Below are 56471 nucleotides of genomic sequence, written 5' to 3' on the forward strand. Positions count from 1 at the left end.
TATTAGCTAAGGTCTGTTACATTTACTTGATATTCAAGTGACTAAATGGCAGCCCAAGATGTCTGCGCAGAGTGTACCACTACAGGCATGGTAAGAGCCCTCACAGGACGAACAAGAGACAGCATGGCTTACTCAGTGTCATTGCATGCATGCTCAGCGTCAATGTCAAAATGTCATGGCAACAGTAGCCCTCTCACGTAGCCTTAGTGTGACAGCCCTATAGCCAGAGCATGCCCAGTGAAAATGTACGTTACTATGTAAGGGGACAAAAGGGCTGACAGCATATATAAGGTGAAGCACCATCGGGCTCAGGGGTCAGCCTTTGGATGTGAGTTGGTCGAATCAGTGACAGTGTGAATAAATCTGCCTCTTGGCAGAAAAACCTCAACATCCTATGTCTCTGAGAGAGCTAGTCATGAACAAGAGCAGGTAAAGATGTGTCCAAACCCTGGAAATCTCATCCTGAGATTGGCAGGAGTAGAACTGCTTCCTCCCTGCCCCCAGCCTGCATGCCCCAGAGTATGTAACCGTATGCTCCAACCCTATCCCTCCAAGGGAGGTTGTGTAGCCTGGCAGATAGGTTAAACTTCCATTCCCCTTTTCAGGTGATGTCTAGGAACACCTGGAATTCCTCTTCATGCAAATAGGGCATTCCCTGGCCCCAGCCAGTGATGTATACTCACCCCAAAAGCCTCAAAGGTTTAAATAGTCTTTGAGTTCCCCCAATTAAACGAGCTGTCTCAGAGCTCCACAAGGAGAGCAACAGAACCAAAAAATCTGGGCCCTTGGGGCTTTTCTGAGACTGATACTCCAACCAAGAACCATGAATGGAGATGACCTAGAACCCCTGAACAGATGTAGCCCATGGCAGCTCAGCATCCAAGTGGGTTTCCTAGTAAGGGGAACAAGGGCTGTCTCAGACCTGAATTCAGTGGCAGGCTCTTTGATCACCTCCCCCTGAGAGGGAGGAGCAGCTTTACCAGGCCACAGAGGAGGACAATGCAGCCAGTCCTGATGAGACCTAATAGGCTAGGGTCAGATGGAAGGGGAGGAGTACCTCCCCTATCAGTGGACTGGGGAGGGTCCTAGGGGGAGAAGAGGGAGAGAGGGTGGAAATGGGAGGAGATAAGGGAGGAGGCTACAGCTGGGATACAAAGTAAATAAACTGAAATAAATTAAAAAATTAAAAAAAGCTGTCCCACTGAAGTTGTCTTCCAAGAAGTTTGTTTCTTGAGAACTCCAGGGAACTGAGATCCTGTACAGCATTCAATCGTTAAGCTTCATTCTCCCCAGTGCAGCTCCATGGGCAAGAAGCCTGATACCCCGAGGGGTAAGAAGACACGGGGCGGCGGTGTCCTGTTTCTCTATTCAAGAATTCCATTTCTCTAAGTCTCGAATTCTGGAAGTAACATCAACATTTGTGGCTGACCACTTCTGGTTCTGCATTTCTCCGGAGGCCCAGAGACCACTGGGTTGGAAGTGTGCACTTCTCCATTGGAGGGAAGGCCCAAGCACTGAGGGTTCCTAAGTGAACACGGAATGAGGTCCATGCCACAAGATCTTTGGTGCAGCCAGGGTGTTCGGGACAAGATTTTCTCAGCAGTAAGTGTTATCGCTTGTTTAGCTGGCAGTCCTTACTGCCAGCACCAGGCTAGGTGGTAGTGAGGAGCTCAGAGCTCTGAAACCAAGCTAGGTGGTAATGGGGGCCCGGCCTGATTCATGTGGCTGCTTCAGAAACAGCTGGCAGCAGGAGCTCGGGGCTGGGAAACTGAGTCAGGTGGCAACAGAGGCCTGACTTGACTCAGGCAAATGGAGTGGCTGTCAGCTTACTCCTGCAGGTGGGCACTGTGGTGGGCAGAGTGGCACAAAAGACGGCGGCAGCAGTGATCCTCATCAACTCACCGACAGACAGCAGAAGCTCAAGGTGGTGGGGCGAGCGCCACCAATGACCACAGTGGTTCTGTGGTGACTGCCTGGCTGTCAGTTAAGTCCAGCCATGAATTCTGGTGCTACAGCTCAGCATAAACAGCCAATCTCAGACATCCTTCGGTGAAGTAGATGGTGCTTGCCGCTTTATTTCATGTAAACCAGGGATGTATAAGCCTTGGGCAGTGGGGAGGGGCTTTAGGATGAATGTGCCTCACTGCCCGGGACTAGGGTACTGGCAATGCTCTATTACATGTGGAAAGATAACAGGTGACTAGCTCATGTGACTGAGCACCTGTGGCCACCTGGGGCTTGTGTCACGTGCTCCTGAGGCAGGCACAGAAATAGGAGAGAACTTTGTCTCACACGTTCCATTCTCCAGGATGAGATTTTCAATCTCACGTCTGAGATTTGAATATGCTCTGCCTCGGCAGTTCTGTGCCGGTTCCTCTGGAGGCACGGTCCACAAACCCCACAACCTGTTTCCGTCCGCCTCGTAGCAGAGGCCTGAATTAATTTTGGAGCCCAAGGTGCCTTACAGATGTGTAAGGCACTCTGAAATCTACACACTGGTTTCCCTAGTGCCTAAGAAGATGCCAGGTCTGCTTCCTAGGGTAGACCCTTCAGTCAGAGCAGCACAGGTGACACATCGGTGCATAAAGAAACTTCCAGTGGATTGACCCTCACAGAGGCTCCTCGCAAAGCTGCAAGCATCAAGCGAGAAAAAGGGAAATACCCATTTCAATCAGTGATTTCTGGAAAGCATGATGCATTTGCCCACCCCTTTACAGAGCCTCCTGCTCTTTGTGCACCCTGGAAAGCCAGCCTGTGGGTTCCAGGTCAAATCCCTGATCCCAGCCAAAGTCTTCTTTAGTCTCCTAAACTGTAGCAATCCCTTAGGTTTCACTGACTTGCTCTTTTTGCAAGAACAGATCAAACCCTTCAAAACACTTTCTTCAGTTTGGGCTTGTCTGAGGTTCCCTGAGCAGATTCAGATGCAGTATTTGTTTCTCTTCTGGCTAGATTCAACCCAGGGTCTCCCCCTAAGTGCTCTACTGAGCCACCCCACCTGTATCAGGTATGGTTTTAGATTTTCGATTTATTGCTTTTGAGACATTCTCAGCATATAGCTGAGGCCAGCCCTGAGCTCACGCTGTATCCTATTTGGGCCTGAAGCACAGCCTCCCTGCTGGATTACAGGCAGGTGCCACCAGGCCTGCTCCAGGTCAGCTCTCCCGACACTTGAAACCGGTGCTGCAGCTCAACCATGTCTGTTGTCCCGTTACTAAGGGCATTCACTCTCATCTTTGGGCCAGGGGGTAACCCCAACATTCTTGCCTCTAAGGGTACTGATCCCATTTTTTAGTGTTGTTTTGGTTTTTCAAAACAGTTTCTCTGTGTAGCCCTAGTTGTCCTGGAACTTGCTCTGAAGACCAGGCTGGCCTCAGACTCAGAGATTCTGCCTGTCTCTCCAGGGTGCTGGGATTAAAGACATGTGCCACCCAGCTGTGATCCCCATTTTTAGTGATCAAGTGATCAGGGAAAGGTATACTGTCAGCCTGTTCTCCATTGTCTTTTCATTCTCTAGTTTTACATCTCCGGATTGTTTGGAAGTCTTTGCTCAGACTGTTTATTTCTAACTATGCCTGACCTTGAGGGCTTTATGTTTTGATCTTTAACATGGTTGAGGATATTTCTTTTATTTATATATACCAACTTACTATTTGTGGACCTAGGGAACTGCTGGTCTGTGCTTACTGTTGGCCTCTTCTTGGGCCTATCTAAGGCTGAAGTTTGCTCTGCCTGCCTGCACTTTCCCAGGACCACAAGAAATGGAGGACTGCCAAAGGACTGCCAAAGGCTTAGAATACCATTTTGAGTCCACTAAGCACTGATTCCCACTGCCAGATGCTGCCTCTCTCCAACTTCAGGCAAAATCGTTGCTGCTCTAAACACTCATGGCCCTTTAAGCTGAAAAGGCCAGGCTGAAACTGCTCTGACCTTGCCACTATAAATCAGGTGACTGCTCTTGAGAGGGAGGAGTTCTGGCCACTTTTTCACCTGCCTTCCCTCAGGACAGAAATCAGGAGTGTTAGTAATGTCCAGTTATAGCTCTAGCCTCATCTAGAGCAATCAGTGGAAGAAAGAACTCTATCTCCAAGGAACACTACCCTTGAGCATGTGGTTTCTGAATCCCAGGAGAGAGGCAAATCCCTGCATGGGCCTCGGAGTACAGCACAGTTGGAGAACACCTGCCAAGCATAAACAAGGCCTGCGTTCTGTTTCCAGTACTGAAGGGGAAAGGGTTGGCACATGGCAAGATTTCAGAGTTCTGAGCCCCAAGAATTTCCTAGAAACCACTTGCCACAAAGCATAGAATTTCTGTCTCCAATGATAACCTTCTGGAAATAGAAACTGTTACCAGGTTCTCACTCTGCTATCTCTTCTGCTGCTTACATTCAGCATAAATTAATTTGAAAGAGACAGGCAGTACATAGCATAGATGGTCAGACTGTGATAAAGAAAAGAGAACTTGATAAAGATAAACACACTCAAGGGAGAAAGTGGGCAATGCTTGGACTGACATTGCAAGAGGCTTTACACTGGTTGTTAAAGTGTGTGGGGCATAGGAGAGGTCCACCACCCGATATCCATCCTGTGGGTGGATATGGATCTAGCTACATAAACAAAACACAACAAAAAGCCAACCAAACAAAAAAACCACTGTGCATGTACATAATTGTTCTTTATCATTCTGAGACCAGGGTCTTGCTATGTTAGCCAGGCTACTTAGCAACGCACCCCAACACCCAAGTTTTCTGATTGATTTCACCTCCTGACCTTCTACCCTGGCCCTTAAAAAACAAACAAACAAAAAATTAATTAAGAAATTATACAGTGCCACAAAACACTGTAAAGGTCAGAGGACAGTCTGGGTGTCCATCTCTGCCTTCTGCCTTGTGTCTCTTCTACACCGTTTGCCACCACGTACATCAGGGGAGCTGGCCCACAGTATCATCCTGTCCCCGCCCCCTTCTAACCACAGAAGCCCTGGAATTACAGATGCAGGCACTGAGCCAGGCTTGAGCAGTTGTGCAAATTCGAACTCATGCTTGTACTTTAAGTGTGTTTTGACCCACTGATCCTTCTCCCCAACCCTGAAAAAAAAAAAAAAAAGTGACAACCTGAGAATTGCTGGGAGGTAGAGGTCCCATGTAGATTCCAGGCAGGAATGATGAACATCCTCTGGGAAGAATGTTTGGGAACTTTGGGGAATCAAGGTGCTTGGTCCAGAGTGCGACCCTGGGAGATGGCAGACCTTTCAGAGGTGGTTACGCCAATCCATACACCTGAATTCAGAGCTCCTTGCTGCTGGACACTTACAGGTGCCAAGGAACAGACAAGTGAATCTTGGGGCTGGAGAGGTGGCTCAGTGGTAAACAGCACATTCTGTTCTTGCAGAGGACCCGGTTCAATTCCCAGCACCCACATGGTAGCTCACAACCATCTGTAACTCCAGTTCCAGGGGTTCAGACACCCTCTTCTGACCTCTGGGGACACTGCACATGCATACACACACAGGAAATACTCAGACACATAAAATAAAGTATAAAGAGAAAAGGAGGGAGTCCTTACGCTACACTCCATTCAAAGAGGCTCAGTCTGAAAAGGCAGGGAATTATCATTCTCCAAGTCTGTCTTCCCCGCATCTTTAGCAGGTTGATTACACGGGAAGGGGAAACAAGGGCAATCAATCGTTCCCAAGTGCAGTCTATTCTCACTCAAGTGGCTGGCCTTCAGTCTGAGAATCTACTCTTCCCTCACTCTGTGTGTGGGATACAGGGCGTTTTCACCTACACAAAGGCCATAATGTCTTGCATTCATCCTGAGACATCAGGATTGACGGTTAAGGGGCTGGAGAAATGGCTCAGTGGTAAAGAGCACTGACTGCTCTTCCAGTGGACCTAGGTTCAATTCCCAGCACCTACATGGCAGCTCACAACTGTCTGTAACTCCAAGATCTGACATCCTCACACAGACATACATACATGCAGGCAAAAACAAATGTACATAAAATAAATAATTTAAAAAACATTGAGGGTTAACTCAGAAAAAAACAGTAGCTGGGTATATGTGCATTTTCCTTCCAAAGATGTAGAAATATGCTCTTACCACATAAAATATGGATATAAAGAACCCATAGCTGTCATCTATTTCCTATGAAGTCATGACTGGTTCCTATCTATTCCTCAGCTTCCCATGTGGCCAGCTTTTCTTCTCTCTTTTCCTCTCCCCAATCTCTTCATGCCCATGCTCCTATCACTGAATTCCTACTCGCCATGAAGGTATCACCAAAGCCAAGCTGATGCCAGCACCATACTTGAACCTCAAAACTGGGAATTAAATAAACCTTTTAATTTCATTATAATCTCATGTATCATGTATTTCACAATAGTGTCTGATAACTGACAAATAGAAGGATTCTATAATAATCAATTATGAGGGTTTTTCCTCGATTGATCTGTAGGACTGTCCACTTAAATGTTAGCTGGCTGTAACCAAATGCTTGTTCCTTTGTGAACAAGCTTCGATGGAAACAGCGTGTTACATGCTTAGAGGGTAAAGCAAAAGGAAGAGAAACATGTTCTCAAACCCGAATGAGACTGACAATGCCATAGAAGCAGAAACGTAGAAATGTCTTGGAGACACACTGCTATGTGAGCTCCCGAGATGCTGAGGTGGCAGAGGGCAGCCTACCGAAGAGGATGGGGCAGCAGAAAGGGTTGTGAGATCCAACCCCATAGGGTGGATAATTTGGAACAACCCAAATGGCAAAGATGTGGAGCTCCATCGAGCCTCATTTTGCAGTCTGCAGGTCCTTTCCTTGGTTAAGCTAAACTGTATTTTCCTAGCAGAACTGCTCTGTGGGTCCTTACTCATTGTAAACAAGAGATCCATCTTCCAGAAGTAACTGCTCTTTTCTGAGCTTTCTAGCATCTGCCACATTTATGGGAGAGATTAGCAACAGGTGGCAGGCTAGGAGAGCCACCTACAGCACAACTCGATTGTCCCAGTGGAACAGTGAGACACAAGAGCTACTCAATGATCTAAGTTGGGAAAATATTTCTGAAATTAAAAAAGGGCTTTACTTTACTTTGGAAAAAAATACATCATGTACTGGTGAGACAGCTCAGCTCATAAAAGTGCCTGCCAGGAAAGCTTGCTGGCCTGAGCTTCGTCCTCAGGCCCCACAGTGGAAGGAGAGACCTGCCTCTGAAAGTCGCCCTCCAGACTGCTGGGCCTGTCTCTGTCTCAGGTAGTATCCGCAGTGGCCTACCACTTGTGACACATACCACAGCAAAAAGCAAGGACCACCATCCAAAGGAAGCAGAAAGAAATGAAACTGAGGAGAATTGGAGGCCTCAAAAGGAAGCCTTTTGGGAGAGGACTTGAGCAAGTAGCAGGGACAAGGAGACCACAGGTCACCCCGCCAGATGCTCACTCACAAGAGGGCGCACAGAAAGAGAGGACAAAATCAGACAGCCACTGTTTTTACTTCAAAATAAGGCATCACCGGGGCCAGATACCTGACATCTGCCAGCCAGCAGACAAGAAAATCTGTTGTGCTCTCAGCTTGCCTGGCAGATACAGGCTTCAGCATATAAGGGGCTGCAGAATCCCCGTGTTCTGAGCTGTGGTGGAGCTGGGTGCAAAACAGTCCTTGCTGACAAAATCCTTGATGATTTGCAAAGGCAGGGGCTAGGGCTTGCTAGCACACTGGCCCAGCTCCCCAGCCTTGAAGGGAGTCTCAGGGACTCCTTTTGTGCTGGGGTTATAGACAGAGAACATCTTGGCAGCCAGTACATGGCTCCAGTACAGGCAGCTGGTAGGGCTGAAAGGAAGGGAGTCAAGGACTAGCATGGTGGTCACGGCAGAGTCTAAGAGGTCACACTGTTCAGGTTCAGGATGTTCTGCAAGTCCAGTGTCCTGAGAACAGGCATAGACAGCCTTCCTCTGCTTTCTACTCAGGACTTTCCTGCCGGCTTGGCCAATCCATTTGTCCTGACTGTGGCCACACAGAGTGGGGAGCAGGCTAGGCAGGAGGCAGGTGCCAAACTTCCCCTTGCAGTATGCAATCTTTAGCTTCCCTCTTTGTCCTTTCAAGAAGCCTCATTCTGCTGAGGGGGTCAGCGGGGCCAAGCAGCACTGAATTCCTTCTCCAGATCCTGGACAAACTGATCATTGAGGAAAAGCAGCTGCCCGTGTGGCAGGAAGCGAGTAAGGATTCCCTCAATGCGGTCAGCCCGCAACAAGAAGTTGGTACCTGGTGTCAGCAGCCGGAGATGGTCAAGAAGGAGGCGGGCCAAGAGCCGGAGTGTGCTCTCAGCCAGCAGCAGGTTCTCATGGGTATCCAGCACCAGGGCAAAGCCCAAGGAGAGCACCCCCAACCATACTACTGTCTGTGGTTCGTGGAAAGGGTCCCCAGCGACCAGGTGGAAGGCTCCACGAGGGGCCTCATGCAGGGACACGGGCTCGTCCGAGAGCTGAGGCTGCAGGCCTGCGGAGGGACAGCCGGACGCTTGCTGCTGCAGCCTGCACAGCGACTCCACCTGTCTAGAGAGAAGTCAGGTCAGTGTGACAGCTGAGAGGCCCGGTAGGACCACCCAGGCACCACACACACACACACACACACACACACACACACAGGCACTTCTGTCAACGTCACAACTTCCAGTATGGCTGGGAGCTGCTAATATCTCATATCTTGGGTAATGAACTTAGGCTTAGAAAGCTTAAGTGATCTGCCCAGGGACATGGAGCCAGGAAAATATGATTTGACATGGAAATCCAGGCTCCAGCCTGCATTATCTGAACTACTTTATTCTAAATGGTCAAGAGAAGAGGGAGTATGAACACAGCACCCCTGGCTGGGAAAAGGACTAGGGGTTAAGGTCTTGCCCCACAGAACCCTCCTCAAAAGGCAAATAAGCAATGAGAAAAGCAAGGTCGCCCAACAGGGCCCATCTGACCTCTCAACCTCTCATCCTTCTCCAAGCCACAGTGCCTGCCGTGCGACTGTTAAGGCTGCCTCTGTTGCTTCCTGAATAACCTTCTAGACTGGGCCAGTCGCAGACTGGCTTTAAAGCCACATGTTTAGCCAGGTATCATGATGAATGTCTATAATCCTAGTATTGGGAGGCTAAAGCAGGGGGATCAGGTTATGGCCAGCCTGAAACACACAGAGAGGTGGAGGCCAGCCTGAGCTAGATAAGTAGATAAGTAGGCTGTCTCAAAATAAAATAAAAGAAGCAATTAACTCTAAAAGGCCGTTGTTTGGTTTTCTGTGTTGCAAGAGGGGAACAAAGTTGAGAATAAGGTGATGGCCGGAGCTGGCAGAGAGCTGCACACTTCATGTGGGTCTGAGATGGGAAGGTCCGGATCCAGCTACCTGTCTTTTTTTAATAATTTATTTTATCTTATGTGCATCAGTGTAAAGGTGTCAGATGCCTTGGAACTAGAGTTACAGACAGTTGTGAGCTGTCGTGTGGGTGCTATGTGGGTGCCCGGGTCCTTTGGAGGAGCAGGTAGGGCTCTTAACCACTAAGCCATCTCTCCAGCGCCCTAGCCAGCTGTCTTATATAGTGTTTTCCAATGCTGCTCTGCATCTCCGGCATTTTCCCTCTTAGGAAGATCTCCTGCCTGCCTATACTCTCAATTATGCCACTTTTTAGTCACATAACATTAGGCAGGCTAAGTTCCTTAAACACTCCGTATTTTAGTTTTTTCTTCTGTAAAGTGAAGATGATAACCATGGTCACCTCGGAAGACTGTGAAGATTAAATAATATACATAAAACTCCCAGAACATATGTGCAGTGCAGTCATTACTAACCACCACGAAAACATCATTCTTTCTTTAACTCTTTCTCATAGTGATTCTTATAAACAATGGTGGGAGGCTGATTTTTTAGTCTTCCTGCTTCACTGTCCTACTCCAGTGTCCCTCGTTGTCAGCTCTGTGTTTGATGAAGCTTGGGGCTGGGCTGTGTGATTACCTGGCCACAGCCAAAATCTGCTCCTTGCGGAAGAGCCTGTCCCTTGCTGCACCATGAGGCCGTGGATCCTGGGGTGACTTCTCAGCACCAAAGACACAGGAGTAAAGCACTCGGCAAAGGCCCGCATCATCCTCTGAATTCGGGGCCCTCAAGGTGTGGATGAGGAAGGCGTGGACCATGGCTCCAGGGTGGGGGCTCAAGAGAAGCCAGAAACCTACAAGGTGAAAGTGAAAGCCCTACTAAGGCACCCTCAAGGTGTGGCCAGGGAGTGTGACCGGAGATCGTTGTGATCACACTGATCACTGTCTAGATCCGCCTAGCCTCTGGATAAAGTACTGTCTGCATCACAGAACAAGGCCCTTGGCTGGAGATATCTCACACATCGCCAAACCTACTTCTTCAAAACTGTTGGGGAATCTCCAAAAGCATCAAGGTCATGAGAGTGCAGGAAAAACTGAGAACTGAAGGAGATCAGAGGCCACAGCTGAATGCAACGCCTGCTCCTGAAACAAAAATAACCCAGTCTCCATACTGTGCACCATTAAGACAACTTGAAGTATGGGGTGGGAGATGGGAAACTTGATCAGTGCCACTTGGTTTTGAATGCACGAAGGTGCCTTTGTTTAAAACACACACACAAGAAAATAGCTCTAAATGTATCTGCAACTGACTATGACCAGTTGGGAGAGAAGGTACCGAGGGGGTGGGCCAAACCTTATTCAAAGGGATCGATCCAGTTAACTGAAATTATTTCAAAAATAAAGACATGGGCGCACGTACCTGAAATCCTAGCCCTGGGGAGGTAGAGGCCAAGAGGATCAGGAATTCAAGTCAGCCAGAGATACCTGGGGAGTGCCTGGCCGCTCTGGGAAACGTGAAACAGTGGCGGCTCCGGGGTCGCAAGGCTGAGGGGATACAGTGGTTAGGCACGGTTCAGGCTAAACATACCAAGAATTCAAAGTTACCCAACAGGAAAGTTTGCAAACCCGCTTCAGGAAAGGAACCCAGATTTGCAGGCCTTGACCTCTGGTCACCCTTCCGCCAACAGCCGAGTGCGTCATCACCCATGGCCACCATATCCCCCTCCCCTGTCGGCCCCACTTCCGTCACTGACTCGCGCGTGCAGCGCGGCGCACTGGACTCTGGGGGTTGTAGTGCGGGCGCAGCCCTGGGCCTGTGGTCCAAGCGTGGCGCTTCACTTCCCGAGGATGCACAGGCTTCTGACCAGCGGTCCCCTGGGCTTCAGGAGCGAACTGGGAGGTTCGGGGTTCCCGCGAGCGTCTTTGGAGGTGGTGGAGAGTCCTTTACTAGCGGCGGCCCGGCCATTGCAACGGCGGCCGCCAGAGGGCGCTGAGGCCGCCGGCGACCTTCACGGAACTTTCCACGGAGGCCTCCGCCCCCGCTAACCCCCAAGCTATGCTGTGCGCAGTACTAAGGACGAATTACAGGAACAGAGGCCTGACTGTTGAAACGATCATTCATGACTTTACCCCTGGATGTGATAACTTTGGAAGGAGATACCAATGTGTAGGCAGTTGTGAAGATTCTGAATTGTCGGTTCCTTCAGTGCGTTAAGGCTGGTCCTGGATTTGACATAGAGTCCCTTCTTTGTGGTACTGTGTATCCCTGGCATGTCCATCAGCTTTGTTGGGCCCTAGTGAAACCCTGGAGTGACAGCTGGAGCAAATGTTTAAGGCTATTTTCCCCCCTTTTGTAGCCGCTGCTTGACTCCTTGCAGGGAGGCTACCAAAAGTACTTAGAACTGAAGAGACCTGAAACTAAAGTTTGAACCAGGTGGTGCCAGGCATCAGCAATGGGGTGAAGATCCAGTCTGGAAACATGGCCCAAGAGGTGTTTGGGGCAAGGATGCACACACATTTCTCTACCTCCTGCGAGGCTTCCTTAAGTATGCCCCAGTGTTCTGTGCTTCAAAACCTGCACCATGGCAGTTACTTGAATACTGTCTGATGACAAAAAAAAAAAAAAAAAAAAGGAAAGGAAAAGAAAAGAAAAGCAAAAAGAAAGAGCAGAGTGGTCCAGGCAGGGGTTCTGAAGAAAGGCGCTTATGAGAGGTTGCATCCTGTAGCCTTTAGGCCCTAAGAAGTGGAGCAGTTTGCAGGAGGAGAGGGTGGTGCACATGCTGTGCCTGTTTTGATCTCAGGTGCAACATAAAGATGCTGACAAAAGGATCGATCCAGAGGATTTGTGGGGTGCCAATCAGAGAGCCAGGGAATGATGTTGGCTTCATTCCTAGCAATAGTTCCTGGTCCACAGGCCCTATCTCTCTGGGCCAGGCCTTATGTCTGCCAGCAGATTGTAGCAAAGAATTGGCAGAGAGGTCTGTGGCTTCTGGGGGCCGCTTGGCATTGGGAACGTGATATCCGGGCCTCTGTTCACTACTCAGGCAATCCAATCAAGTCCAAAACCACTGGACACTGACCTTGTGTGAGGAGGAATGCTCTGAGCCTTGCCCTGAGAGCGGAGGACCCACACAGAAGGCTGGTGAGTGCCGGGGCAGGCGGCGCTGGAGGTCTCACCCAGTGGTTTTGCTTACTATGGTGGGTATGCTGTGGACCGTCCTTTCCTTGTGGTCCCTGGCCTCTTCTAGCCTATGCTTCAGAGAGTAGGCCGGGCCCCCCGGAAACATTCACGCATGCTGACTCAGACCTGGTCAAAAGCAGCCATTCCCAACGGTGTCTACTTCGTGTTTAGCCACACGCTTTGCCATCTAGCACGCCCACTAAAATATTCTTTTTATTTATTTTTATTTTTATTTTTTGAGATCTGATTGCCAGTGCCTTGAATTCTGGTATTAAAACAAACTAAGAAACAGGTAGTGCATATTTTCAATCCCATCACTGGGGAGGCAGAGGCAGGTAGATCTTTGTGAGTTTGAGGCCTGTTAAAGATACATAGTGAGATCTTTCTCAAAAAAAAAAAAAAAAAAAAAAAAAAGCTGGGCCTTGGTGGTGCACACCTTACCTTTAATTCCAGCGTTTAGGAGGCAGAGGCAGGCTGATCTCTATCAGTTCAAGGCCAGCCTTATCTACAGAGAGAGTTCCAGGATGGCCAAGGCTACACAGAGAAACCCTGCCTAAAAAAAAAAAAAACAAAAACAAATAAATGTAATAATAATAAATAATTAGCTAAGAATGTAATAGAATCCTTTCCCTGCATTAGAAAATCCTTTCCCACATAGAAAAGGCTTGAGTTAAGATTTATAATATGAAAAAAAAACCTGGGCATAGTCTCCCCTTTGGCAGATGACTAAGTCACACATCACAGTGCTGAATGGAAAATATTTGAATCGTGATCTCTGCTTTCCCTGGCAGCCAGCCTGGAGGGAACAAGATGGTGAAGGAAGAACATGATCTGAAAGAGAAGACACAGCCTGATACGGTGCTGTCACAAGAATGCTTTCCCTGGGAGACACAGATAAACTACTGCTTCTGTGTAGAGCAGGATGACAAAACAGAGTAAGATTCCACCAGAGCCCGACTAGGGGGAAGGAGGCTGTCTGCCAGCCTGTGCAGTAGGTGAGCATAGGAGGAGGGGCTGGCTAGTCTCCTGGGCCAGGCGGTCTCTGCAAGTGAGCAGGCTCACGGTGTACACACAGAGTTGCTAGTCTTTGTACACACTCATCAACCGTTCATAAACATTGACTCCTCAGGGAATATTTGCCATCCTTCTTGTAGCTGGCCCACGTGGGCAACGGCTTTGCCAATTTCCCATGAGTCAGTTGGCCTTGAGGTCCTTGACAGGCCAGGCCCTTGTCAAAATCCACATTCACTGAGAGTTTCACCCGCTCAGGGCTCCCTCCACTCCCCACGGGAGTGCCAACAGTCAACAAGCCTGGTCTTGTGAGTCTCTTGCAGAGTCCTAGCTGTTCTTTAGAAAATGATGGCTCTTATACTTGGAGGAGAACATTCTACAAGTGTGAATGCTTGTAACTGCAGCGCTTGGGAGGTGAAGGCAAGAAGATCATGAGTTCAAGGCCAGCCTTGGCCACGTAATGAATTTGAGGTCAGCCTGAGCTACACAAGACAGTCTAAAAATGGGAGTCAGGATCAAGAGGAAAGCACACTATCCATTCTTAAGCTGAGCACAGACCTCTCAGCCCTTCTAGCCGGTTCTGTGTAGACAAGTGCAGTAGCCACAGCAGGTGGGAGTTAAGAAAGGGGAGCCACAGATTCACAAATTCGTAGAATCCAAGCATTGACCCTGCAGGATCAGTCTGTGTAGGCTTCACGGAGGAGGTAATATCTTCAGACTAAGTTGTAGCAAATGCAAATTGTGGGGAGAAGCGAGTCTTGAATTCAGACTATACTAACTTTCTTGTCTGGTGTCAAGGTCCAGAGTCCCATGAAAAATTCCTCCCTGGCACCGGGGCACTGAAGGCACCACCCAAGCTAGGGTTCAAAACAGCTGTAATTTCACACCAATGTGGTGCACAGACACTCATGAAGGAGAAACACTCATAGGAATAAAAACGTTTTTAAGCTGCAATTTTGTTCAGGTGGTGCAACCTAGGGTGTCCTTCTCTGACATTTTGCAGCCCTCAGCCATCTGAGTCCCCTGAGGCACAAAGACCTATCTGCAGAGAGTGATGGAAAGCATTGTGGGGCCTGGAAGCGCCGCGATCACGTGATAATCACAAATGCATGTGTGATAAAAAGCTACCTCATGGGTTCCCGCTCAGGGATCCCAAAGTGCTCCTAGCTGATGCAGCCTAGGAAGTGGGCGGAGGGGAGCCTAGCACCTGGGAGGGACTCAGTGGTCCAAAGGCCGATTTATCAACTCTGGAAGCCCAGAGACTAGGGGTGGTATGGGATGGGACAGGCCAGCCACGCTGGCTTAGAGGGCCTTCCCTGAGGATGGAGCAGGAACATCTGAGGGTGCTGGTCAATCACTGTGTTGACTATTGGTTGTGTGAGGCTTTATATTAGCCCAGCACTTGAGGCAGAGCCGGGTACACAATAAGCTACGGTGTGGAGTTCCATGTGTGTGTAACAGGCAGAGGAGGTGAGAAGGAGCAGAATGTAATAAGTTACTATCACAAAACCAGAGGAGTTTGAAAGGGACGGATGGCTGGATCCATGACCCAGCTTATTAGCCTAGATGGGGCTGAGAGCCACACCCCAGGCTTTTTCTTCCTTCTTGGATTGTAGAGGATTCCATCACCCCACCCCAGCCTTGCTCTCCTCAGTGGTCCTTAGGGCTGATGTAGTCCTGTGAGTCCCCCACACTGACTCCTTTTTCCCATTGCCACCTCTGGCCTCACTCTCTAATAGTGGGCAGCTTGGGCTTCCTGTCTGCACTCTCTTGGAGCCTGCTGCTGAGATGTCCTTGAAGCAGCTACTGCTGACTTGGATGGGGAAGTGGAGCCCCTTCTTCAGCTGCTCCGGCTGCATGTAGACTCGCTAGTGGGCAGCCAGGCTTGCTAAGCCGTGCTGCTTCGCCCAGACCTCTACACCAATCTCCAGGTTCAGCCTACACACCCGCAGTGGGCGCTCCCTTCCTGAGATGGCCCAGTTTGTTTCTGACAGCTGGACACTCTCACTGATGGTCTTTAAAGAAGCTTTGGAGAGACCTCAGGCTATCGATGCTGGCATCTGGATGTAGGGAGGGCTATTCAGTCAAATCTGCCAGCCTCAGGCAGGGGATTTTTCTTTACTGGCTTCCTGATAAGGGCTCACAGACACTAAGAGATGGATAGGTGGATTTTTTTTTTTTTTTTTTTTTGTGGGCTGAATTTGGGCTGATTATAGTTGCCCTAAGAAATGGAGGTATCCTCAGGCACTGTTTGTGCATTCCTGGGCTCCATCACCCTGTGCCACCTGCTAGTGCGTGTCCTCGTGCTGGAAGCCTCCCCTGGGCCACAGAGGCTGCTTTTTTCCATACTCTTTCTCCCCCAAACCCTGCTTCTGTGTGCTGCCCAGACTGGAGTGGAATAGCCATCACTTGCATCCATATGTGGATGCAAGCTAGACTTTTCCCTGATACCATCAACCAGGAGCTTGTCCAGGTGAACAAAGGAGAGGAAACCCTTAGGTTGGCCCCTTTGGTTAAATGTCTTTAGTGAGCTTTCTCTCCATCCTCAAGGACTTTCTTAACCCCATTTTATACATGAGGAAATAGAGATGAATTAATTATCCTGGTGTTGTATGTGTCACTGGATGTACATGCCAGGAGACTGCAGCTTGTCTCTTTACCTCCTTGGGCTTCTCTTCCCCCATCCCCCATGAGCTGGCATAGACCCCCTCTCCTTAGATTCCACCACTGCCCACCCAGCCAACCATGGGAACTACCTTCCCCCCAACTCCCACCACCCCCAGAATTGGGTGTTTTTCTTCCCCAGCACTCCCAATCCTACTTCAGGAGCCTCCCCCAAGCCTTCCCTTCAGGGAAGTGGTCATGGCACAGGCCCATGATGTGTGTGATTTGTCCTTTCAAACAGCCTTGCTTCCTATAGGGCTGCAAGCCAGGAGGCTCCACGAGGCCAGCTAAGCTCGGCCACGTGAGCTCCCTTCCCCGCTCGGTGCCCCAGACCTGCTGCCTCTAAGCTTGGCAGCTGGAGCCACCCCCACACCCCACCCCTGGGTGTGCTCGTTGGTGTGGGCTCAGGGCGGAGCTCCCTGGCATTCACACAAACTCCTGTGTGGAGAAGGGAGGCTTCTTATTCCGTGCAGGTAGCGAAGAATCTCACACCATATCAGGTTCCCTCACCCCCACAGCAGCCCCTTCTCCGTCATTACTCAGCTGCCTTCTGATTGTTTCCAGATTTCATGTGCCTGTGGGCTTCCCTATCCAAACCTCTTTCAGGACTAACAGGTTTTAATTTTTGGTTGGTTGATTTTGGGGGAAGGGATTGGATTCGCTCTCTTTCCCCTTCCCCACCCCCCTTTTTGAGACATGGTCTGTCTTGCTATGTAGCTATGGACTGCTTGAAACTCACTTTTGTAGAACAGAGTCCCTTCAACTTGCAGCTACCCTCCTGCCTCTGGCTGCCAAGGACTGGGATTCTAGGTTTGCCGGCAGTTTACCAACAGCTTCATTGCCTGTAAAAAAGTGGGTTGCCCATGTATTGAATCCCAGGGATGAAGCACTCTAAGAAATGCTTTCCAGATACAGGTGAGCTGTTGTCAGCAGAAGAGGTCAACCTAGAGTTAAGAAACTGATCCAAGGAGTCTCAGGTGCCACAAGAACAACTTGTGGCATGTGGGGACAAGAACAACTTCAGTTACCATGACCTCACCTCGCAGCATGGAAAAGTCAGAAACCCGGCTGGGTCTGTATTGCTTGAACAGCTATCTCCACCACCATGTAGTCTGTGGCTCAGCTCTGACAGCTACCTGCCCTCTTTGCTGTACAGGAATACCATTCCAGTTCAGGCAACAATTATAATTTGTCCAAACCTTTCTGTTGTTTTCTGTTTTGTTTTCTGGGGTGTGTGTGTATGCATAGTCCCATGCACTATTCAGGGGCGCACATATGGATGCAGGGGTGCAGACCAGAGGGATGTCCAATGCTCTATTGCATTTCACCTTACTTTCTGAAGAGGGTCACTCACTGGACCAGGAGTAGATTCTTGGGCCTGGGAACATGAACTTAGTTTGATCCTGCCAGCAAATGGAGAAGTTGTCATTGAGATGGAGTCTGGATTCAGACAATTGTTTCCATAGAAGTTGTTCCTAAAAATGTCTGGAATCAGACAACTGTTTCCTTACAACAGAAGCTGTTCAGCTACTGGAAAGTCCCCAGCTCCCCTAGTGTCTGTGACCTTGACCTTAGTTTCTCCCTATGATTAAATGAAGTCTGAAAATGAAATGGTAGTACTTATATAATTTTTTTTTCCAAGACAGAGTTTGTCTGTGTAGCCTTGGCTGTCCTGGATCCACTTTTGTAGACCAGGGTGGCCTCAAATTCACAGAGATCTGCCTGCCTCTGTCTCCAAGTGCTGGGATTACAGCCACCACACCTGGCTCATACTTAGAATTTTTGCTTGTTCCCAACACTGTCTTTAAAAAAAGTTATTGGCTGGGCACAATGACCCGTATCTGTAATCCCAGCACTCTGGGAGGCAGAGGCAGGTAGATCTCTGTGAGTTCAAGGCCAGCCTGGTCCACAAAAGTGAATCTAGGACAGCCAAGGCTACACACACACACACACACACACACACATACACACAAACCCATCTTGAACTGCTCCCCCCCAAAAAAAGTTACTGAGAGAGTCATAGAGTATTGAGTTTATGAAGTCCATGAAGCAGATAAAGGTGCTCCCTGTTGCCTGCCACTAGACAGTACTTGTGCTTCCGCCCTACTCTGAAGTGTTGGCGGCACAGGGATAGCTGCTCTCAGGCTCCCCACAAGCTGGAATTCCAGACTGCCCTCATCCAAGACCCCCGGGACTGGCCGAACCTAGGAGTTTAAACGCCTTTGCTTCCTGCTCCATGTTTTCACTTTAGGAGGAACACAGCAGCTTCCCTGGAGAGGGAAAGGCAAGCGCCTCTGCCCCCTTCTCAGCGTGTATCCTGGGGCACAGCTTCCCCAGGCAGGTTTAAATAACCCTTCACCTATATTCCCATAAGCAACCCCAATAAAATTCATTGGTTCACCAAGTTGGACTTTGGTTTTGTCTGTCATGGGCTTGCTGTCTGGGGTGAGCAGACCAGGTGTGCTGGCTAATTTTATGTCAACTTGAAACAAGCTAGAGTCATCTGAAAGGATGGAACCACAATTGAGAAAATGTCTAAGATCCAGCTGTAGGGCATTTTCTTAATTAGTGACTGATGGCGAAGGCCCAGCCCACAGTGTGTGGTGGCACTCCTGAGCAAGCCAGGAGGAATAAGCCAGTTGCAGCACCCATCCCTGGCCTCTACACTAGCTCCTGCCTCCAGGTTCCTGTCCCGGCTCCCTTTGATGAACAGCCCTGTGGAAAGTGTTTGCCAGATAAACCCTATGCTCTTCAAGTTTCTTTGGTCATGGTGTTTCATTGCAGTAAGAGACAGGACAAGTGTGTTTTATCTCCCCAGGAAAAGTTTTGTCACACAACACAGGGACATCACCAGGTTGCATTGTAAGTGCCCTCCTGTCCAGGGACAGTGTGGACAGATGGTAGCAGAAGCAAGGCAGCCTGCCCCAGATGCCACCCTGTCTGTTCTTGGTTCAAGGTGAAGTGTGAATGTGTCCTGGGTAGGGAGGTCTCTGCTGTGTCCCCAGGGCAAGGGAATGCTATCTCTGAGCATCCAGTTGCTCCCCTGTGACTCCAGACCACCTGGGCTGAGTGGCATAGTGCTTCTTGTAGGAATGCAGTCGTGTGCCTTCTGAGGTGTGTTCCTTACCCAGATAGATGCTCTTTAGTGGGGAATCTCTCATGACACTCCCTCCACCCAGAAGACCCAGCGCCTAGACTGTCAAAGCCACATCCCATCATAGCCTACTTCCGGTACCCTGCAGGGCACCCTGGACCAAGGGTAACTACAAAATGGGGCAGATAACCATTGCTCTACCCACTTCAGAACAAACCTCATAGAAAATGAGACTCATACCTGATGTGTGTGCATTGTGGATTACTCCTTCCCCACCCTCCTCCAGACCACTGGGAACCAACCCCAAGGCCTCAGGCATGCCAAGTAATGCTCTACCACTGAGCTATACCCTAGCCTGTATGCACTCTCAATCAAAAGAGCCTAGGAAAACATAGCTCATTTTGAAGGGTCAATTGCATTGTTATTCAGTAAAGGATTTCTAGCTCAGGGCATGCTGGCACACACCTTTAATTCCAGCTCTCAGGAGGCAGAGTTATGCTTTTGAGGCCAGCCCGGTCTAAGTAAGTTCTGGGCTAGTAAGACATAATAAGACCCAGTCTTGTAAGTCTTGTAATTTTTCTTTTCTTTCTTTCTTTCTTTTTTTTTTTTTTTCTTGGGAGGCTCGGCTGTTTTCTACTCCTCTGAGGGGAAGAAGCTGAGGCAGTCCTAAATCCTATGGACTATGGCAGGAATCCTTGAAATTTAGGCTGGGGATAGTATGAACTGCTGTCAATTCCTTGAGGTGTGATGGGGTCAGTCTTGCCACTTAGAGCAGGCTTGAAGAGGGGTAAGCCTCAGGAGAGCTTGGATAGGAGAGAGGAGAGAGAGAGAGAGGAAGCCAAAGCCCTCACAGGAGTGTCATGCATGAGAAGCACTGGCTAGGAGTGGTGGTGCATACTTACAAGGAGGTCGACACAGGGCAGCCACAAGTTTGATGCCTGTCTGAGCTACATAGTGAGAGGACCCCTCTCCTCTACTTCACAAAACCAGACAGCGTGAGAGAAACTCCAGAAGAGAACATGAGGTACAAGGTCCCTTCTCCAGAAAGCCTTCCCTCCTTTGCTGCTCTGTCCTTTCCCCCATTTTACCACCGGGTCTGCTTTGGTCTCCGCATAATAAACAGATTATTCATCTTGCTCAGTGCTTTATTAAACCAAGGCCTTGCCAGAGGACTCACTGGAGCCTTCCAGCATGACCTTCTCCTATGTAGATTCTGAAGCCAGAGGTTGCTTGGTTTTGTTGTTTATATTTAGCTGCTTCCATGATGTTTCTTGAATATTTCCAAATTCTAAGTGTAAAGGCTTTTTTCACACACACACACTCCTGCCATAGGCCATCATGCTCACCGAAATACTACCAGTCAGTTAGTGTGCATCCGTGTATGCAAGGCACTGTGCACCCACATCCATCCAGCCTCCTGTCCATCTGTAACAGGCCAAGATACAGCCACACAGCAAAAACCACACATACTCAAGAGGCTGTCTGGACCAGACATGGAAAAAAGGAAAGGGAGGACAGAGGTGGAGAAGAGAAGGATCAAGAAATGAAACTCAGTGACTGGTCCATTGCCCAGAAGCAGCTTCTGACCAGTGAGGCTCTGGGGTTCACAGCAGTGGGACTGGGGCTCCTGGAAGCTCCAGAATCAGGCCTTTGCTCTTGCCCTGGGGGCCTTAGAGGAGAAGAAAAAGACAGGCCTAACAAGGACGTGATATTTGAATCTCTAACCCCCAGCTGTACAAGGGAGCCTACTCAGCTGTCAGTGTGTCCTGAAATACACTAAGTCAGACAAACAGAAGTAAAAGCTGCAGGTAAGACTACAGCAGGAAAAAGTAAGTGCTTATGTTTTCAATGGAGGTGTCTGTACAAAGGCCGGCAGAGGAAAGCCGACAGGTCCAGGCTACCCGAATTGCTACTATGCTCATCCTAAAGGTTCTCCCCATAAAGGGGGCCTACTGAACACAGGAAGACAAAGAGTTAACACAAATACGGGAAAAAAGACTGTAAAAGAGTTCCCATGGAACATGAAGTACTTTCAGTACCCACCCATCAGGCTGGGCTCTTCAAGAAGGGACTGGAGTGAGACGGGAATTGAGGACAGGGACAGACAGACGTGACACCACACCTTTCTCCTAACTCCCAATAGCACCTGAGGCCTCTAGCAGAGAGGTGGCCTCTTAGGCCCACGGGACCCACTGGCTCCCAAGCCCCACGAGGTAAGGACGGCAGCAGGACTGAGGCTGGCTCATCACTGGTCTTGCAGCCTGCTGCAGAGTTCCCTCCGGCTCCGCTCCCCAGCCCAGCTGCGTGTCTTGAGGCGGAAGGTCCTCAGCTCATCCCTGAAAGCCTCATGGTTCATGGGCCGGTAGTCCTGGGGCTCACAAAAGTTCTAAAGGAGGATGAGAAGTTGCAAAGAGTCCATCAGTGTGGGGGAAAGAGTAAGTTGTGTGGGGCGGGACTGAGGGGCTAGGGGGGTGGGTCTGTTACAGCCTGGTTGGGCCCTGTCTATGGTCCGAGTCAGGAGAGCTGTGACCACCCCACACACGGTACCGGATGCTGTGGGAAGAACTCCTTGTAGCCGCCTTTGAGGATATACATCTCGGGGTAGTAGAGGTTGGGGTAGTCGTTAGCAGCACGGTCCCGTTCCCTGATGAATCGGCACCTGGAGCAGCGTGGGAGGGAGGGGCTCAGGCCAGACCACTGGTAGGAAAGAGTCCCATGTCCTGTACACACTGCTTTGAGGGCCTCTGAAAGCACAGGCTTCGGGGCACAGGAAAAACGGGCTACCAGGCAGAAGGCACTGGAGTGAAGACAGAGGGAAATCAGGAGTGGCCACTGTTTCTGGAAGGCTGTTGCATAACCTAGGGCGCTCTACGACATGGACCAAAAAAGAGGAAGCAAGAAAAGTGACAAGCGGACACAATCAAGGGTGACTCAGAACGTGGCCCGATGGCACAAGCCTGAAATCCTAGCGACATAGGATTCTGAAGCAGAGGGGTTCAAGACCTGTCTGTGCTACAAAAAGAGCCAAAGGCCAGTCTGGACTCCAGTAAGACCTGTCTCAAAATAAAAGGTAGGGCTAGGAGGTGGCTCAGTGGGTAAGAACACCCATTGAATAAACATGAGGACATGAGTTCAAATCCATAACACAACAGAGCCTGTAACCCAATCAATGGGGGTGTGGGTGTGGGGTAAAAACAGGAGGACTGATTGGAAGCCCAATTCAGTGAGAAACTTATCTCGAGAATAAGGTGGAAGTATTCCATAGGACATATAACATCCCGCTCTGGCCTCTCTGCATACATGTACTTATATGCACACATGTATGTACCACATGCATGTATACCACACACAAAGGCACTTGTACACACATACAAATATATATACACATATACAAAAATGTGTGTATGTGTATACACATATTATGCACTGTTTTAAAGAAGGGCCACAGGCTAAAGAGAAGGCTTAGTGGCTGAGAACACTGTTGCTCTTGCAAAGAATATAGGTTCAGTTTCCAGCACCCACACAGTAGCTCACAACCATTTATAACTCCAGTCCCAGGGGATCAAGACCCTCTTCTGATGTCTGCAGGCACCAAGCATGCATCTGTAGACACACACTTGCAGGCAAAATACTTTCACATAAAGTTAAGTGTCTAAATCTGATTACAAATTAAGAAAAGAAAAACAAACTTAAAAAAAAAAGTTTTCCAAGACAGGGTCTCTCTCTCTCTCTCTCTCCCTCTCTCTCTGTGTACCCTGGCTGTTCTGGAACTCCCTCTTGTACACCGGGCTGGCTTTGAACACAGAGATCTACCTGCCTCTGGCTCCCAAGTCCTGGGATTAAAGGCATGCACCACCTCTGCCTGGGTAAAAATAAGCTTCTTTAAAGGGGAGTCAGGGCAGTGAGAGGGTTCAGTGGGTAAAGGCAACCCCTGGTAACCTGGACTCAATTCCTGACACTCATGTAAACGTGGTAGAAGAGAACTGATTTCATAAAGTCACCCTCTGGCCTCCACCTGTACGCCGTGCACATGTGCCTCATACATCACATACACACACAATAGTTAAAAAAATAAATAAGCTGGGGGGAGGGGTGGCACACACCTTTCCTCCCAGCACCCGGGGAGGCGGAGGCAGGTCAATCAGTGAGTTTGAGGCCAGCCTGGTCTACAAAGCGAGTCTGGATAACCAAGGCTACACACAGAAACCCTGACTCAAAAAATCAAAAAACAAAAACAAAAACAAAAGCAAAGCAATAAATAAATAAATAAGAGAAGACCGCGGATAGCCCACACTGGTAGAGTGCTTACCTAATGCATGTGATGGCCTGGATCAGTCCCTACTACAGCGACATAGAAAAACCACATATAAAAAGGAAGGATCAAAAAGTGAAGCTCCATGACTGCTCCACTGCCCAGCAGGGAAAGGGGAGGGCGGCAGGGGAGGGGCCCCTGTACAGGGAACGGGAAAGGCAGATTCCAGACCTCTGAGAAGCTAACAGCTGCCAGATGGAACTGATGGTCACCCTGGACCGGGAGGCAGAGGAATAACCAGAAACGCTCATGAGTGGAGGGACAGAGAGGCTGGTGAGGGAAGGCTAAGGACCCAGTGGCAGTCAGCATGAGAACAGGATGCTTAAGTGTCGCTGAGAATGTGGCTTGGAACAGGGTCCTCAGATTTTAAGGACACTGTAGAACTTGGCACCAAGTGGGAGGTGCAGCAATGGATGAAAGATGGTCTGATGAAGCGGATGAGAAAAAGGCAATGGGAAGGCATGCTGGAGTAAGATTGGCTTTAAACTATCAGGTGTAGCAAGAGACTCTAGCACCCAGCAATAGGCAAAGGCAGCCGAGGGCGGGCACTAGCTGACCAGTAGGACAGAGCTAGGACTCACATGCGTGGGCCACGCTCAGACGAGAATTCACAGTGGAAAATGAGGATGATTCTCTTGTCCAGGCTACAAGGCATGATGGGACGCTGCAGCAGGAAGGTCTCTGCGTCCCGTTCCAGGGGCAAGTTCACAGCATTCTGTCAGAGGATCTGGGGTTCAAGCTGCAGCCTGTACCTCATCCCTTCTCTTCCATTTCCCAGGCAGGCAACCCCACATCTTGCTAGGCGGAACCCTCCCCAAGAGAAATACACCATAGAAGGTGTATTTCCTCCTGGCAAGGAATCCGAATGGAGGGTCTGGCCTTACCAGCACCCGCCTCACCTTGATATGGCCGCCTTCATACTCATAGGGGTATCGGCAGTCCACAATTACAAATTTCTCCACGATGCTGCTGAACTTGCCTGTCAACAGGGCCACCATCTGCAGGAGGCCACCAGAGTTGGTGCCAGTAGGCTGGTAGCCAAGGTTTTCCCTCACTCTGCTGATGCTCCCATCATGCAGCCCAACCCAGGGGGGAGGGGTCCCCAGTGCTCCTGGAGAGTGAGTGGCTCAAGCCCGCTTACAGTTTCTGGTGAGATGTACTTGAGGTCCTGGTGTTTGCCATCCACAGTCTGCAGGAGGAAAGCCTGAGGGAAAGGAAGAGACAGAGGCAGAGAAAGGGAAGGAAGTGAGACAAGAAGGCTGGAAAGGACAGTGGCAACACTTGCTTTGACCTTCAGATTCAGTTCTGAATGGGACCTGGGGTGGGGCCACACCCAGGAAGCAGCCTTCTGAGGGTGAAAACAGAAAGAAGCAGCCGTGGACCTTCTCGCTTCCTGCTCTTGGGTTTGAAAGCAGAGGGGTGAGGCTGGAGACTGCATACCAGAGATTCATTTGGAAATGTTTTCAAAGTTGAGATATGGCAGATGCCTGGACAGATTGGGGGTGGCATCAGGGAGAAGGGGAGCCAGAGGGAAGAGTTTGGATGAGAACAAGAATAAAAAGATACAAGAGAGAAAAGGGGGGTTCTGGAGACAGAGAGCTCCTGTACTATGGGTTCCAGCAGATAACAGAAGCCTCCTGAGGTCCCAGGATGCTACCTTAGAGTAATCTCCAATCAATCCACGGTGGTCACTGTCCAGGATGCTCTCAATCTCATGACACAGGGACTTTGAGCGGAAGACACGGGCCTTCTGGGAGGCAAGGCAGATGGAGACCAGGGTCAGGGCTGAGACCGCCTCTCCATACCATTTGGTTGAGACCCTCTTTCCCTGCCACACAAACAACTACCTGTACAGTAGCCCCTGCTACACACTTGGCCAAGAGAGTACACCCCAAACCATCTTCAACCCAAGCACATCCCCAGATAAGCCATGACAGCCCAGGCCCAGGAGGGAGGAACTAACAGGTTCTTCAGGCTGCTGCTGTTCTTCCAGGGGTGTCATGCTCTTTCTGCGCTTGCTCTGGACAGGCGCATCCCTGTCCTGGGGACGCTCTATCCTCTTGAGGATGGGCCGGATCACACTGCACGGCATAGATGGAGAGCGGAAGAGCCGCTGGCACTTGCTGAACATGATGAGATCCTAGCGAGGGAAACATGGCAGGAGTCCGTGTGCCTAGTCCCTCAACCCTACGCCCCCTAAGCTCCAAGGGGGCACTTCTGGGGTTTACCTGTTCCTCTTCCTTATCCAGCTTTTTGACCAGTGGGGCACTAATGAGGTTCTCCATGCCTGGGGGGACCACATCATCTTCCTGAGGTCAAATCAGCAAGGATACCATCACAAAAAAAAAAAAAAAAAAAAAGCATGGAATAAACCTCATAGAGTCTCCCCTTGCCTGCTCTCCCAGAAATTCTGGGCTGTACCCAGTCCTGCTGACTCTTCCATCTATGGCAACTCCCTCCCCCAAAACCTAAAGAGCAGCAGGGACCCACCTGCTCCTGGCTTGCCCTCAGCCGGAAGTACCTTCATCACGCCCAGCCTCCATTCCTCTGTAGCACCAGCCCACCTGGTCTTCTCTGATTGGCCAATATCAGGCTGATACTCAGTTCCCTCAAGTTCTTCTGACACTGGGGTGGGTTGTAGTCTTGCTGGAGTCAGAGCTCTCCTTTTCTGGACTATCCAAGTGGGGTGCATGGAGGGGCCTTGCAGACCAAGGCTACTTACCTTTAAATCACTCTCCAGGATGTCCACAAACCCGTCATCTTCTTCAGAAGCCCTTTCGACAGGAGTCAAGGAAGAGGAAGACTCCTCTACTTCCATCTTCCTTTCAGGGGTAAGATACTGTCCAAATGACAACAAGCACAGAACACTCAGGCGGGAACCTGCCACTCCTTCTGAGGATAAGTCTACAGTACTGGGTGGCTGGTGGGGGAGGGGTCTAGGCCACCATTTCTTCTCCTATTTTCTTTTTTTAATTTTTTTTTAGCTTTTATTCCTTTTTAATTTTTTAACCATTATTTTACAGTATTTTGCCTGCACAGATGTCTGCATACCGTGTGCAAACAGCGCCCACTGAGGCCAAGGGAGGCATCGGGTCCTCTGGGGCTGAAATTACAGAGGGTTGTGGGCTGCAGTTTGGGGCTGGGAGTCGGACTGGGTCCTCTGGAAGAATAACCAGTGCTTTTAATCACTGAGCCCTCTCTCCAGCCACCACCTCTCTCCAGAGCTGTCTCAGAGGGCCCTGGAAGAGTCGGGTCTTCTCATGTACCATCAGGTCAGGGGCTGAGCTTGGCCTCTGGGTAAAGGCCTCTCTGCGGCTGGCCCACTGTGCCAGAGCTTTCGTAGGGCTGAGGTGAGTAGGCTTCCATGGTGCCCTGAAGAGATATCTATCCTGTGGGCAAAGTTGGAGAGGAAACATCAGGATAAACCCAGTGTACCATTCTCTCCCTGGAGCTCTTCCACACTGGTCTCCGGAAACGCACATTCTCCTTGTCCTCCCCAGGGCTGTTGGCAGCTCTGTAGCCAGCTTCATTTTCCTTCCGGCTGTCCAGCGCTTGGGAGTTGCTAATGTTCTGTAGCACAGGGCTGTGTTCCAGCAGCCTCACCTAGGGAACCAGACAGGGCAGTAACTACCGAAGGCTGCATTCCTGTTACCACCCAGGTCCTACCTTCTGCTACCCCGCTCCAAACTCCTCAGGCCACTCAGCCAACAGATAAAACCCCATCTCCCCCAGCCAGTCCAGGAATGCCTGGCTACTTCAAGTATCATCTCTGGAAGGTGTCCCTAGGATTTCCATGCCAGCCAGCATGCTTAAGCTCCCTGCCAGGCCTCAGAGGACACTCACTGGCAAGGATCGGAAGCGCTTTATGGTAAACTGCTCACTGCAAAAGAAAGGAGGACAGTTCAGAGCTGGGAAGGCGGAGGTCAGTGATCCACAGGGGGCAGGGTTTCCTTGCCCCCTAGTCATCTAGATTGCATGAGCTAGCAGGAGGTAAGTAGGGAAGCGTGGAAAGCACTTACTTTTGAATGACCCGACTGGCTGCCTGAATGGCCTGCTCGAACCTGGGAGGGAGAAGTGACCCATTTTTCCTGTAGCCCAACACCTACCTTCAGCCCCAGGCCCCAGCCAGGCCCATCCCCAAAGGACCAGCAATAAGGCCAAGGACAAGGGTCTGTGGTTAGATGAGGGGAAGGGGAGAATAAAGAAAAAGCCCACTATTGGTGGGACTGGGTACCAGGGACGAAGGATTTGAGGCAGCTGGGATTTTTAAAGGCTGCCTTGAATGGCAGCGGTGGAGACAGCTGGGGAAGGTCACAGGGTCATTAAGACATCACCAAGGCAACAGTCTTGCCAGCCTGCACCAGGCTAGCACAGGCCTTCCACCTGTATGCAAATTACATTAGTGGAGACATATGGCCACCGTGAAAGGCACTGATCCACCCCGTGACAACAGGCTGAAGGCACCCTGTAATGAGGGTGACTCTGGGGTGGATGCCTGAAAGGCTGAGTTTCCCTTTCTGCTAAGAGAAACTGGCCTGGCTGTCTCCAGGAGAGGGGCCTGCTTCAGTGTTTTTTCTGGATCAGCCCAGCAGGACCCCCTATCAACAAGCAGAGCTGCTTCCAGCCTCTCCTCCCTCCTACGGAATTTTCTGAGACCCAGTCTCTTGTTCCAGCCCCTCCTTCTGTCTTAGAAGAAGCCAGCCGGCAAGGAATTCCAACAGATGTTCCATTTGAGGCTGAAGCATCGGCTTCTGCTTACAAGCCTTGCCTTCCACCTTTGTGGCTGGAGCACCTGTCATGTGGAGCTTAAACACACACACACACACACACACACACCAGCTTCTTTCTGAGAAACTGTAAATAGTCAAAAGGAGTGCACAGTAGAGGGAAGTGCAACTTGCAATTAGTACCCAAGTGGCCCTCAGAGAGACCTGTGTGCAATCAACCTGGTATCGTTCGTAGCTGCGCCTCAGCGGGGAGGGATCTGTGTTGTCACTAAAAAACAACCTACACTCTTCCCATCCCCACCCAATTCTCGGTTTCCTGTTTGTGAATAAACCCCTGGCTCAGCACAGTCTGATCAAAGGCATCAGGAGGAAACAGTAACGGCCACCCTATTCAGCAATGCTCAGTTGTCCCTCCTAATGACTGACAGCTACTGCAGCAGCTGGATGGAAGCAGGTGTCCTCTGGAAGGCACAGTCTGTGCCCACAGCCAAGGGAGAGGTGTCTGCTCAGAGCAGAGACCAGCTTTCTCTCTCCACTCTCTATTGGAAAGGGTCTGGTCAATGGTGTAAAGCCAGGGGCCAATGGTGAGACAAGCCAGTCAAGCCAGTCTGTAGACACCATTTTTGTTCGGCCTAGGTTCTGAGATAAGGTCTTATCGCACAGCCCAAGTTAGCCTTGAACTCCCTATCTTCCCATTTTAGCTTCCAGAGTGTTGGGATTACAGATATGGGCCACCACACCCAGCAGGACCATAGTTATAAGTTGGAAAAACATTTCACATGTACAGAAATGTGTACAGGCAAAAAAAGGAAAATGGGAACATCAGGGACATTGTTTTTCTGAATGCCAACACTAGCTGAAGCCAAGTATTGGAATTCTTTCCCAGAAGCCATTGTCCCGATGTCCTCTGGCCCCAAGCCCACTCTCACCTGGCTTCTCTGACAGCAGGGCCCTTCTCTGAACAGGGAGCCAGTTCTCCAGGCTTGGGAAGGTTACATCAACCCCTCACAATGGAGTTAAGGGAGCTGCCTATTTTTTTGGTTCTCTTTAAGAAAGCAAGATTCTGGGGGCTGGAGCGATGGCTCAGTGACTAAGAATGCGTTACTCTTTCAAGGACCCCAGTTCAGTACCCAGAGCACACATATGGCAACTCGAAACAGCCTAGAGCTCCAGCTCTATGGATTCCAAAGCCCTCACTGGCCTCCACAGGCCTACATGCTCATATGCACATATCCTCACATAGAGAAACACATAACACATATTTAAAAATAAATCTTAAAGACTGATCCCCAAGGGCAGGTGTCAACTCCTCAGTGTGGGAATCCTCCTTCTCGACTCACGCATGCTCTGCTGTCTGTGGGTCCACAGGGCTGGGGGAGTCCATGCAGAGACCTGGTGGGACAGAGCGCTTCGGTTTGCAAGTTGCAGCCTTCCCTGCTTACTTGCCCCCGGAAAAAGAAAACCTCTCTCTATTTGAGATCAAGATATACTTTAGTGAAAACTTCCTTATGGACCCTGAGCATGGGACATTGCCATCCCTCTCCCCGTAAGACACAGGGCTACATTAGCTATTTACTGTGGAAACGTCTCTACACAGTTTTTAAAAAGCAGAACGCTTCTTAAGCATTTTTCTTAAGCTAGTTTAAAGCAGCTTGGGAAAGATAATGGTTTTCTAAGGAGAAAAGCTACAGATTAAGAGAACATTTCACAAGCATGATTTTGGTACTAAATGTCTCCTGGGTGGAGCTGTTTAGTGGCTTTATCACTAGGTTTCGGATAGGTAAGATACCATCTCCTACCAAGAGCCACAGTCCTCAAGCTCCCCTATTTAGGTTGGGTGTGGCAAGACCCACCAGATAGTATGTTTTTTTTTTTCTCATGTTTGAGGGCAAGGTGGGAAGATTCTGGGCCCATTGGGCTATGGAAAGGGTGGTGATCTGACGTGCAGAGAAGTTAGGAGGCCCAGGCAGTCCCCTGCTCTCTTCTGATGGGGTGTGGCAGGGTCCCTGGGTATTACCTGCATCAGAAGAGTCTGAGGACTCAGATGACAGGGAGGATTCAGAGGTGCGCCTGGACAGGGACAAGCCTGCCAGCCTGTTCTGGAATGTCAGGCTTCCTTTTTGAGTCTTTGGGGTCTCACTGGGAAGAGAGAAGAGGCACAGAGGAGGAGGAGAAGAAGAAATGAATGTTGGGTTTAGAAGCTGGTTGGCTCCTGCTTCTTTGTATTCCCTATCTATGAAGGTCCTGCCCATCACTGAGTGGTGGTGCTAGGACTGTATCTCAGGTGATGCTAGGTGATGACCTGGTGATGCTAGGACTGTATCTCAGGTCAAAGTTCTTCATTCTAGGAGGCCCGAGAGGTTATTATCTTTGTTGGTTGGTTCAGGAAGGATCTTCCTAAGGATCCAGAAGAGTTGAGCCAAGGAAAAGGACAAGGAGAGTGGGCAGGAGGCAGCAGGAAGCAGGGAAGGTTTGTAGAACCTTTCCCTGCTCTTCACATCCCCATCTGTGCATGCATTTTCCTGGAGGCAAAGCAAGACCTGCCTCTCCATTGCTGCTGGACCACCCCAGCTGGGACCCCACAGGTACATTTAAGGAGGTCAGCCAGGCTTTAGTCAGTTTAAGCCTTAGGGGAGTTTGGGAGATGCAGGGTGCTTTCAAAGATCAGAAGCACAGCCTTGTAAGACCCACTTTTATGCCAACCTCATGATCCTCTGTCTAAGGCAGAGATTAGGGAGGTAGTGTGCGGGAGGCAAAAAAAAAAAATGAGCAGGGGTAAACGACCATTAGCGGGTCATCGCACAACTTCTGACTCAGCACCCTTGTCCCAGGTCCCTGAAGCAAGGGTAACAGCGTTCATAGGCTCTGGTGCTTAATCTCTCCTAGTAGGAGCCTCCCATTCCCACCACACCCAGCGCCCTTGGGGCATCCTACCTGCCGAGCCCAGCGAGATTGTGCATGGTCTGGGTAAGAGTGGTCACTGGAGAAGAGGAAGCCGCGCGCTCCGGAGACCCCAGGAAGCCATCAGACCCCAGCCCGAAGCCTGGGAAGTGGCGCGGCCGCTGGATGCCACCGAGCACGCGGGCAGGACTGAGAGCCGAGCCTGGCGCAGACTTTTGCGGGGGCACCTCCATCGTGGCGGGGCGGGCAAAGGCTAGCTACAGGGCCACAAGCACGGCGGCCAGCAGACGCTGACCCAGCTGGCTCGGCTCCGAGAGTGAGCCTGGGGTGAGGGGAAGAAGGGAGGGAAAGGAGGGAGGAAGAGCAGTGGGCCTGGGAGTGAGGAGGAGAGGGATGTGGGGAGGAAGGGAGGGGAGGACGCCGAGCTGGGCAGCTGCCACCTCCACCTCCTTATATATTCGAAAAATAACAGCGGCAGCGCCGCCGGACGCCACCAATGGGGGCGCTGGTTCCGGGAGGGCGGGATCGAGGGCGGAGCTCTCGTGGCTGGGGCTGAGGCTGGACCAGCTAGCTCTGCCCGCCGGGCTTCTTAGGGTGACTCAGGGAGTTGGGTTAACCCACACATACCCTCTGCTCCCTCTGACACGAGAATCCTGCTCTCCAGGATTCTGTCTCCTGGGTCAGGGTTTGGAGGCACCCCCCACCCCCGAAGGAGTAGCCACCCTCTAGGATGGCCTCGAAAGGACCTCCGACGTTTACCATCACGCACGGTCACCGGTAAGGGACGGTGCGACGCTCAGCTTGGGCCCTGGGCGTTTGCCAGCTGAGCTGCGAGGTCTGCGTTCCCTGTCCGGTTTACGGGGCCGTCGAGAAGTTCCGTAACTTAAGATCACGGGTCGGGTTGAGTGGCGGGGACAGAGATGCTCCCTCCCGGCCCCTCCAATCCTGCAGCGTCCCTGTCCGCGCCACTGGGCTGCGCAGACAAGCTGCGGTCGCTCGCAGCAGGCGGCGCTTCGCGCGGCAGAGCAGAACTGCGGGTTTCCCGGGCTCCCAGTTTAGACGTGCCCCCACTGGGCCCAATATTCTCCCGTAAACCCTGAGAATTAAACGTTTGGATCTAAGCACGAATTTCTGCAGTAGGCAGTTGGGATAAGTCACCAGAGAACCCAGTTGGGGAGGCACCTCACACCCACATACGGCTTGGCTAATTTGGTGTTAATAGCACCATATTTAGTGTTTCTTTGAAAGTGAAAGAGGCTGAGTTTGCTATTAATTTACAATGAGCTTCTTCTAATGATCTCATCATCTGTTTTCCTGGAATGAGCTGGGAAGGACCTAGTGGGCAGTTGGGAGCTTTTTCAAATTCTTCTTCCCAGTGAAAGCGTGGCTTCAGGGCTGCTGGCGGGGTGCAGCGGAGGATCTAGGAGCTGAGAGCAGCATTGCTTACCTGCCTTTGCTGTTTTAACCGCCACCCTAGGCCCAGCAGGTAAGGATGGGGAGTAAGAGGTTCAGCTGTGTGTGAAGGAGGCCACTCGCTACACCTGAGAGGAGTGACTGGAGGAGGAACCACCGCCTCTCCTTCTTTCAACATTTTGCCCAGCAGCCGTGGTGTGTCCCACGCGGCCTTCCATTCCAAAGACCTGGAATAAAGTCTGAGGATTGTGTTTTCAAAATCAACAGAGCAGGCTTCTTCTCAGCGCCTCCAAGAACACACACAAACACACACACACACACACACACACACACACTCCCTCTCCCTCTCTCTCTCTCTTCAGTGTTAGGAGGGGCTCTGCTGTGTTGATTTGGAAAATCACTTGAATCTCCTGGACCCCCTCAGCTGGAGGTGCTCCTCGCCCCCAGCGAGGGGCCCTCACATACCCACTCACGTCCTTCTGAAGCTCATTTTCACACTTAGGTCATGAAACACGTATTCAACAACAAGGACTAAAAGATCCTTAAAGATCAATGAAAAGATCTTCTCTCTTTTGAGATTAAGGAAGGGAGTGCCTCCTCATGTGGACCTGGCTGACCTGGGGCTTTGGATGTAGAGCAGGCTGGCTTCAAGTTCTTGTGACCAGCCTGCTCTTGCCTCCTGAGTGATGGGATTACAGGCCTGAACCACTACTGCTGTCGGGTTAAAAATCTCGCTCTGCAACCTTCGGAGTAGGACTGTTCCCACATGGTATCACCTTCTAGAGATTTTTTAAAAATAAAAATAATTGATTACTACTTTATTGTTTTATGTGTATGGGTGTTTTTTCTGTTTGTGCACCATTTGCCTGTTTGGTGCCTGTGGAGGACAGAAGAGGGCATCAGATCCCCTGAAAGGGATGGTTGTAAGCTGCCGCATGGGTGCTGGGAATCAAACCCAGCACCTCTGGAAGAACAGCCAGTTCTATTAACCTCTGAGCCATCTCTCCATCCACGCCCCTTTTAGAAACATTCATGTTTCCCCTACTGGTCCCCCCCACACACCTTGTGACATGTTAAATTTATGTGTGACCATAAATTCAGACAAAGGAGAACATTATATAATACAAAGGGCAGCTCCACCCCTAAGTCTTCAGAACAGCATTGGAGAAGTTTCTTGTATTGTCTCCTGAGGGTGATTCATACATAGCCAAGGGAAACACGATGGCAGGCATGGATACCAGCCACAAACAGAACTAAAAATTTCCTAGTTGCCAAGTTAAAAAATCAAAAAGAAAGCTGGCCTTAAATTCAGAGAAGGGGTGAGGAATGAGGATCACTGACAGCTTGAGGCCTTCCTGGGCTGGAGTGATAGCTTATCTCAAAACAACAACAACAAATGAAACTACCAACAAGAAACAATAAAAAAAGATCTTGTGGTGTGTCTTAGCAGTAGGCTATTTGCCCAGCATGTGTGAAGGCCTGGCTTCTGGCATCAGTTCATAATACAGGAAAAATATAAATAAACACAGTAGAGACATGTAATTTTAATTTAGTATTGAATTTAATCTAATATATTAAAAATATTGCGGTGGCTAGTTTTTCATCAGCTTGACGCAAGCTGTAGTCATCTGGGAAGGGGAAACTGAACAAGCAGCCTGCCTCCATCTTAGGCTTAAAAGCCATGATATGGTAAAGACAAATTAGTCTTATTTACGATTAGTCCTATTTATGATTAAATCTGTTTCTCAAGGACTGGGCTGTGCCCTACCTGTAACCTTAGCTACAGATGGTTCTGTAATGCCAGAAATGGCAATCATGTCCTTGTTTCAAAAAGTCATTTATAGCCATCTTGCAATCCTACCTCTGCTTCAAAAGGTTCTATGACCACCTATGACTGTCTTGTTATGCTCACCTTGCAACCATGTCTTTCTCCACTTATTTTGCCCACCAAATCCTTCACTTGGAAACCCCCTCACCCTGAGCTATAAAAGCCTTGTCTTCCTCACAGCCAATGCTGACCTCTTGAATCCTGCCTAAGGCGCAAATCATTTGCTTGCTTTAATTAGTTTGGCTATGAGGATTTGTGTGGTTGGTCTTTCTCCTCCCATCTTTGGGATTAACAGAGTCTCAACCGAGAACATGCCTCCATCAGCTTGGCCTGTAGGCAAGTCTGTGGGGCGTTTTCTTGATTCGGGAGGGCCCAGCCTACTGTGGATGATGTCACACCTGAGCAGGTGGTCCTGGGTTGTATGTAAAGGAGGTGGAGAGACATCTCATTAGCTAAAGAGCACTTGGTGGCTCTTCCAGAAGACCCAGGTTTGATTCCCAACATCCACATGGCAGCTCACAACTGTTTATAACTCCCATTCTATGGGATCCAATGCCCTCTTCTGACCTTTGCAGACAACTAGGCATGGTGCACAGACATATATGTAGTCACATCGTTGGTGTGTGTGTGTGGTTTGAATAAGAACAGCTCCCATAGGCTGATATATCTGAATGCTTAGGAGCAGCACTATTTGTTGGAAAAGGCACTGTTGGAGAAAGTGTCACTGGGGGTGGACTTTGAGGACTCAGGAGCCCAAGCCAGGCCCGATGAGTCCTCTCCTGCTGCTGCCTGGAGAACTCTCAGATACTTCTCCTACACCATGTCTGTCTGAATGGCGCTGAACCTCCGAAACTGCAAGCAAGTTTCAATTAAATGCTTTTCTTTATAAGAATTGCCGTGGTGCTGGAGAGATGGCTCAGTGGTTAAGAGCACTGTCTTAAGGGTGTTCCAAAGGACCCACACCCACATTGCAGCTCACAGCTGTCTATACCATCAATTCCAAGGGATCTGACACCTTCACACTAATGCACATAAAATAAAATAAAATAAAATAAATTTTAAAAAAAAGAACTGTTGTGATCATGCTATCTCTTTGCAGGAAGAGAACACTAAGATAATACACACAAAACAAGTAAATCTAAGCAAGCAAACAAAAACCAATATTTGTCACTAAGACTGGAGAATAATAAGAGTGAGGGTCCCTTAGGCTACATACAGAGTCTCAAACTCAAAAAACAAAAACACAGCCAGGTGTGGTGTCACTATGACTTTAATTCCCCCACTCAGATTTCTGTGAGCTCATGGCCGGCCTGGTCTACACAGAGTTCCAGGACAGCCAAGGCTTCAGACCCTGTCTCAAAAACAAACAAACCACAAAAACAATAACAAACCCCAGACTGTTTTAGAAGAATGCTTTTGTTTGTTTGTGTTTTTCTGAGTCAGGGTTTCTTTGTGTAGCCCTTGCTGTCCTGGAACTCGCTCTGTAGACCAGGCAGGCTTCAGTGATTTGACTGCCTCTGCCTCTTGAGTACTGGATTAAAGGTGTGTGCTACTATACCCAGCTTAGAAGAATAGTTTTTATATCTCTGGTGGGAAAGGCCTCTACAAAGACACAAAACCAGAAGTAATAAAGCAAAAAGTAGCCAGAGCCACTTGGAGATTACAAGTAGTCTCATATCTAAAACATTTTCTAAGCTAAGGGACAAGTGCCAACTGGAGGGAAGCTTTTGCAATACACCTACCAAAGATTTGATATTCAGAGCACATGAAGAGGGTTTTTGTTTGTTTGGTTTGGTTTTTTTGAGACAGGGTTTCTTTGTGTAGCCCTAGCAGTTCTGGAACTCTGTGTAGACCAAGTGCTGGGATCAAAGGTGTGTACCACCACAGCCCAGCTAACATGTGGAATTATTATTATTATTGTTTTTTTTTTTTTTTTTTGAGACAGGGTTTCTCTGTGTAGCTTTATCTGTCTTAGACTTACTTTGTAGGCCAGGATGGCTTCAAACTCACAGAGATCCACCTGCCTGTGCCTCCCAGAGTGTTGGGATCACTGTGCCTGGCTACATGCGGAGTCCTTAAATGTCAGGTTGGGGTGGCGCATGTGCTTGGCATACATGAGGCCCTATGTTTGATCTTTATGGTACTCACAGAGGTAAAAGGTCAGCTTGGGAAAGGTGGACAAAGGCAGAATCTCAGGATCCAATACACACATGGAAAGAGGAATGTGTATCAAAAGAGCAGAGAGTTATACTGTCTTCCCTGGCCGCGCAGAACACCACCACTGTCCTGATTTCCGATTTTGCCTTTAGCAGCCCCTCATGAATGTGTTGTTGGCAACTTCTGGAGCCTATAACCTGAAGCTCCCGGGACACTGTCCTTGGTCCTCTTTGTGTCTTGACCTAAAGCTTTGTCTACCCCAGCTCCTCAGTTTGCCATCCTGTGATGGTACTCATGGCACTCTTCAAGACTTTTAGAAACACGGCAACCTCACTCACTCCTAAATAGGATGTCTGGATGAACACCCTCACCAAAGGGCTCAGGGATCTATGCAGAAGAGGAGATGAAAAGACTTGTCAGAGCCAGAGGTGAGAATGATTCCAGGAAACAGTGTCTTCCAGACTGATGCACATAAGATCTCATAGAGACTTTAACAGTATGCACAAGGCTTCCACAGGTGGCCGGTAGACACAGGGTCCCATCCCAACCAAGAAGCTATCTGCAATTGATACCCACTGGCAAGGAGAAAAATCAGTTTTCTCCCATGGAGTGTCACTGGGTGTATCAGTCACACACAAGGGCAGATCCCATGCCCAGGAGTAGGTGGCCATCACAAAATGAACTCAGTGCTATTTCTGCAGACTTTCTGTCTCATTTTGCTTTGTTTGGGCATTTTCTTTTGTCTTACTGGCCTTTTGTTTGTTTGAGTTTTGTTTTTGTAGGGCTGTGTGTGTGTGTGTGTGTGTGTGTGTGTGTGTGTGTATGTGTGTGTTTCTTGGATTGTCTGGTGTGGTGGTACATGCCTTTAATCCCAGCACTAAGGAGGCAAAGGCAGGTGAATCTTTACGAGTTTGAGGCCAAACTGGTCTGCACAGTGCTCCAGGCCAGCCAAGGCTACATAGTGAGACTCTGCTCAAACAAAAACAAACAACAAACAAAAGACAGGCAAGCAAAACACTACAATGTGCAGTGTCTTAAGAGCTCATCACATTCAGGTGTTTGGTGCTGCGGAAGAAGTTTTAAGATGTAGTTCTACATATATGTATATGTACATATGTATATTTCTCAAGTTGTAGTTATGGCTGTGTGCATTGAAAAAACAGTGATAGTCAGATGTTACTAGTGTTTATGAGTTGTGAATGACTAGATTTTTTGTTTTGATTTTCGAGGCAGGGTTTCTCTTTATAACAGCTCTGGCTGTCCTGGAACTAGGTCTGTAAACCAGGCTGGCCTTGAACTCAGATATCCAGCTGCCTCTGTCTCCAGAGTGCTGTGATATCATTACATTAACACCGTCAAATGGACTTACATGTCATGTTGTCTTTACAATTACCTAAATGTGTAACCATAGATTGGCTTTCTCACATCTGGAACAATGCACACTATTAAAGTGTAGATTAAAGTCTGGAGCGAAGGCACAGCACTTAAGATCATTGGCTGCTCTTGTGGAGAACCAGTTTGGTTTCCAGCATTGCAACTCATAAACTACCTGTAACCTCACTCCGGTCCGACGCCCTCTTCTGGTCTGCTTGGATATCTGCATGCAGGTGCGCGCACACACACACACACACACAGGCAGACGTACACATACGTAAAGAGAATTACTTAAAAAGAAGCGTACTGGCAGTGGCTGGCATCTACACAGTGAAAATCCTAATGGCTTGACTCCAGCCAGTTAAAACGCAGTCTGAGCCGCCTGACGCCAGATGGCTGCCTCTGGAGGAAAGAGCAGAAGCGAGAGCATCAAAACGTCCCTGTGCATCCGTCCAGGTGCCTGGGTGCGTTTTATCTCCGCAGATAACCTATCCCGCGCGTGGGCGCGTCACACCGTCCGGTCCTCAGCGCCCCCGGCGGCGGGTCCGGGCAGCGTCGCGGGGTCGGGGAGGCGGTGCCCGGCGTCCCCGCGCTTCCCGCGAGATCCCGCGCGCGCTCCGCCCCGCGCCGTGCCGCGCTCCCCGCTGGGCACGTCCTGCTGCCCGCGCCGCCCGCGCCGCTCGCCACCGCCGGCCGCCGCCCCGCGAGCCGCTTTGTCTCGGGCGGGGCGCGCGGAGAGGCCGCCAGGTGCCCCCCGCCGCGGGCCCGGGCCCCCCGCCCCGGGGCGGCGACGGCGGTGCCGGGCCCCGGGGCGGAGGGCGCGCCGGGATGGGCCCCAAGCGGCGGCAGCTGACGTTCCGGGAGAAGTCACGGATCATCCAGGAGGTGGAAGAGAACCCGGACCTACGCAAGGGCGAGATCGCGCGGCGCTTCAACATCCCGCCGTCCACGCTGAGCACCATCCTGAAGAACAAGCGCGCCATCCTGGCGTCGGAGCGCAAGTACGGAGTGGCCTCCACCTGCCGTAAGACCAACAAGCTGTCCCCGTACGACAAGCTGGAGGGACTCCTCATCGCTTGGTTCCAGCAGATCCGGGCCGCCGGCCTGCCGGTCAAGGGCATCATCCTGAAAGAGAAGGCGCTACGGATAGCGGAGGAGCTGGGCATGGAGGACTTCACTGCTTCCAACGGCTGGCTGGATCGCTTCCGCAGGCGCCACGGCGTAGTGGCCTGCAGCACCGTGACCCGCCCCCGGGCGCGAAGCTCTGCCCCCCGGGCCCCGGCGGCACCTGCCGGCCCAGCCACGATGCCCTCCGAGGGCAGCGGTGGGAGTACGCCCGGTTGGCTCACGCGGGAGGAGCAGCCGCCGTCGGTGGCCGAGGGCTACGCCTCGCAGGACGTGTTCAGCGCCACCGAGACCAGCCTGTGGTACGACGTTCTGTCCGACCAGGCCTCGGGGCTGTGGGGAGGTGATGGACAGGCACGCCAGGCCACCCAGCGCCTTAGCGTTTTGCTGTGTGCCAACGCTGATGGCAGTGAGAAGCTTCCCCCGTTGGTGGCAGGCAAGTTCGCCAAGCCCCGTGCAGGACAAGGTGTTCTGCCCTGCGACTACACTGCCAACTCCAAGGGTGGAGTCACTACCCAGGCCCTGGCTAAGTACTTGAAAGCGCTGGACACCCGAATGGCTGCAGAATCTCGTCGGGTCCTTCTGCTGGCTGGCCGCCTGGCTGCCCAGTCCTTGGACACCTCGGGCCTGCGGCACGTGCAGCTGGCCTTCTTCCCTCCCGGCACTGTGCATCCGTTGGAGCGAGGAGTGGTCCAACAGGTGAAGGGCCACTACCGCCAGGCTATGTTGCTCAAGGCCATGGCAGCACTTGAGAGCCAGGATCCCTCAGGCTTGCAGCTGGGCCTAGTGGAGGCCCTTCACTTTGTGGCTGCGGCTTGGCAGGCTGTGGAGCCCACCGATATAGCAACTTGCTTTCGCGAGGCCGGTTTTGGAGGTGGCCTTAATGCCACTATCACCACTACCTTCAAGAGTGAGGAAGAGGAGGAGGAAGAAGAGGAGGAGGAGGAAGAGGAGGGTGAAGGGGAAGAGGAGGAGGAAGAAGAGGAAGAAGATGGGGAGGAGGAGGAAGGAGGGGAAGGAGAGGAGGTAGGAGAGGAAGAGGAGGTAGAAGAGGAGGGTGAGGTTGATGACAGTGATGAAGAGGAGGAGGAAGAAAGCTCCTCTGAGGGTTTAGAGGCTGAAGACTGGGCCCAGGGAGTAGTGGAGGCCAGCGGTGGTTTTGGGGGTTACAGTGTCCAGGAAGATGCCCAGTGCCCCACCCTCCATTTCCTGGAAGGCGGGGAGGACTCTGACTCAGACAGTGATGAAGAGGAGGAAGATGATGAGGATGATGATGAAGAAGATGAGGATGATGAGGATGATGATGAGGATGGCGATGAGGTCCCCGTACCCAGCTTTGGGGAGGCCATGGCCTACTTTGCCATGGTCAAGAGGTACCTGACCTCCTTTCCCATTGATGACCGAGTACAGAGTCACATCCTTCATTTGGAACATGATCTGGTCCATGTGACTAGGAAGAACTATGCCAGGCAGGCGGGAGGCCGGGGTCTTGGACATCAAAGCTGAGCTGCTGGACATAGCTGTGCTCCAGCCCACATGGGCAGCACCTGCCCTAGGAAGAGAACTCTGGGCAGCTGCTGGAGATGGCTGGAGGAGCCTCAGGGCCTTCAGTAGTGCTTCACCTGGCTCAGCTCCAAGACAGGCCCAGGGGCTGAGGGGCAGCCTCATTGCTATTGCCTCTTTCTCAGAATCCTCTTTCCTTCCCATGAGTCACTGGGCTCAGGGCACTGGGTGGGTTGGGAGCTGTCCGGTGCTACCACACCATGCCATCCTTGGGCTAGACCACAGCAGCAGCCAGGGATGGGTCCTGGAAGCTCTTGGCCAGAGAGTGCCTCTCTCCCCTGCCACCCAACCAGGTCTTTGGTGGGGGGAATCCCAAAGCCATTCTGGAAAGGGCTCCAGAGGAAGGTCTAGCCTAGGCCCCCGCGAAACTAGCCTCCCCCCCCCCCCGCATCTCTAGGCTGACTAAAGAAGCACAGTGTAATTTAGGGCAGGCTTCTGAGCCTGTCTCTGCCTGCTTTCCACCTCCCCAAATCCCGTTCTCTGGCCCAGGCTTTGGTTTTCTTTCCAGATTGGAGGTCTCCAAGAGGCCCTCCAGGGAGTCACAGCAGGGACCTCCAATCTGGGCAGCCGCAGGCCTCGTGCCTCATCCTCTGCAGGCCCCTATCCTGGGCAGAGGGGCCTGGGGCTGGGCCCAGAGTCTAGCCGTCCAGGTGCTCCTTTCCCAGTTTGAATTCAATAAATCTGTCCACTCCCCTTTTGTGGGAGTGAATGTTTTAACAGCCAAGGATGCATCCTTCATGGTCTGGGCTTGCGTCTATCTTGGGGGACACCTTTCCAGATTCCCCTTGGTTCTTGCTATAGTTCTTTTGGGACATGGAAGCAAGGTTTGAGCAGATGGCATGACTGGGGTGAGAGACAGGCAATGGCACCCACATCCAAATGTTACAGAACTCTGGGGAGGGGAGGGTGTTTAGTGTTTTATCTTTTGATAGATTTGAGGAACCCTAGAGAAGCTTGGGTCATTGGGGAGTGGGGCAGGAGAGAGGAAGCAGGTAGTCTGTTGGGGCAGATCAAGGCAGTGAGCACCTGATGATGGAGCCCACCAAAGCTACTTAAAATCCATGTAGGAGTGGAGCAGGAATGAGAAAAGCTTTAGGATGGCTGTGGGCCAGGTTGGAGATGGACGGCCACACATGGCACCTGTGTTTCGCCTTAAGAGAGAATTCTTAAGGCTTTTGAAGTGATTGACATTTTCAAGCCTGTTGGCCACTTCCTTCAGGACAGTGACTGAAGGAAGGTGAAGTTACTGGGAAACAGTGTAAACCCATGAATTGGTAGCATACTGCAAGGCCACTCCCCTGACTCTAGTCCAAAGGTGAGGACACGCCCCTCTTTCAGTGCCCAGCCCCTCCCCTCATGGCTCTCCCTTACTAAGGCCCTCCGGTTCCAGCCTAAGAAACGCCTGAGCAGGGTAGGTAACTGAGTCCCAAACCGGTTTTCCCACCTTAGGGCTGGCCTAGTAACTTCCCAATACCTGACATAGACCAACCACCAAGTTCTCTTACCCTGGAATGGAAGGGGGTGGGGGATATCCAAGTCATCCTTTGTGCCTTATTTGCCCCAGGTATAGGCTAGGAAGGTGTGGGCCTTTTGGATTTCTGACCCTAGGGGATTACCTCCAAGCCTTGAAAGGCCTTTTGTATTTCTGATACTAGGGGGTTACCTCCAAGCCTTGAAAATCCATTGTTGTTTTTTATGCAAATTTTGTTTCTATTTGTATCCAAGTAGGGATCTACCGAGGGCCTGTAGCAACCTAGGCAAGTGCCTCACCCTCACTGCTGAGCCACCTTTCCCCCTTGGAAGTTTTGAAACAGTCAAGCAGAGTTGTTGGGATTGCATTTGACATCACCCCTTCCTCCAGTTGGAACTGTGGAGGAGAGGACCAGAAAGTCTAGCCTACCCACTGGGCCTGCTCTGGAGTAGGTAGGAGGCAGCAGTGGCATTTTCTCTAGATGTCCCTGAACAATCCAGGTCCTTTATCAAGTACCAAGGCAAATCTCTTTGATCTGTCCACTGCCAACAAGAACCTCTTACTGGTCTATGGTTAACTCAAGCTGATGCTAATAAGGCTCTTTCTCCTTTCTTTCTTTCTTTCTTTCTTTCCCTCTTCCTCTCTTTCTCTTTCCTTTTTTTTCTCTCTCTTTTCTTTCTCTTTCCTTTCTCTCTCTCTCTCTCATTTTTGTGCTAGGTCTCAAACATTCAGATGCCCTTAGGAGGTAACAAAAACCATGATGATCAGGCAGAGAGGTTCAGTAATGTGACCAGTGCCACACCATTAGCCTGTTAGAAGCACACTATCTCCTCAGGCCAGCTCTAGAAGTATCCCTGTAGTACTTTGTATTCCCCCACTTCGGAGGGTCCTGCGTTCCTAACCCTCCTGGCTGCAGAAGTCAATTTCCAGTCCATGATAGAATAGCCTGTCAGAGAGAGGTGAGGGGTGTGATCGTTTCTGTGGTAGCTCCTGCTTTCATGTGTACAGCCAACTTCCAGTCCCCCAAATCAATGAAAATATGGAAGGCTTACACTTTTTTTTTTCCATTTTGTAAATTTCTTGCCAAGTACACCATTGGGACAAGTAGATGAAAACTGTTGCCATTTTACAAAGGATGATATATGGTTAAGGAATTAAATGACTTTGCCCAAGAACTGCTTTCCCTGGGAGTCTGGGTTACCTATCAAATGCCCCAGTAGAACACATTGCTGGGATGAGGAAATAGCAACGAGCCTAGGCCTACAGAGCTTTTGGGAGGAAGCACTATTAACCAGCCTATCAGTGGCAGGAGAGAGGGCTTAGTGGTTAAGATCACTGGCTGTGCTCCCAGAGGAGCCAGGTTTGGTTCCTGGCACCCATATGGTGGCTCACAACTATCCAAAACGACAGTTCCAGGGGATCCCTGTCCTCTGCAGGAACCTGGCACACGTGGTACACAGATAAAACACTCGTACACATACAAAAATAAAATAGTATTTTCAAAATAGACAACTTATCACACAGCCTTGGTAGGTATGGGATTAGCAGAGCGCTGCCTACCCACTACCCCCTTCCCCACACACGACACTGACTTGCCTGGTGATGCCGCTATGCCGCTGCATTTAGAGCTGATGGTTAAGTGGCGCAGGAGGGGAATGAGTTCTGGGGACAGTTTATTTTGGCAAAGTGCAGAATGGGTCAGTGTTTGTTCAGCAAATGGTGTGGGAAGATAGGTAATACCTTCTTGGGGTAAAAGGAAGACAAGTGCAGCTAACTGCCCTTTCAAAGCTGGAGCCCAGGGGACGGTAACATGGAAAAACTACAACTCCCAGAAGTCTCTGTTTCCAGGCAAATAGCGACGGTTGCTATGGTTTCGGAAAACAATATGGCTGCTCCCAGACGGGATTTGAGTCTCTGTGGAGCAGGGACCTAAACCTAGATCTGAAAGTTGTCAGTGGGGAGAGGAGGTACTTAAAGGGTCCTGGGGCTGACAGCGGACTCTGTCGGAAACGGTGAAGCTTTTCCCTGGAACCAATGGCAAGCACCGTGGATGAGGAGGCTCTGCACCAGCTGTACCTGTGGGTGGACAACATACCCCTGTCCCGACCCAAGAGAAACCTCTCCCGGGACTTCAGTGACGGAGGTGTGTGTTGCCGTGTGTTTTGAACCGTTCTCTCTTTGTGTATGTGTAACGGATTTGTGCGAATGCTCTCGTTTTTGTTATGCGTGTATGTAGAGTTGGACAGGGTGGCATCCAGATTTTGGGACTTGGACGGTGGAAGTGTGCGCTTGCATGTTTCTTCTATTCGTGTGTGAACAATGTATGCCCATTCCGTCTTGTGTGCATGGAGTGTGTCTGCGTGTCTCCCTTCCGGAGTTTAAGGACTACGCTGTGTGCCTGGATGTGTATGTGCGAGCCTGTGCTTGCTCACATTGCGGCGTTCTGCAGCCTGTCTTGTAATTTTTGTTGTTTTTGTGTTAGTTGTGAGGTAGAGTCTTGAGCTTTTGACTCTCTCACCTCTACCACATTCCTGTGTTTGCCCCGCATGCTCTGAGGTTATAGGCGTGCAGCACCACATCTGTTGTTTGTAACTGGGTGCTAGGGAGTCAAACCCAGGGCTTTGTGTGTCTTAGGCCAGCACACTGCCAACCGAGCTACATCCCTAGCTTAGTTCTTTTGTATTGACATGTTTTGTCCTGAAAGGACATGTGTTTTGTTGTGATTGTGTGTTTGTTTGCTTTTTTTTTCTTCCAGAAAAGCCTCCTGTATTTAAGAAATGCCTAGTTCTGTAGGCAGAAGGTCTTCATTTCTATGCGTGTAACTGAGGAAGCTGTATATACATGCGATTCCTATGTGTGCCTGGCATTTATTCGTTCTATGTGTCTATACTTTCTGCCCTGTGTACATCTGTAGAGGGACATTTTTGAGACACACAGTTGCTGTGTAGCCTGTGTGATTGGACAGCAGGCATGTGCTGCCTCAGCCTGTTTACAAGGCTCTGGGGACTGAGCACAGGGCCTTGTACATGCCATGCAAGCGTGCTACCAGCTAAGCTATACCTCCAGCCCAGTAGAAGAATCTTGTCTTTCTGCTCGTGTTAATCTGTGATTCTCCTGAGATGTGTGTGTGTGTTCATGTGAATTCCTAGGATAAGGCCTGTAGGGCCCTCTTGGAGACTGTCGGCTTTTCTGTGCTCTGAGTTAATGAGGAAGGTGCTGTTTCTCTGAGAAATGGAGGATCTTGATCTGATCACTGATATGGCTTTCTTTGTCTCCTTCCTATCAACCTACCCCTTCCCCCCTGGCCCATGCTCATGCCTTTCACATCTGTTCCCAACCCTATCCCCCCAGTCCTGGTTGCAGAGCTTATCAAGTTTTACTTCCCCAAGATGGTGGAGATGCACAATTATGTCCCGGCCAACTCTCTCCAGCAGAAGCTCAGCAACTGGGGTCACCTGAACAGGTAGAGGATCCCTGGAGCAGAAGTAAACTCTGCGGCCTTTGCCCGAGTCCCAGGAAGGGCTGCTCTAGACTTCCTAGGACCTTGGCTCTGGGTGTGGGCTTAGTGGTAGCATGCTTGCCTAGCGAGTGTGTGTATGTATGTATGTAAGTGTGTGTGTGTGTGTGTGTGTGTGTGTGCATCCCTGGGTTGGTCCCTAGCAATGCAAAACAAGGCAGAAAATCAACCACCATCAACAACAACCCCCTGTGGTCTTGACAGGCAGGCTGGGATTGCTGAGGGGGCAGGGAGACACTACAGAATCCATTTAAAAACAATCACATCATGGCTTTATCGGGATGGAAAGCTCAAGAGGGATTCAGATGTCTGCCCTTGCAGTCCCCTGGGGCTATGTCCTCTTCTTTCCCATTGCCCTCGACTCATTTCCCCAGGATCCAATCCACCTTTCTCGTATTCACCCTATAGAAAGGTGCTGAACAAGCTGAACTTCTCTGTCCCCGACGACGTGATGCGGAAGATTGCGCAGTGTACTCCGGGGGTCGTGGAGCTGGTGCTCATTCCGCTGAGGCAGCGCCTGGAGGAGAGGCAGAGGCGTCAGAAACTGGGTGCTGGCTCCTTACAGGTGGTGCTGCCTGAGCTTGCTGATTGCAACACAGGAGCGTTCTTGCGTGTGTGTGTGTGTGTGTGTGTGTGTGTGTGTGTGTTGTTCCCCAGACAGTGGAGAGCCCTGCCTTGGCGATGACTAGGAAGACAGAGGTGCCTAGCTGAGAGAACCTGGCATCCAGGAATGTGGAAGGGAAGCAGGGCTTCTCGGAGACAGACGAGCCCAGGCTCACAGGAGACCACATCTGTTCTTTCAGGAGCTGGCTCCTCAGGATAGCAGTGGCTACATGGATATGGGTAAGGTGCCTTCCTCCTTATCTCAGAAGAAGTCTCCCCTATGTCCCTTTATTTAGTTTTAGGGTCACTCCAAGACTCCAGCAAGGTCACTTCTCCACGTGCTTGCTTGGTCTTAGGTCTGTCCCAGAAGGCTCGCGGAGACGGTGCCCCGGCCCTGGGAGGAGAGCAGCTCAGGTAAAGCTGAGAGCTCTGACCTCTCCAGGCTTGGTAACTTCACCGCACAGACTGGAGCGGCAGCGCTTTGTCGGTTGGGAGGTGGGGAGAAGGCGAAGAGGGAGAAGAGGGAAGGCCTGGCCAAGGGAACGGTCGGGTCTGCAGTCCAGGCCCTCTGCTAAGCTGCTACCCACTACAGAGGGGGCCGGCCACCGGTGCCCCGACCCCCTGGGTATAACCAGGCGCTGCAGGGCGATCCGAGCGTCATCCTCCAGATCGCTGAAAAGGAGCAGGAGCTGCTGGCCTCACAAGAGACGGTGCAGGTGAGGAGGGGGACACCGAGGCCTAGGGGGCAGAGCACTGGCAGAGCGGCGGGCCTTGAGGCCTGATGTCTCTGTGCCGCCACTCAGGTCCTGCAGATGAAGGTGAAGCGTCTGGAACACTTGCTCCAGCTCAAGAACGTGCGCATCGATGACCTCTCCCGGCGGCTCCAGCAGGCGGAGCGCAAGCAGCGGTGAGCCGTGCCTGGGCTGCGCGCGCGGGGCTCCCCGGTACTCGCCAGAGCCCAGACGCCGCGACCCACCCACTGACCTGCGGACGCAGGACTGGGAGGGCAGAGCGAGCTGCTCACTAGCGCCTCCTGCAGCTGTGGCTCCAGGCTGCGGAGGGTTCGGGCGAACGTGGGGGTGCTCCCGGCTGAGGCCAGGGACTGATCCTCCTCCTTACACTCCATCTGGGCCAGGAGAAAGGACCACTTCCCACAGCCCAGAAAACCAGTACGAACACGTGGCATAATTTCCCAAACCATGTCCACTTTGACGCTTCCGGCGCTGGGCCTGGAGAAGCCGACCTTGGGTAGGCTCCACACCAGTAGAAGCGGTTCCCTCCTCAGCTTAGAAGATAGCCCCGGCTCCATCCAAGCTAGTTCTCCACGGCCTCGGACACGCGAGAAGCCACCCTCGGAAGCTGAGGAGTTCTCTCGCCCCTCTTGTGGGCCGGCATGGGACCCATCTCGGGGCTGGAGACCACAGAAGCTGGAGAGGAAGGGATAAGCGGAGGAGTAAGGGCGGCATCCAGCTGTGCAATCACCCTCCTCTCTGGGAGCGTTGTAAGGAGGGCCTGGTGAAGACATGGCAGCGTTGTCTCCATTAAAGGTGGTGTTGCACCTTCTCTCCTGTGCCTGCCTCCTCTTTCTGCCCGTATGGACCCCCAAAGGCAGCGAGTTCCTGATTTGTCCTTTATCCCTTTTCACCTAAATGTCCTTTGTTTGTTTGTTTGTTTGTTTGTTTGTTTGTTTTTTTCAAGCTGTCCTGGAGCTCACTCTGTAGACTGGGCTGGCTTCTAACCTAGGGATCAACCTGCTTCTGCCTCCCGAGTGGTGGGATTAAGGGTGGATGGGTCTCCTGTAATGGTTCCTACTGCTTGTTAGACTGATGGTCTGCCAATCGGCAGATTTGTGAAGGGTGACAGCCTGCTTCTAGCACTGGGGGACCTCTGTCCCTTTCAGGTGTCCTCAAGCCCAAGATGCAGATTTTCGCCAATTGGGGCCACTTCCGTTCCCAACCTAGCCACGGACTCTCTTAAATTAGCTTTCTGTATGACTCTCAGCCCTGTCCACATGCTGGTCTCGATTCTATGGACAGTGGCAACATTTACTTGACACCCTGGTCACAGTATGATCTTCACTCTAATGATTTGCTGATTGACAATAATGCTCAACACTGTAAATTCCAAGGTCCGGCAAATTCCATTCATAGGCCTACATTCAGCATTCAGGATCCCCATGGGGGATTCTGGGCCCTGTGTTTTGGGAGACTCACTACAATGATCATACAGAACTGAACCAATGTGCTGGAGGCACGGCTCAGCCATTAAGAACATTTACTCTTCTTACAGGGGGCCAGATTCCATTCCCAGCACCCACAGAGCAGTTCACACCTGTTCACTCCAGGTCCAGGCACGCTAGCACCCTCCTCTGACCTCCACGGACACCAGGCCTACATGTATATATACACATATATGTATTATGTACATATATGTATATATATATATATATATACATACGTACATACATATGTATATATGTGTACATGTGTGGATCTTCAGCTTCCAGGATGCTTACAAGGCTAAGGTCAGCTAGAACTGTGACCTCATCCGCAGGCTTAAGCTCAACTGGGGAAGGAGGCACACTGCTGTTAGCAAGTCGGTCCCTTGTGGGTTGCTGGGCTTCAGGGTTTTGATGATTGCTGGCTTGTGACTGCTCTGATTTTTTTTTTTTTTTTAAGAATAGCTTACTTCAAAAAATTTTCAAATTTGGACTTTAAATTTATGTATGTGTGCATATGTATGCCACCATGAGGAGTGTGTGTTTGTGTGTTTGTCTATGTGTGAGAGAGAAAGAGATAAAAAGAGAGAGGAAGACCCTGATACCACACAGTGGAAGGAGACTTTCACAAGTGTTCTCTGATCTATACACATCACAACTCAAGTTGTGGCAAATGCCTTTTTCCACTGAGCCATCTCACTGGCTCCATAGTATCTTATTTTTACCAAGCTCCTAGTAGCTTACCTTATCAAAGCCAACAAATGAGAAAGAGCAGGCTAGTAAACCAGTTGTGGTACTGCAAGACTTTAATCCCAGCCCTTGGGAGGCAGAGGCAATCCAGTCTCTGAGAGGTCAAGGCCAACCTGGTCTGCACGGCAAATTCCAGGCTATCCAGGGCTAACCAGGGCTATCCAGGCTAAAACCCTGTCTTCATTAATTAATTAAAAAATTAAAGGGGCTGGAGATAAGCTCAAGGTTGAGTGTGTGCTGTAACCAAACACACATACACACAACAAACAAACAAACAAAAACTAGAATTCAATTTCCAGCACCCAAGACTGGCAGGTGTCAAGCGCCTGTAACTCCAGTTTCAGGAGATTTGATATCTCTGGCCTCTGAAGGCCATACTCACACAGATACACATAATTGGAGATAATAAAAACATGTGTTTTAAAAGTGAGTGTGTAGCAAAAGGGAAATTAGTCTTATCTAATGTAATCATATAAGTGACGTCCAGACACATTTGCTGTATTCCGCTTCTTAGGAGCATGTCACTGGGTCCAGCCCATGTTTAGGGAAGGGCTGTCCTCTGGCATCAACACCGGGAGGAACCATGGGAGCCATTTTTCCTTTTGTGGTAATAGAAGAGCAAAACCAAGGACGGTAGTGGCTCCCTTTGAGAGGAGGCTGAAGAGAGATGAGAGAAATTCAGTTGGTTTATGTTATTTGTAATGCTTTGGTTCTTGGGGCAGGTGGTGGGTTTATGTATGTGAGTTGTTTATGGAACAAAAGGCTAAATAATATTAAGAGTATGCTTGGAAGGGCTGGAGAGATCACTCAGAGATTAAGAGCACTGGCTGCTCTTCCAGGGGTTCTGAGTTCAATTCCCAGCAACCACATGGTGGCTCTTAGCCATCTAAAATGAGATCTGGTGCCCTCTTCAGGCATGCAGGCATACATGCAGGCAGAACACTATACATAATAAATAAACAAATCTTTAACTAGAGGAACAACAAAAAAGAATATGCTTGGAACTGTATCTCAGTTGGAAGAACGTTTACCTAGCACACAAGTAGCCCTGTGTTCCACCTGTTGTACCACATAAACAAGGTTTGGTGGTCAACACCTACATCTCAGCACCTGGGAGGTAGAGGCTAGAGGACTGGAAATCCAATATTATCTTGGGCTACATAGTAAATCCATGGCCAGCCTGGAATACATAAGACCTTGTCTCAAAAAAGAAAATTCTTGTAGGTTAGGGATTCTCTTAGTTGCTGTAAGGAGACATCATGACCAAGGCAACTCAGAAAAGAAAGCATTTAATTGGGTGCTTCCTTACAGTTTCAGAGGGTAACTTCACCATCATCAAGACAGGGATCTTGGTGGCCGTGGTACTGGAGCAGTAGGTGAGAGCACACAGAATCTGCAGGTTGTGGGAAGAGAAAGCAAGACTGTGCTTGGCAATGACTTTTGAAATCTCAAAGCCCACCCCCAAAGTCACATCTCCTCCAACAAGGCCACACCTTCTTCAGCAAAGCCACACCTCCTAATCCTTCTCAAACAGTCTCAGTAGCTGCGGACCAAATAAACATTTAATAACAAATTAAAACAATCAGGCTAGCGAAATGGCTCATCTGGTAAAGGCACCTGCCGCCAGGCTGAACGGACTTCCACACGTTGTCCTCTGAATTCATGAATTCTGATTTCCTCCGCTCTATTCATTCCTTAATTCCCCAGATGTTTAAAGATGAGTAAAAACAGGATGACAGTTCTGTAAAAGAGAAAGTATGTAAATGACATCTAAAAATTTTTACTTAGCTGGGTGTGGTGGCACATGTCTTAATCCCAGCACTCAGGGAAACAGAGGCAGACAGATCTCTGTCAATTCTAGGCCAGCCTGGTCTACAAAGCAAGTCTAGGACAGCCAAGGCTACACAAGAAAACCCTGTCTTGAAAAACCAAAACAAACAAAAGAATTTGTTACCCATGATTTTTGTTTGTTTTTTGAGGGTTTCACTTTTAACAGCCCTGGCTGTCCTGGAACTTGCTCTGTAGACTAGGCTGGCCTTGCACTCAGAGATCCATCTGCCTCTGCCTCCTGAATGCCGGGATTAAAGAAGTGTGCCACCACACCCAGCTATACCCATGATTTTAAAAAACACATGTACAACAAAATGAAAATAAAAACAAAAAATGGAAGGTGTGCTTGGCTATCCTTCCAGAATGTTTCCACTTGTTTCTTTCGAGACAGGGTCTCTCTAAGTAGTCCTTCTACTCAAAACCCTGTGCCACAGACTCTTGAGTCTGGGACCACGGGCATACACTAAGCCCAGCAATAACCCGAGCACTTAGGTAGGAGGACAGCAGGTTTTGTGTGCTAAGGAGCATTTATTGTTGTCCGATGTTTCTTCTTTACACACAGGATGAGGTGTTGCATTATGTTCCGACCCTCTTGTAGATCCATGGGGATTAATTTTATGAACCAACGTAACTGGACCACAGGGCGCCCAGTTACTTAATCAGCATTGTTCTAAATGCTCTGTGAGTGTGTTCTGGGATACTGGTCGACCGGGAAGGAGTAAGGCAGATTGCTCTACCTTCTGTGGGTAGGCTGGCCTCATCCAACCCGTGCAAGGATAAGTAGAACACACAGGCTAATTGTCCCTTAGGTATGAGACGATTCTTACAGTCTGATGGTTTTTGAACTGGCACCTCAGCCCCACCTCCCTTTCTCTTCAGACTCAAACAGAAATACTGGCTCTTGCTGAGTCTTAAGCCTGAGCCTAATGGCCTTTGGACCAGAGCTACCCCCATTAGCTCTCCTAGTTTTCAAGCCTCAGAACTTGCACTGGAACCATATGAAGTACTTGCCTTCCTGTGCCTCTATCAAGTTACATGGGACTCACCTCTGTCAAGGGGCCATGGGGCTCTCCAGCCTCCATAATGGAGTGAGCCAGCTCCTCACACCAAAGCAACCACTAGGTGTTTTTCTTTTGGCTCTACTTTTGTGCTGACTTCAAGCAATGCTGCTTTTCTGGAGAATCCTGACTGATACAAGATTCTTTTACGTTGCTATGTTGAAAATTTCCTCTTTTAGCCACATAAAATTCTATTGTTTAATTCATCTTATATTTGGATACTTACTTCCTATTTTTGCTATTAATAATAGTAATGTAGCAATAAGTAGTTTTATACCCTAATAACAATATTGTGTAAGGAGTTATCTGGATGATAAATTTTATAGTTGGGGTTAAAGAGTGCTATATGCTGGGTGTGGTGGCATATGCTTGTAACCCTAGCACTCTGGAGACAGAGGCATAATGATCTTCACAAATCTGAGGCCAGCCTGGTTGCAAGCCCCAGGCCAGCCAGGGAGAGACCCTGCCTCAAACAAAATAAATGTATGAATCTGTAGTCCTGATGCTGTGACATTGTTCCATAAAAGGGCATGGCTGGATCATAACAGAGGCAAACACTGGTGACCTGTGGCCTTTCTTTGTTCCCTTGTATTGCGCAGTGTTTCCAAGAAATAAGTTACCATTTTTTTCTTTTTATTGATGTGGATGTGAGGCAACTGGCTCTTTTACCAATGTTAAATGGAGTTTCAGTAACTACAAACACTTCAGATAACAGCTTTTGGATTTCCTGTAAATCGATGGCTATATTTTATGTTAGGATCCCATCAGAGAAACAGAAGAAATTTGTTTTTACTTTGTATACACACACATCTTGCGCTTCAGATCTCCCAAAACAAACTTGTGTATTTATTTGTTTATTTTGAGACCGGGTTTCACTATTTAGCCCTGTTTAGTCTGGAACTCACTGTGTAGACCAGGCTGGGCTTGAATCACAGAGAACTGCCTGCCTCTTCCTCTCAAGTGCTGATTCTAAAGGTGTGTACCACCACCTCTGATATGTGTGTGTGCACTCTGATAAGAGTGCAGGTGCTGTACAGGCCAGAGGTACCATATCCCTCTGGAGCTGGAGTTAGTTACAGACTATTGTGAGCTGCCAAAAGTGGGTGCTAGGAATCAAATTTTGATCCTCTGAAAGAGTAGCACATGGTCTTAACCACTGAGGTATCTCTCTAACCACCAAAGGGAACTACTTAAGGGATTCAAATACAGTTACCTTTTGGAGATGGTTAAATAGTCTCATAAGGCTTTTCTGCCTCTTTTATGTACTACAGGATGAGTACAGGGCCTAGGCATGCACTCTTCCACTGAGCTATATTCCCACACTCAACCATTTAAAAAAATTTTTTTTCAGGTACATTCCCGCTAATTTCTCCATATAGGCCTCACGCTCCATTCTGCAGCCCTGGGGGATCTACAGCTTTTGATCCTCATGTCTCAGCCTCCCAAGTAGTGGGGATTGCAGGCCAAACGGCACCAGGCCCAATAAAGTTAATGTTTTTATATCTAATGCTGGAGTTTCAAGTCCACAGATTAGGAGTTGGGAAGGGAAGAGGAATATTAAGTGGGTCACAGTTGGAATCCAAGAGAAGCCTCCTGAACAAAGCGGAGCTGTCAGCTCTCATTGCTTCCAGTCTCCATGCGTGAATTGCAGAAGAGCAGGCCTGCTCTCTCGGTCATCTGACCCCGGAGTCAGAGACTTGAAGGAGTATCAGGAAAGCACAGAGGGCTTGTAGGCCCAGCCGCTATTCCATGTCAGTGAGGCAAGTCAGCAGATCAACAAAGTGTGTGGGTGACAGATCCTTGGAGCTTGTAAATGTCAAATTCTATTTTGCTGCTATTTTTATTCCAATCTTTAAATCTCATGCAAAAGTGCCTGTTGTGGCCCGCCCTTATTTGAAACATATGTGAAAGGAATTAGAAAATGTAGTTCATACTAGCTAAGTAATACTTTACAAAGTCACTACAAGCTATGTACCAGCATGGGTACATGCTTGAAAGAAATATACATGTGTTTACCAAAAGAAACACACTTAAAAAAGTAGACTTTTCTGTGTCTGGTATCTTTTGCTCAATATTGTCTTTAAGAATTATTCACATTGTTGCATGTATTCAGCATGTCCTTTGTCATTGGTATTATTGTATAAATATAGTGTAATTAATTTACTTATTTTTTGACTACTATATTTCATCTTGGATATTTTACTGTCTTTTTTTTTCCCAGGGTTTCTCTGTGTAGCCCTGGCTGTCCTGGACTCACTCAGTAGACCAGGCTGGCCTGGAACTCACAGAGATCCACCTGCCTCTGCCTTCCCGAGTGCTAGGATTAAAGGTACCTACCACCATGTCCATCTTAATTTACTTATTTTATTTTTGATATATATTTGAATTATTTCCATTTGGGCCCATAACAAACGCTTTGGGGTGTGTGTTTGTGTGTAAGAGAAAAATAATGTAATATTCTTAGCATCTATCGAAAACTTATTTTTATTTAGGCATATGAGTGTATGGGTTTGTTTGTACGTACACCACATGTGTGTAGAGTCCATGGATACCAGAAGAGGGCGTCAGATCCCCTGGAATTGGAATTACAGGCAGTTATGACTGTGGGGGCTGCAAACCAAATTCTGTTTTTTTTTTTTTCAGAGACAGGTTTTCTCTGTGTGACAAGCCCTGGCTGTTCTGGTAGACCAAGCTGGCCTCTAACTCACAGAGATTCAAGCATTTCTGCCTCCTAAGTTCTGAGGCCACCACCAGTCTCGAATCCTAGTCTTAAGAACAGCAAATGCTCTGCTACTGAGCATCTCTCTAGCCGCCAATCATCTATCAACTTTGTGAGATATTACCAGTTTTCCAAGGAGATCATTCATTGTTTAATTGTATTTAATAAAGTTCAGAATACTCTGGAGCTGGGAATGTCTTCCATGTGCCCTGGGAGTGTCCCTAACAAGGAGTTGCTTGTTCCTTCTCATATATGATCCTCCACTTCAGAGAGCCTGGAGTGCTAGCTCTGGATAAGGCCCCAGGCAAAGGAAGCTTATAGGACTGGGCATTTCTGATGTTGGCATACCTTCTTTTTGGCACACAGGTCTATTGAGAAGTAATGAAGCAGCCATTCATCTTCTACCACGGTGTTCTCTTGGCACCAAAAGTCTTCCTTTCTCCTGGAAGCTTTCCAGAACTATCTGTGGCCTTTCCTGGAAGCACATAGCATGCCCCAGTACAGGCAGCTCCGTATCACAGGTTTTCCCAGGTAGCCAAGATGCTCAGAGTCTGGGAACATGAGGAGTGTTGGCAAGAACAGGAAACCAGTTCTTTCTGTGCGCTGTTCTCACAGTAAACTGTGGGTGTCTTGTACTGTGTGCAGCTTAGCACAGTGACGTGCCCATCTTACATGTTTAGGAAATACCTTAAAAGGAGTTTACTGCCCCAGACAGTAAACTGTTAGCAACAAGCCTGTTTCATAGAGTTCACCAAGAGACGGGTTTCATGTGAAAGGCAGCAGGAGAGAAAAGAAATACTGAAACTAAAGGTCAACACAAACCTAGGCAGTGATATAAATGTGAGAAACAGGAATCAGAGGGGATTATGGTAAGTGTTCTCAAGTGGCAGAGACTACCCCAAAGCCTTTGGCTCCTATTTGGAATGTGAAGGTGGGTATATGTGGTTAGATCGGCTATTTCAAAAGAAGACTGGAAATCAGAATCCTTTTGAAGAGGTGGGATGAGGAGCAAGAAGATGGAAGAATTATTTAACCCCCCCAGGCTATACATCTGCCTGGCATGGTGGCCTGCAGGATACTTTGGACCCACTGTCTGCTGACTTGGGAAAGGACAGACATGGAATACATTATACTACAGTGCTCATGGAAAGGTGGGAGGAAGGGGTGAGTAGGCTGGGATTAGAATGAAAAGTTCTCAATGTCCGCGCTAGAGGACAGAATTTTCTCAACAGCAGGGAGCGCACGTACCATCCAAAACACTGTTAAAAGTTTGAGAAGTTCTGCTGGAGACAGAAGGAAAGCCCTGGACCTTCTGCAGCAAGGCAGGGGCGCTATGAAAACAGTAGCCGAGAAAGACTAACTTGTTAATAACAGCGTGCGGATAAAACTCGATGGTCAGACTGAGGGCCTTAAGGAGACAGGCGAGGTGGGACCTCGAGGACGCTTCAACTGCAGTGACCACATTCTATGGGGAAAGCAGGCCCGCTGTCCGCGGCCCAAGCCCTGGCCTCCACTAGTTAAGCTGGAAGGAGGGAGCCTGTGCTGAGGTCTACTCCTTCGCCACCCCGAGCCGTCCGCCCTAGTCGGTGCACATTAACGGCAGAGGTAGTCGC

General features: G+C 49.7%; 4 protein-coding genes across 12 annotated transcripts; 2 read left to right on the top strand and 2 right to left on the bottom strand.

Annotated features, from left to right (window-relative positions):
- Window positions 1-7462: 7462 nt before the first annotated feature.
- On the bottom strand, window positions 7463-11094 carry Ap5s1 (adaptor related protein complex 5 subunit sigma 1). 6 transcript variants are annotated; one of them, XM_060371407.1, is made up of 4 exons: window positions 10969-11094; window positions 10763-10887; window positions 9983-10196; window positions 7463-8541 (listed from the first exon to the last, which is right to left on the bottom strand). In XM_060371407.1, the coding sequence occupies exons 3-4, from the start codon at window positions 10159-10161 to the stop codon at window positions 8115-8117; spliced, it is 606 nt and encodes a 201-aa protein (XP_060227390.1). In that variant the 5' UTR covers window positions 10162-10196; window positions 10763-10887; window positions 10969-11094; the 3' UTR covers window positions 7463-8114. The 6 variants fall into 6 exon arrangements, with proteins under 6 accessions (XP_060227390.1, XP_021510804.1, XP_060227391.1 ...); XM_021655129.2 differs by adding an exon at window positions 10378-10485 and having other exon boundaries at window positions 10763-11080; XM_060371408.1 differs by lacking the exon at window positions 10763-10887 and adding an exon at window positions 10378-10485 and having other exon boundaries at window positions 10931-11056.
- Window positions 11095-20416: 9322 nt separating this feature from the next.
- Window positions 20417-31741, bottom strand: Cdc25b (cell division cycle 25B). 3 transcript variants are annotated; one of them, XM_021655139.2, is made up of 16 exons: window positions 31266-31740; window positions 30349-30470; window positions 29672-29723; window positions 27624-27665; window positions 27448-27484; window positions 27085-27207; window positions 26871-26993; window positions 26327-26443; window positions 25833-25913; window positions 25568-25744; window positions 25262-25354; window positions 24746-24808; window positions 24504-24602; window positions 24186-24319; window positions 21840-21951; window positions 20417-21678 (listed from the first exon to the last, which is right to left on the bottom strand). In XM_021655139.2, the coding sequence occupies exons 1-16, from the start codon at window positions 31463-31465 to the stop codon at window positions 21538-21540; spliced, it is 1716 nt and encodes a 571-aa protein (XP_021510814.1). In that variant the 5' UTR covers window positions 31466-31740; the 3' UTR covers window positions 20417-21537. The 3 variants fall into 3 exon arrangements, with proteins under 3 accessions (XP_021510814.1, XP_021510815.1, XP_021510816.1); XM_021655140.2 differs by lacking the exon at window positions 27624-27665 and having other exon boundaries at window positions 31266-31741; XM_021655141.2 differs by lacking the exon at window positions 26871-26993 and having other exon boundaries at window positions 27040-27207; window positions 31266-31737.
- Window positions 31742-38637: 6896 nt separating this feature from the next.
- Cenpb (centromere protein B) lies at window positions 38638-41416 on the top strand. Its single transcript, XM_021655151.2, has one exon. It carries the CDS (start codon window positions 38833-38835, stop codon window positions 40633-40635), a length of 1803 nt encoding a protein of 600 aa, XP_021510826.1. The 5' UTR covers window positions 38638-38832; the 3' UTR covers window positions 40636-41416.
- Window positions 41417-41559: 143 nt separating this feature from the next.
- Window positions 41560-47846, top strand: Spef1 (sperm flagellar 1). Of its 2 annotated transcripts, XM_060371906.1 has the most exons (8): window positions 41560-44306; window positions 45515-45626; window positions 46089-46245; window positions 46484-46523; window positions 46640-46697; window positions 46876-46999; window positions 47087-47190; window positions 47419-47846. In XM_060371906.1, the coding sequence occupies exons 1-8, from the start codon at window positions 44198-44200 to the stop codon at window positions 47726-47728; spliced, it is 1014 nt and encodes a 337-aa protein (XP_060227889.1). In that variant the 5' UTR covers window positions 41560-44197; the 3' UTR covers window positions 47729-47846. The 2 variants fall into 2 exon arrangements, with proteins under 2 accessions (XP_060227889.1, XP_021510807.1); XM_021655132.2 differs by having other exon boundaries at window positions 47087-47561.
- The last annotated feature ends 8625 nt before the right edge of the window (window positions 47847-56471 follow it).

The sequence above is a fragment of the Meriones unguiculatus genome, chromosome 18 (genome assembly GCF_030254825.1).
Source record: "Meriones unguiculatus strain TT.TT164.6M chromosome 18, Bangor_MerUng_6.1, whole genome shotgun sequence".
In the NCBI taxonomy this organism is placed as follows: Eukaryota; Metazoa; Chordata; class Mammalia; order Rodentia; family Muridae; genus Meriones; species Meriones unguiculatus.

Coding starts and splice junctions, on each gene's coding strand:
- Ap5s1 (XM_060371407.1), bottom strand. CDS start 10,161: ATGGTCCACGCCTTCCTCATCCACACCTTGAGGGCCCCGAATTCAGAG. Junction 8,542..9,982: donor CAGATTTTGGCTGTGGCCAG/GTAATCACACAG, acceptor ACTTCTCTCTAG/ACAGGTGGAGTCGCTGTGCA.
- Spef1 (XM_060371906.1), top strand. CDS start 44,198: ATGGCAAGCACCGTGGATGAGGAGGCTCTGCACCAGCTGTACCTGTGG. Junction 45,627..46,088: donor AACTGGGGTCACCTGAACAG/GTAGAGGATCCC, acceptor TTCACCCTATAG/AAAGGTGCTGAACAAGCTGA. Junction 47,000..47,086: donor CCTCACAAGAGACGGTGCAG/GTGAGGAGGGGG, acceptor GCCGCCACTCAG/GTCCTGCAGATGAAGGTGAA.
- Cdc25b (XM_021655139.2), bottom strand. CDS start 31,465: ATGGAGGTGCCCCCGCAAAAGTCTGCGCCAGGCTCGGCTCTCAGTCCT. Junction 30,471..31,265: donor AATCTCGCTGGGCTCGGCAG/GTAGGATGCCCC, acceptor CTCTCTTCCCAG/TGAGACCCCAAAGACTCAAA. Junction 25,745..25,832: donor TGGATAAGGAAGAGGAACAG/GTAAACCCCAGA, acceptor TTCCCTCGCTAG/GATCTCATCATGTTCAGCAA.
- Cenpb (XM_021655151.2), top strand. CDS start 38,833: ATGGGCCCCAAGCGGCGGCAGCTGACGTTCCGGGAGAAGTCACGGATC.